Here is a 72,089-nt window from a genome sequence, read left to right as displayed (position 1 = left end):
ACCTGAGTATTTTTATGCTAGGTTTGGTGAAGAGTGACAGTTGTGTAGAAACACAATAGGTCAAAGAGTAGGAGGTAAGAGTCCTAAATTGGGGGAAACTTAGCAAGGCCTGCTTGTTCCGATTCTTCTCTGTGTCATCACTTTGTCTTCTGAGATAAGGATGTTTCTTTCCCCAGGTATAGGGAGGGTACCTCTCACATGAGGGTTTTATGACCTGTTTCTGAGGAGAAGGGTGGGTGGGGGAAAAGTCAGAGGACCATCAAAAGTGGTAAGTAACAAAGTATTTAATTAAATATAACCAAGTGCTAATTTACATCTTATGGACAATTAGTGCCACAACAGTTATCTATGTAGCATCCATTTTTTTCTTTTTAATGGGAAGATTGACCCTGAGCTAACATCTGTGCCAATCTTCCTCTGTTTTATGTGAGATGCCTCCATAGGATGGCTTGATGTACATAGGTCCGCACTGGGATCCAAACCTGCGAACCCCAGGCCACAGAAGTGGAGCGCAAGAACTTAACTACTTCACCACCAGGCCAGCCAGAGTGTAGGGTCCATTTTGATTGAAATTGTAAAATAATTGAAACTTGATTTTGGTATCATTCCCTTCTATCAAGATTTTGCATACTTACTTTGTTCTGTTCCATCTTGACTCCTAACTCACTTCAAGCTTGAAACGATCAGAACGAACCACGCTAAAATTCCAATATAATCACCAACACTTTGCTCTTGCCTCCTCCTCCTTTTTTGCCTCCTTTTCCATTTTATAACTTCAAAATTGGAAATTAGAAAACTGAAACGTTTACACATTTAAGTTAATTTGAGAATCTTAGTAAAATGATAGTTCTGGATGTTTCCCAAACCATTCAGTGACGTATGAAAATGCTACTGCTGAGATTTTGTTCTCATTAAGCCCTTCCTCAAAGTTGCATATACGGTGCCATTGAATGAAATTATCTCACTGTATAATAAAGGCAAAGTAATATGGGCAGAGTCGCAGGTTTGTGATTCCAATTTTTAAACTAGACAGGGAAAGCAAGTACTTCCTGTGTTTGTAATGAATGTGTATCATTATGCTTCACGTTCCATTTCTTTCCTCATTTATCCCAGCTCCTCCAGAGAATCCTGGAGTCTTACTTTTCCTTTTCTCCTGCTGTAGAACAGCATGGCTCATCTTTGAGGAGCTGTTTTGTAGGATGATTTCAAACCTGTTTTCTCACATGGAACAGTGAATGCGTTGGTGCTTTCCCCATTCGGTGTATCTCTTGTTTACAGGTTTATGGGAAATGAGATTATCACCATTTTCGATCCTGTCTATGTTATAGTTTCCTTGACAACCAGCAGAAATCCTTTATTGACTTGGTAATGGTGAATGGAAAGCTTGAGCTGAACTAAAACTGAGAGAAACCAAGCAGTTTCTAGGTCATTCTTGAGTTTATTGATTGGGTAGCAAAATGGCTAAACTCTAAATTTTAGTGTGTCTGTACACAATATTAATCTCACAAAGAAAAATCACTTTCTGGGATTTTTATAAATTACTCAAAATTCCCTTTTTAAATTAACTTATATAATATGATTTTCTAAATGGGAACAACTACAACAGGTTAAGAACTTCACACTTTTATGAGAGAGTGGAAGAGAGAGACTTTCCTCCTCCACTTATTTATATCATATTGTTATTTACTTGGAAACGAAAAGATCTTGAACCTTCTGGGCTCAGAGTTTATATCTCTGTAAAGACTTCCCAAAAGATGCAGCCCTTAATTTTTGGAAGAGTGTGGTTTATACCACAGAATTAATACCTTACCAGGTACTTTCTTGTTTTCTAATTTTTACTGTATAATTGACCGAATTATATCATAAATGCAGTAATCACAAATTCTGTAAAATTCATAATGCCTTGATCATTAATTAATCATTTAAGGTATAATGTATGCCTTAGGTTTCTATCATGTTTAAAATTCTCTGTATGCTGTAGTTGTGTTGTTGAAACAGTAATAATTAGGTACTATATTATCTTATCGATTAATATAAAGTAAACCCAACTAGCATGAAAATGACAGTCATTATATTTTTAGGAATAAAATAATGGCACTAGTTTCCAAGCTCCATAAGGGCAGGGAGCATGTCTGTCTTGTTCACGTTTGTTCTCAAAGGGTTTGGTATAGTGCCTGGCATACGAAAAGGGTTGAGAAAATTTTTGTTGAATGAATGAATGAATGAATGGAAGAATTTTTATGAAAAGAAGCCATAACTAGACTTCTATATGTTCTATAGCTGGAAGGCTTTTTCTCTAGATGTACAAAAATAGAGCCAAATACCACGCAAACACATATATCTTCCAGCAGGAAAAAAAAAAAGAGGGAAATGCTATAAGAGTTTTTAGAATACAAAGGGTTCTCATCTAAAGGACTTTATCATCATTGTAACCTGGTCAAGAATTCAAAATATTAAAGGAATGAATTATTTGCTTTAAAAATGACTGCTGTCTATGAAATAATTAAATTTGATATTTCAGTGGTCATCATCAGCTTTTTGCATATTATTTTCTCAGGGAATATTGAATCCAGGCACAGAAACATATGTACAGTTCTCAATGGCCTTTGGATAGAAACATCAAGGTTGACGTTTTAGATTTGTTTTGTCATAAGGTCTAATCAGCATTAATCTCTTCCTTTTAGGGTATTATTATTTTTGAGCAAAGAATTTAGAAATTAAAATGGATCTGTGTTTGAACTACAAAAGCAATATTAGGAAAACTTTCTGGGAAAAAATACCATTAAATTTAGCTAACAGACCTTGCTTTTCAGGACACCTTACACTGCCTTTTTAATGAATGACCCGTTTAGATTTAATTTGTACCAGCTTTGCTGTGCTGTAACAAGCAGCCATTATGTCTCCAAAGCATGAAGTTAATGAAATAATACCTATTTGGAGCTGATCATTATGTGCACAGAGATATTTTTTTTTGTTTAAAGGTAATTAACATGAAAGACAACTTGACCATTTTAAATGAAATGAGAAGAAAATGATCATGATGTGTCTACAATGAAGCAGACAATGGAAATTTTAGTTCTCAAAGAGAAGTGGCACGAGTATAAACCACATACATTTTTCAAATTGTTCTAACTTTGAGAAAAGAAATGTTTTTTAACCAAATGGTGTCAGCTAAATGATCTGTTCTTCATACGGGTGCAGCCTACTTCTCTATCTGTTATGTTATGTATGTAAGACTTGGTATTATATGATTAGTCTAGAAAACCTGCCAAGAAATCCATTGAAGAAAAAGAAGCAAGTAAATGGAAATAATGTTTGGATATGTAAGAGCACATCTCAATGTAGCCTCTTGAAGCTGGATTTAGGAAGGGCCTTATTTGGAAAGTGCCCTTGGAAATGCTGAGATTGAGAAATAATCACAAGTTCTATTTCTATGAGTCCTTTATTATGGGACTGAAGGACTCTTCCTAATCAAGAGTTAAGAATGAAGCTTTCTTCTTATCTTCCTTCTTAAGAAGGAGGCGAAAATGAAGGGTGAAAATTCCTATGGGATGTCCAGAGAGTGGTAACCTCCTGTAGCGGTGGACAAAAAAGTCACCTGGGAGCCAGTGTTAAAATCAGATTTCTGGGCCCCACCTCAGGGTTTCTAAGTCAGTAGGTCTAGGCCAAAGATCAACATCCCAGCAGTTACTGAGGCAAGTGCTCTTCACACCACTCTTTAAGAAACACTGACCTAGAAACAAGACTGAGGAGGTCAAAATAACTTTGAACACCATCCAACACTAATCCATATTTATAAAATTCATGCTGGAAATAAAGCTCTCCTCCAAATTCTGTTGCTCCCACTCCAAACAACAGAATAAAGAAAAGGCAGCGATGTCAGAGAAGCAGAAACGGAAGCATTAAATGAGGCTGCAAGACCTCAACTGGAACTAAAGTGTACACCTGTTGAAGAGAAAGATCGTGAAACTCTGTGAAATAACACGGAAAGTAAGGGCACCTCGGGTGGCTCAGGGATCTGATAATGAGTGTTAGGTGAGGACTGGGAGCAAAATCTTTGAAGCTTTTACTCTATTGCATAATGGTCTCAGGTTTGATACAGCTTGGAGAAAATTTTCTCTTGAAAGCACTAAATACTAATCTTTTGTTTGTTGGTTTTAGGAAAATGAAGTAAGCCAATATAGAAAGACTTCCTGAAGTCTCTGTCACAAAGAAGTAGAACCATAGTCAATTTGATGCATAAAACTTGCATAACATGTCCTTGACTTCTTCCCTCTAAAATGCACTTAATTCACAAGTTTTTTTAAAATTACCTGCATATCACGTGTCAAATAAATGTTTTTTGATAGTTTTATCCCACGTGCTTTTGTAATGTTGACTTGTCTTTTATTTTTTTCAATATAGTTTTTATCTTGGAATAGTTTTTGATTTTCAGAAAAGTTACAGAGATAGTATGGAGAGTTTCATATACTTCTCACCTGGTTTTTCCCGTTAACATCTCACATTACTGGGGCACGTTTGTTAAAACTAAGCAACCAACATTGGTACATTACTATTAACTTGAATTGCAGGATTTCACTGGTTTTTCCACCAATGTCTTTTTCTGGTCCGGGATCCAATCCAGGATGCCATATAGTGTTTAGTCATCCTATTTCCTTAGTCTCTTCTTACCTGTGATAGTTCCTCAGTCTTTCCTTGCTTTTCATGACTTTGATGGTTTTGAGGAGTATTGGGTAGGTATTTATAGAATGTCCCTGAATTTGGGTTTGTCTAATGTCTTTCTCATGGCTAGACTTGGGTCACAGGTTTTGGGGAAGAATCCCACATGACGAGCTGCTATTCTCACCACACCAAATCAGTGAGTACACGCTATCAACACAGTTTATCTCTGATGATGATAACCTTCATCCCCTGGCCAAGGTAGTGTTTCTCCAATGTAAAGTTACTGTTTTTCTCTTTTCCTGTTCTAGTCTTTGGAGGCAAGTCACTAGTACCACACCACATTCGAGGGATAGGAGGATTATGCTCTATGCTCCATTTCCATAAATTATTTGAATTCTTCTGTAAGAAGGATTTGTCTCTTTCTCTTCCATTTGTTTGTTTATTCAGTCATTTATTTATATCTGTATGGATTGATGTTTATAGATTTTATACTTTGGATTATAGTCCAATACTAGGATAACTATTTTGTTGTAATTATTTTGTTGTTCGAATTGTTCCAGCTTTGATCATTGGAACCTCTTTCAGCTTGGCTCCTTTGTCCCTTTCAAATGCCCCATCTTTTTTTTTTTTTTTTTTTTTTAGTACTTCCTTACTTTCTGGCATTACAAAATGTTATTTTGTGTCCTGTATATAATAGCTTGTGCAATATCATGAATGATTTTGGTGATACTGACGGTACAAGCCCAAGAACAAAATAGATTCTTATTAGGTTCATTTTGTGTAGGACAAAATGTAATGAATGCTCACATCTGGCCTGAAGACATGGTTAGGAAAGCGATAAAAGTGACACTCTAGGATGGATTGCACATTTTCCTTTTCACTTCCTGTCATTACGTGAGACAGTTTGGAGAGAACACTGCGGGGAAGGGCGGTGGTTCCACTGCTCACCACACACAAAGTCAGGCCTGACCTTGCTTTTTGTTTTGTTCAGCAACCTCTGTTTCCACGGTAAACAACACTGGCCCCAGACTCAAAACAGCTGAGAACTGTTTTCGGCAAAAGACAAAAAAGAATAATTTATTGCTTTATTCTTTCTCTTCCTTTCATCTCACGTTGTTACTTGATCAGAATGTACTAAAAATTTGGGTACTTCCATTATTTCAGCCAACAAGTGAGTGGAATTGTCCTTACATCAATCTTTCTGATGTTCTTATCTTTCTCATCATTGTTTACTCAAAGCAAGTTGACACTACTCACAGATTCTTTCTACTTCTACCTTCTGGTACATTCAGTCGGTGGCTGAATTTTCCTCCTTTGTCCCTTCTTAACAACTGGGGAGACACTGCCAAACCGATAGTGACTATACAGTAGAGATTTGAGGGGTAAGGGTCCATTTTAAAAGGACCATCCGACAATGGTTTTACTCTAAGTAAGGAAAATAAGGAAGTATTGCCTCCAATAGGTATTAGGAAAAACAAGTAAATGAACAAATAAGATAGAATACCTCTGGACAGCAAAGGAAATCATAACAAAATGAAGAGTCAACCTATGGAATGGGAGAAAATATTTGCAAATCACATATCTGATAAGGGATCAACATCCAAAATATATAAAGAACTCACACAACTCAGTAGAAAAAAAACCACTAATCAATTCAATCAAAAATGGGCAGAGGAACTGAATAGACATTTTTCCAAAGAAGACATACAAATGACCAAAGGTATGGATACAAATGAAAAGATGCTCAACATCACTAATCATCACAGAAACACAAAGCAAAACCACAATGAGATATCAATTCACACCTGTTAGAATGGCTATTATCAAAATGAAAAGAAATAAGTGTTGGTGAAACTATGAAGAAAAGAGAACCTTGTGCACTGTTAGTGGGAATGAAAACTGGTGCAACCATTTTGGAAAACAGTATGGAGATTACTGAAAAAATTAAAAATAGAACTACCATATGATCCTGCAATTCCACTTCTGAGTATATATCTGAAGGGAAAACAATCACTCTCTTGAGGAGATATCTGTGCCCCATTTTCATTTCAGCATTATTTATAATAGCCAAGACATGGAAACAACATAAGTATCCTTTGACAGATAAATGGACAAAGAAAATGTTACACACAATGGAATATTATTTAGCTACAAAAAAGAAGAAAATTTTGCCATTTGGAACAAACTAGGTGGATCTTGAGGGCATGATGCTAAGCAAAGTAAGTTGGACAGAGAAAGACAAATACTGTACCATCTAACTTTTATGGGGAATATAAAAAAAATGAACTCATGGAAACAGACAGGTTGGTGGTTGCGAGAGGTGGGGGAAATGGGTGAAGCTGGTCAAGAGGTGCAAACTTCCAGTTATAAGATAAATGAGTACTAGGAATGTAATGCACAACATGATGACTGCTTAACACTCCTGGATGATATATCGGAAAGATGTTAAGAGAATAATAGATCCTTAGAGTTCTCATCACAAGGAGAAATTTGTTTTCTTTTCTTTTTTATTGTAACTATATGAGATAACGGATGTTAAGTAAACCTATTGTGGTAATCATTTCACAATATATGTAAGTCAAACCATCATGCGGTACACTTTAAACTTATACTGTAATGTATGCCAATTCTTTCTCAGTAAAACTGGGAAAAATAGGTACAAATTTCCAGTTATAGGACAAATAAGACCTGGGATGTAATGTACAGCACAGTGACTACAGTGGACACTACTGTACTGTATATTTGAAAGTTGCCAAGAGAGTAAATCTAAAGATCTCATCACAAGAACAACAATTTATAACAATGTGTGTTGATATATTTAACTAAACTTATTGTGGTGATCATTTCACAATCTATACATATATCAAGCCATTATGTTATATAACATAAGGTCAATAAGGTACTTGAACTAATATAATGTTATATGTCAATTATATCTCAATAAAACTTGAAAAAAATTTTTTAGAAAGAGCCTGAATGTGTCTCCTAAATTATTTAACAATAAACATCTGCCTATGACAAAGAAACTATTTATAATGGAAAATCCACCATGATTTGTTGGTATTCACATGAATAGAAAGATACATTACTGTGAAAATGCCTTCGGAAACTGAGGTTCTGGAGCCACCTAAAATAGAGCTCTTGGAACGTTTAATCTCAACACGCAGTACTTGAGATTGCCAGATTCTTTCTCCTTAAAGATTTCGTGTTCTCTAATATTCTCTCCGTTATCCTGATTTTATTTTTGATAAAAGTAATTAGGTGGTTGTACTAGGTTGCAAAGTCTGTTTCAAATTGCTGACAAACACAAACACAAAAACCAGACTGTCCCTACTATGGCACTAGTGAAAAAACCCACTAGTGGATTTTAGTACCTAGAGAAATGGGCAATGACATTTTGGTCTAAAATGTCATTGGGGAGATGTGTCAGCAAAGAGGAAAGAAAAACAATGCACTGATCATTCCTCTCGAAAGGTGATTTTCAAACTTGGCTACACATTAGAATCACCTGGGAAACTATGAAAAAGTAATGATGCCTAGGTTATTATATCTTGATGAGTCCTAGCATTGGCATGCTTTAAGGCTTTCTAGGTGATTATAATGTGCATCCAATGTCATAGAACAATGATTTTTTATTTTTTGAGGAAGATTAGCCCTGAGCTAACATCTGCTGCCAATCCTCCTCTTTTATGCTGAAGAAGACTGGCCCTGAGCTAACATCCGTGCCCATTTTCCTCTACCTTATATGTGGGACACCTACAACAGTGTAGCTTGCCAAGTGGTGCCATGTCTGCACCCGGGATCCGAACCGGCAAACCCAGGGCTGCCAAAGTGGAATGTGCAAACTTAACCGCTGCACCACTGGGCCGTCCCCAATAATTGTCAGATTTTAGTGAACATTTAGAATGTCTGGATAATTTTTTAACAATGCAGATTCTTGGGACAAACTCTAGTACTCATATTTATTGCTCAGGTGTGGCATTCAGAAATCTACACTTTAACAAAATAAGTCCTCACGTACTTTGGTTCTTTGCATGCTACTTTAATCTTACTGCTGTAACTTCCTGTGATGCCAATCAAGGAGTAGCAGCAGCCAAGCCCAGAACGCCATTGCTGCCTGGAGCTGGACAAAGCTCCTTGGAGCTGCTGAGTTTTCTTTGCAAGCTCTGAGGTCTATTTCACTCGTGCCGTTCGTCATAAGCTGTCTAGATAACTCATCCTTTAACCTTCAGCGCATTTGTTGCCTACTCTTGGAATTTCTTGATTCTTCCAAGCTCCCTCTTCCTCTGCCCCGTGTCCTTATGCAATTGTCTTACTGTTTTGTAAACTTTACTATCTTTATCTGTTTCTTCCATAAAACACTAAATTCCTTGAGATGCCCATTGGTGACTTGTTTATTTCTATAGTTCTAATGCCTGCCTCAATTCCTGATTGTGAAGTGACCTCACAACTCCTAGTCTAATAGACAAAACATTATAAATAATTATAGTATATTGTGAGATATTCTTCCTCAATGATACATGCAATATGCTATAGAAATACAGATATTTTTGTTCATCTGTAAGTTTAATTTATTCATGACATTTCTTCTCCTTCTCCACAATGAGCATGAATAATTCAGAGGCTATCTTCCGTCTAGCTGTGAAGAAGAAGTTCACATGCAGTTGACTCAATTTTCCAAGCTATTGGAGAGGAACAAAAGCAGATAATCCAAAAATCACCTACATTTGTGTTCGGAATGCATTTTGATATTTCCTTTGGAATAAGTGTAGCCGCCGCTCTAGGACTTCCCAGTGATCCACACAAAAGACTGAAGCCACATCTGTCAGACTTGATTCTCCAGAAGCCAAAAACTGCCCTCCTATTTAGTTCTGCCGCACACTACCCATAGGGCCTGCTTTCCTGAGGACTCCTCTGAGGGTAAGAGGAAGTTATGCATTGAAATTAAAAGAAACAAACAAGGGATTGGCATTTGTGGTGTGCTGTGTGTTTTAATCTAGGACCCCTCCCCCTCAAATGTAGCGCTCTCCTTCTATTTCTTTCCATATGTAAAAGCATATTCTATTTATGTCAACAAAAGCGTAAGCAAACTAGGTTGTGGTACCCTTTAGGTCTTAAATGCAATTTAAAAGAATCAGGGGCAATTTCTAGGGGTGATAGAGCGAATTTAGATTTTTTTCCCCATAAATATTCAACCATTTATAAACATTTTTTTTAGAAAGATCTTTAGATGCTCCTACAAATTGGACAATTTAACTTTCTTCAATGTAAGTACTCTTAAGAAAAACACTGGAAGTTTACAAACCCAGATTAGAATTAGTTACCATATTTTCTGTTAGAAGCATAAAAATGTGCTCACAGATATGTAAATGTGGTAGGTTTTTTACTATATTCTTCTATCTCTGTATATGACAGTGATATACTTCTTAATACTGATAAAGTTTACAAAGCAGTAACTGAAATATCCTCATTAAATCTTTGACTTCCACTGTGGCCTTGATCACTTGCCTCTCCAGCATTCCTTCTCCATTGGGTGAATGAAGCATGCGGCTCTGAGTAGGCAGAAGCTAAGTAGCAAAATCACACTCTCTTTCTGACTGTGATTGGTTCAGGGAACTGGACAAAAGTTGATCCACTCAGTGGAAAGCCCAGACTTCTAGTCAATAGTTGGGATGGCAAATACTCTCCCTTTGGACTAGAAGGGAAAACATACATTATTCCAGTCACACCTGGCAACTATCTTGTGACCATGAGAAGAGCCAATCTTGGGATAAAGCTGACAAGTTCTCAGTGAAATCCTTTAGTCATCAAATCAAGTTGTACCTGAAACCTGTCCTCCGCTAGATTTTTTTTTAGCTATGTTAGCTAATAAATCATCTTTATTGTGTACAATTTCAGCTATATTTTCTGTTATTTGTAACTGAAAAACTCTTAACAGATATGAGTACCTATGGCTGACATGTTTATTTGCCAGATGAGAGACAACCAAATTGGTTATTTCAATATGTGACAGAAAAAAATAGCATTTCGACAATAAAATATGGAAGGATTTACATCTGTGGTATGACGTGTTTGAAACAGGCCTTAAAAATGGAGGCTGTTTTATCTTGTTGTATTTTGCATTTCCTCCTGATCATGACAGAATGAGAAAACGTCACACAAAACTTGAGTGGCCTCCTGGGAAGGAGTTTTTCTTTATAATCTTCTTATGTTTGCTTTACACTCCATTTGAAACATTTGGTCATATAATCCATACTAGAAGATATCGCTCAGATGATCTAGTCCCATCCTTTCATTTCATTAATAAGGAAACTGAATCTCAGTGAGGTTAAGTTAGATGGACAAGATGTTGGATGGACGTTCTTGCCTCCTGACTTCTGATGAGCCCTCTTTCTGCTGCCGTATGCTGTCTACAAAGAAAAGCTGAGAAAACAAATGACGGAGTGAGGTAGATTGAGTTATTGTTCATAACTCATCGTTCCCTCTTGTGTAAGAGGATTGTATCTCACTGCCATTGCCACGTGACTTTCAGTGCCTTCCTGCACTTTCTACTCCATTGTCAGGCTTGACCGTGTGACTCAGAGATAAATGTGAGTAGACATGGCAGAAACATGGGATACAATTATGTGAGGTAGCTTGCTCTCATGCCATTATCACAAGTCCCAGATGGGGGCTATTATTTCATCCTGGGTCCTGAAATGAGTAGAGATGCAGTTACATTTAATATTAATAGGCAAGAAGCAGTTGTGGCAGTAAGTCATGAAACTGGGGTTGTTTGTCACTTCAGGAAAGCTGACTAACACTTTAGCAAGTATACCATGTGCTGTAGAATGAGAAAAGAGGAAAGTCCTGTGCATTTGGAAGACATTCTTTGCTTTTCTCTGGCTGACATAATACTAGTTTGTTGCTTTCTCATGTCATTAACATCTTACAGAACCTGGGTTAACCAATTTCATTATTTTGCTAATTATAAGGAAGGAGAAGAAATGGCGTGAACAAGTCAAGTTACAGATAAATAACAATATCTATATTAATATGGTATTAAGTCCATCCTGTGGTAGGGCATACCTTACTGCATTTCATGTTTTTAAATGTATCTCATACTTGACTGTGAGTTTTTAGCAAAAGGCACTGTTTCGGGGACTAGACTCATAGAGATTAGGAAGACGCAGTTGTCTCATTCTTACTTAGGCACTGGGACATGTAGTAGAATACCATGGTTTACACAAGAGAAAGAGAGAAAACATCCATGAAAGAATGTGGTACACTGGTGCCACTACAGCCCTCTGGAAGAGGCAGGGAATTTCTAAGAGAGGGTGATATGTAATTCAGATGCTAACGAATGAAAAGCTGTTATCAAGATAGGCTGAAGGGAGGGACCAGCATGCACAAAGACAGGGAGTCATCAAGTAGGTCCTCATAGCTAAAGCACAGGCCGAATGAGAGGCGACAGGGAGAGGCAGACTTGGGCCGGCCATGACAGACTCTGTCACACTGAGGACCTGGTCTTTATTCTGTGTGTAATAAAACGTCGCTGAAAAAATATAATCAAGGTACCGACATGGTCAGAATTTAACTTTGCAAATATCTCTTTTTTGGGAGAATGAAGGAAAGAAAATCTGGTAAAACTGGTGAGACGACTTTAAAAGGTACCTGTATTATGTGGGTAAGCAGAACTAACATCCTGCATTAAAAGAAATGGCTGTGGGATAGAAGGTATTTAAACTCCTTTATAAGGTACACTCCGCTGAATTTTGTGAGGGTTGAGGTCGAAGAAGTCACTTTCCCTAGGCAAGTAGGTGTATAGGAAAGTTATGTCAGATATCGTAATGAAAAAAAAAGAGAGAAACAGCCTCATGTGATTTTGGACTCATGACTAGGAGAGAGTACCATTTAACTATCACTTTGGTCTTAATTATTAATGTCTTCCAAGTTTCAGTTTCTTCACCTGTAAAATGAATACAATGAAGTATCTTTCTTATAGGATTATAGTGACAATAAAATGAAATGGGGCATAAAAATATTTTAACACTGATTCTAACCCATATTAAGGGATTTATAACTTTTTGGTCATTTTTTTTTCTTTAGTTGTGGGTCCTTCTAGTTGTGGTATGTGGGATGCTGCCTCAGCATGGCTTGATGAGCAGTGCCATGTCTGTGCCCAGGATTCGAACAGGCAAAACCCTGGGCCGCCAAAGTGGAGGGCGTGAACTTAACCACTGGACCATGGGGCCAGTCTGTGATCATGTTTTTTTTCTCTTTGTTCTTATTAATCCTGTAACATCAGCTGTGATAGGAAATATGGGAGATTCGGGGTGAAAGAAGGGAAGGGAGAAAGGTCAATTTGAAAATCTAGAATCTGATTTTCCTGTAAGATACCCAGATGGAAGTATCTAGCAGGTAGCAGGCAATTCTAGGAGGTATCTAGTAGATGATTAGCAATTCATATGTGAGACTTGGAAGAAGGTAGTGGTGGAAAGTAGGTCATATTAAAGTTGATGTCATAGGTGTGAATGACATTGTCAGAGAGAATGTATAGAAACAAGAAGGGAAGGGGGCAAGGAACCAACAAAGACAACTGAGAAGGAGTGGCCTGACTACGGGTGGATAACCAGCATTGAATAATGTTCCGTAAAGCGAGGAAGGAGTTTTTAACATCTTCCTTTAGGTCTGTTAATAGTTGCTTTATGAATCTTGGTGCTCCTGTGTTGGGTGCATAGATATTTATAAGCGTTATTTCTTCTTGATGAAGTGTCCCTTTGATCATTATATATTGTCCCTCTGTGTCTCGCTTTACCTGTCTTATTTTGAAATCCACTTGGTCTGATATAAGAATTGCAACACCTGCCTTTTTTTCCTTGCTATTTGCTTGAAGTATTGTCCTCCACCCCTTCACCTTGAGTCTGTGTTTGTCCTTGGGGCTGAGGTGTGTTTCCTGGAGGCAACAAATTGTTGGATCGTGTTTTTTAATCCATTTTGCCACTCTGTGTCTTTTTATTGGAGAGTTCAACCCGTTCACATTGAGAGTGATTATTGATGCATGTGGACTTAATGCTGTTAATCTGTCGCTCATTATCTTGTTTTCCTGAGTTTCTTTTCCTGTTTGCTTTAAACTACCCATTTAATACTGCAATTTCTTATGCTGGGTTTCTTAGATTTTTCCTTATTTACGATTTGTGACTCTGTTCTGTACTTTATTTTAGTGTCTACCTTGAAGTTTGTATTTAGAATCTCATGTATAATATAGTCTATTCTCTGGTGGTCTCTTACTTACTTGACCAATACTGATTTAGACCCTTTGCTCTTCCCCTCCTAAATAATTATTTTCATTTTTTATTCCAACTCGTCTTATTAATTTGTAGTTAGAGTGTTAAGATCGTCCTTGTTTTGGTAGTTTCCTTACCTTTACCCTAATGCTATAGTTGAATATTTGCTATCCTGTTCTGGTTCTATCCATCAGTCTCCCTAGTCTGTGCATTGTGTCCCCTTTCTCCCTTTTTTATTTATTCAGGTATGAGAGCCTTCTTGAGGATTTCTTGTAATGGAGGGCTTTGGTTACAAATTCCCTTAACTTTTGTTTGTCTGGAAAAGATTTAATTTCTCCCTCATATCTAAAGGAAATTCTTGCTGGATAGAGTATTCTTGGCTGAAGATTTTTATCCTTTAAAGCTTTGAATATGTCACTCCATTCTCTCCTAGCTGTAGGGTTTCTGTAGAGAAATCCGCTGACAGTCTGATAGGGGCTCCTTTATAGGTTATTCTCTTTTTTTTCCTTACTTCCCTGAGTATTTTTTCCTTATCTTTCCTTTTTGCCAATTTTACTACTATGCGCCTTGGGATAGCTCTTTTTACATTGACAAATCTAGGAGATCTAAAACCCTCCTCTACACACATTTCTCCGTCAATCCCTAGATTTGGGAAGTTCTCTTCAATAATTTCGTTAAGCACACTTTCTGCTCCATTTTCCTTTTCCATATTCTCGGGAATTCCTATGATCCCTATGTTCTTACTCCTCATTGAATCCATTATCTCTCGGAGATTTTCCTCATTTTTTTTAATTCTTAGTTCTCTTTCTTCCTCTGTCTGGAGCCATTCAGCCTGACTATCTTCAATTATGTTAATTTGCTCTTCTATGGTGTCTACACAGGCATTCAGGGAATCCGTATTCTGTTTTATCTGGTCCATTGTGTTTTTCATCTCAAGTAATTCTGTTTGATTCTTCTTTATGATTTCAAACTCTTTTGTGAAGTAACTCCAGAACTCAGCTTGTTTCTCTATCTTTCTCTCTACCTCATTGAGTTTTTTGATTATAGCTGCTGTGAACTCATTATCACTTAGTTTACCTAATTCCAAGTCCTCAGGACTTAAGTCTATGTTTTTATTGTTTTCCTTCTGGTCTGGGGCTTTTATAAATTGCTGGATGGTAGAGGAGCAGTTTTTTTGCATGGTGGTAGAATTTGGTTGCAGTTACAGCCTGTCACCACTAGATGGGGGTTGAGAGCCGTGTGTTATGAGCTCTCCGCCTTGGGGCAAGATGGCTGCGCCCACTGGCTTTGCCAGGGGTGAGGGGCTGTTACTCACACACGCTGGTCTGGGTTCAGATCAGTTCTGTTCTCTGGTCTCCCAAGGCCCTTGGTTTATGGGGTCCCCGCAGACGGAAGCTTTCCCCCTGTCAGCAGGTCTCCACTGAATCAGCGGCAGGAGTCCTGGATGATCCCCAGTCGCATGGCCCCTCCCCTGGTCCTTCCCGACCCGCACCCCAGCGATCGCAGACTCTAGGGGAGGGAGCGATGTTCTCTCCTACCGTTCCAGCGCCTCCGAGGGTGTAAGCAAGGTTATGATCTCTGCCTTCTTGGTATTGTAGGTCTCTAACGAGCTGGCATTACGTTTATTCTCTGAAATTCAGTTCTTCCAATCTTTTGTTGTATTTTGGAGGGGAGAGAATCCCGGGTCAGCTCACCCCGCCATTTTGCTCCACCCCTTCCCTCGCAAGGAAGGAGTTTTTAAAAGAAGGGATTTAATTATAGAGAAACACTCCAGGTAGAAGGGTAAAATATGGTGAAAGGATTAAATGTCAACAGTGATAGAGAAGTTAGATGACAGAAGCTACATGTATGAAGGAGTGAATTCAAAGTGATCAAATAGATAATAGTCATTTAAAATTCTTTCTTTAAGACCCTCAAGTGTGAGGGGACAGTGATGGCAAGAGCTCCTAGTTGCCTAGTTAGTATCAACTTTGCCCTTCAGATGGAGTAACAGACCCCTTATATTTGTGGTCATGGTAATCTGCCCAGTTTCAAATGACATCTCTAGGCCTCTCTGCCCTTGGGTGGTTAATGAGATCTGATCACAAATCAAGTGGGATTTCCAGGAGAGCTCTTTATAGGGCTGCCTGAGCTGGGAGCCATGTCCTCTTCCCTTCCCCTCCTCTTTCTACCTTCCTGAAATAGAGATGAAATGTCTGAAGTCAGAGCAACCATCTTGGGACTTTGCAAAAAAGATCAAGAGCAGATCAGGTACTTCAGCACTAATATTCTCACACTCCTGAGCCAATGTCATCAGCTGTTTACTTGTGTTATGTGAGAAAAATAGGTATTTTTAAGTCCCTGTTGTTGGAACTCTGTTTTTAGCAGCTGAACAAAATTATAAACACACAAAATGTGGTAGCTAGGTGATGTCAATCAGCTTTTTTTTTTCCTTCTCAAAGCATTGGCTTACAATCTTCTTGAGGTTATTTTCTTTAGATTATTTTACTGTTCCTCCCTCAGCAGGGAACCCTGATAAATCAGGAGCTGTACTTAGCAGATTAAACCCAGGAGCCTCATTCACACCCGGGCCTGGTTTAAAGGATTTTGAGCTGATGCTCTAATGGGATGAAACTCTAGGAAGCTTAGGAAGAGGGGGCCAATAAATATGTGAAGAGATGCTCCTCATCACTGGTCATCAGGGAAAGGCAAATTCAAACCACAATGAGATACCATTACACACTCACTAGAAGGACTAAAATTACAAAGACCGACAATGCCATGTGTTAGAGAGGATGTGGGCAACTGGACATCTTGTAAACTATACAATGACTCAAACACTTGGGAAAAAATTTGGCCGATTCTTATGAAGTTAAACTACACTTAGCATACAACCCAGTAATCCTACTCTAAGAGAAATGAAAGCAGATGTTTACATAAACAGTTGTACATAAATGTTCATAGCAGCTATATGTATAATAGCCCCAAACTGGAAACAAGGCCAACATCCAGCATCAAGTGAATGGCTACACACACTGTGGTACATCCTACAATGGAATACTACCCTTGCCAATGGCTGAGCACAGAGCAGGTGCTGATTCAGGGGGATTCCTAAGAGACACAGCACTCCCGCCATGGAAGACTGCCCAGAGGACAGCCCCTTGGCCCTGCCAAAGCTTTCTTGGAATTGCACTTTGCAGTCTCAGACTCTTTTTACCCCACCTCCTGTCTTCCTCCTTTTTTTCACAAGTGTCAGAGCTACATTGCTCCCCAGGCTCTCCACACTTTCTTGGGTTCTCTCCCCTTTATCTTTCACATCACTTCCCCTAAGTCTCTTTCATGGCTAATCCTGTCTTGGCATCTGCTTCCCAGAGCATGCAAATTAACAAAATGATTGCCGGGGGCTGAGGGTAGGGGCATGATGGAAGTTTTGGGGTGATGGGAAAATGTTCTCTAGCTTTATCATTGTGGTGGTTACACGCGTATGTTCATTTGTCAAACTTAATGAAGTGTACACTTAAAGTGAGTATATTTTATTCCTCAATAAAATTGATTTAAAAAACCAAACAATCCCAATGGTGCCATGCCTTACAGGCCAGGTCGGGTAGTGGTCAGGTAACATGTTCTGTACAGACTGCAAGACAAAAGGGATTGACAAGAATCTGCATGCCATTGACAAAAATACATTCTTCACTTATTTAGGGGTTGCATTTATAAATCACCTTTTAAGGATACCATCAGGTCACTAGGTGACTTGCTCGTAAGTGGCATATAATGATGAAATAACAAAAGCCCAGAGGGCTGTAGCAGGGGCAATATTTGAATGAGACAGAGAAATTACCGTTAAGTAATGGCTTCCTAAAAAAGGGGATAAAGTTTTTTGAGGCAGTTTTTAATCTGAAAATTATTTTTCCCTGTAAATCTGGAATGGTCCCTGAATCCTTGACCACTGACAGTGGAGGGCTGGATGATGTGCTGTGCTGTGGCAGCACCCAGCGTATTTTACAAAGCACAACACTGGAGGAAAAAGGCAGCTCCCCCTCTTCTCAGTGTATTTAAATTCTTCTTTCCTTGTCTGTTTTCCCCCAGATTGTGATTTCCATGGAGCAGATAACAGGGGCTTTATCCTTACTCTCTGTTTCTAGATTGGCTAGCTCACCGTGGGCAAGCAATATATTTTTATTGATTAGATTATTGAATGAATAAATAACTTTCCATCACAACTCTGCTTCTCATGGGGCCAGCTTTCAGAACATACCTTGTTCATTTTCTTCCAGATGAACTGAGTACCTATAATGACAAGGTTGTTTTATTGATCTTCTTTTTCCTCATTTACTATCTATTAATTTTTACTATCAGGTTTAGCCTTTACTAGGAACTAAGGAGCCAGATCAGAAGAGGATCCTGCTATTATAATTGAGGTCAGAGAGCTTGCGTCTTGTGAGATCCTGAGTGCAGATGGTTTGATGTGACATATAATTGGATTGCTATGTTGCTCAATCTGAATGCAATCTTTTCAAGGTGACTTTACCGCAGCAGAACAATTAGAAATGTCAAAAGCCATCTGATGTAGAGATTTTCATTACATACCTTTTAAGAACTCTGTGGAGCTGCAATGTGAAGAAAGCAATAATTCTTTTTTAAAAATGAGTTTTAATTTTAGAATACTTTTTGATTTATAGAACATTTGCAAAGTTGGTACAGAGAGTTCTAGGACATCTTTCACCCAGTTCTCCCTAATGTTAACATCTTATATAACTGTGGACGTTTGTCACACTAAGAAAACAACATTGGTACTCTACTATTAACTGAACTCCAGACTTTATTCAGATTTTACTAGTTTTTTCCTAAAGTCAATTTCTATTCCCCTCCAGGACACCACATGTTTACTCATGATGTCTCCTTGGTCTCCTCCACTGTGTGACAGTTTCTCCATCTTTCCTTGTTTTTTATGACCTTGACAGTTTTTAGGAGTATTTTGTAGAACATCCCTCAGTGTGGGTTTGTCTAATTTTTTTTCGTGGTTTGACTGGGGTTATGTGTATTTGGGAGAAAGACCAGAGAGGTGAATTCTCATCTCATCATATCAAGGCTACATGCTGTCACCATGATTTACTAATGACCATGCTAATCTTAATCACTGGCCCAGGCAGAGCTGACCAGGTTTCCCCGCTGTGAAGTTACTTTCCCTCCCTGCTTTCTCTGCTCTCTTCTTCCAAAGCAAGTCGCCCAGTATAGTCCACACTCAGAAGTGGAGGGCAATTTAAGCTCCAACTCCTGAAAAGGGGAGTGTCCACATAAATTATTTAACACTCTTCTGTAAGAAAGAGTTATCTCTTCTTCCTCATTTATTTATCACACCGTTTATTTATATCAGTATGGACGTTGATAATTATTTTATACTTTGGGTTCTCATCCAATACTGTCATTTATTTTGTTGCTCAGATTATTACAGCCTTGGCCATTTGGACCTCTTTCATGTTGGCTCACTTTGGCAGGCTCGGCCCTTCTGTACTCTGAGCACTTCTTACTTTCTGGCTCTGTAGGATGCTCCTGCTTCATCTTGTCTATTTCCTGCCCCAGCTCTAGAATGAGTCATTTCTCCAAAGAGCCCTGGTTCTTTTTATTGCAGAATGGTATGAAAACCCAAGATCTGGGCACTAGGTAATAATTCTTTTTTTAAGAGCATAATTGTTGAAGTTTCAGCAGCTACTAATTTACCATCGCATCAGTCTATGCCTAGTATTTAGCAAGAGGAGGAGTTTTTCTCATATATTGGATATATTTATTAGGGTTTTCTGTCTTACATTATTTTTAAATTTCTGTTTACTGTTTTTTTGCTTTTGGGTTCTTATAAGATTTATGGAACAGTGGATTATGGTGAGCATAGTCTTGGCAGCAAGAAACAGCTGGATTTGTAAATGAACTTACCCCTGGATTAATTTTCTCCCAGTATCATTGCACTATGACTATTAAGTTGTGCAGACTCACTGGGTTGAAGAAGCCTGTTATACAGGTATAGATATATTCACTTGGTGAATTCATCATATTTAGAGTCTGCTCCCTTATTTTTCTGCTGTCTTATCAGGGCACTAAAAACTGATGTATCTTTCAGAAGTGGGCTCATGTTATTCAAGCTTGTAGAAATTGATACACCTCCATAACTGTGATTTATTCATATACAGTAAAAAAATGCAGTGGTAAGCAAACTAGAATGCTTGCATCAGTAGAACCTTTCCTATTAAATGTGATATTCAGGAAGCAAGATTATAATTAGAAGACTTTCTGGTGAGCATGGATCAAAACAAGGAGAGTGTCACAGTTTACATGTTGAATGGCATGCTGTCAAAGGATCCTGATTCTCCTTCTTGACAAGACCATCTCTGCCTCCAGGAATAGAAAGTTCTGTGTGGGCATAGCCTGCTTCTGGCTGTTTGGCTCTCTTCTTTCGTCCTCTGGGCTGACAATTTCCCCTTCTTTTTTTTTTAAAGACTGGCACCTGAGCTAACAACTGTTGCCAATCTTCTCCTTTTTCTTCTGCTTTTTTCCCCCAAAATGCCCCCAGTACATAGTTGTATATATATTTTTTAGTTGTGGGTCCCTCTAGTTGTGGCATGTGGGATGCTGGCTCAGCATGACCTGATGAGCAGTGCCATGTCCGCACCCAGGATCTGAAGTGGGGAAACCCTGGCCTGCCGAAGTGGAGCGCACAAACTTAACTATTCGGCCACAGGGCCAGCCCCCAATTTCCCCTTCTTTTTGCACTTACAACACAGTATGACTTACATGGGTAATTTTCTCAATGCAGAATTTCAATCTTACCGCAGTTATACCTTTTCTGAAAATAACTCCCTGGCTAACCTTGATTCAAGATTTTGGTGTTTACAAATTCTTTAGTCACACATCAAAAAAAAAGAAAAAAAGAAAGAAAAAAGAAATTGTATAACACTTTGGCGTTTATGTCTACAAAATGCCTAAGCACAGATATCGCATATGGATTTTACTAGTTTAATCCAGACAGAGCAAATTTTCACTTTATCCCTAATTCCACTCCCCACCCCGATAACCCCCTGGTCCCCTACTCCTCTCCCCGGGAGAGGCACTTTACTGTTGTTCCCATGTAACTGTGTGACCTTGATAAATTACTTAACTTCCATAATGCCCTGTTTTCTAACCTGTGAAATGAGGAAAAATATACCACTTCAGAAGGTTGATGTATGGGTTAGATGAAATAAAATGTATCAGTGTCTTAAAAAAAGTCACTGACAAATGGTAAGCATTCAATAAAGGTCAGCTGCCGTGAGTAGCTAACAAGATCCCCCAACAGCAGCTCAAAGCTGTAGTCAACATTTCAAATGCAGCAACAATTGCAATTCAGCGTTGCCTGTTAAAGTGGTGTGGATGAGCCAGCATTTATCTAGTGAATAAAGAGATGTGAGGCTAAAATATTCATGATGGAGGCTAAATTCTCTTCATCAGTCATCATTGCTGCTTCGATGCAGCAATTAATTGCTAAATTATTTCTTAAAATATAAAACTCATCCAAGACAAGAGCCGTTTTTCATGAACATTTATTCTTATTCAACGAAAGTGTCTAGTAAGTGTTACCCAGTGTGGATTATGTTCATTAAGATATTTTTGTGTCAGAGGGAAGGCTTCATAGTTATAAATTAATAAATATATGTGCATGTTTTAACCTGATCATTTCAATTTTACAAGTTGGCTTTATTTGATGCAGCTCTATTTAGAAATTGAGTAACTAGCCTACAAAACAACAGGGGCTATAGTTGAAAACAGCTTTCCTGGCTTGCTGGGTCATAACTGCAGGATGGTAATGAGAAAAGCCTCGACAGAATGTCATCCACTTGGATTATTGTACACATGGTAATCTGTCACACGGGTCTTCTGGAGAGCTAAGGAGAAGGCTGTTGTGCATCAAGTTAACATGTGTCTGTGAAGAGATATTCAACAAAGGTTAGGCTCAATATTCATAAGGGTCTCTCAGTGGATCTTGACTTTCATCTGTTTCATTAGCCAGATATTGGCTGTCAGAATTACTAGTGCTCCAGGAGGACCCACCCAGATGCAGTCACAGTGTCTCCTCCCTGTCGAGCAGGATCCCCTTCTGATCTGGCTCCTTAGTTCCTGGTAAAGGTTAAACCTGATAGTAAAATTAATAGATAGTCAATGAGGAAACACAAGATCAATAAAACAACCTTGTCACTATAGGTACTCAGCTTAGTCTGGAAGAAAATGAACAAGGTATATATTTTGACTAATAATTCAGAATGACTTGATTTTACCTTTTGCTTCCCTAGCTGTTAAGATATAAAAGTTTTGCATCATTATATGTAGGTTCACTTAAAAATTATATTTCTATTTGCACACTTTGTGGATTTTTGTGAAATACAGAACTAATATCTATGTTTTTTACTGTAATACTGATATATGGTTCATTTCATCAATGATTGCTGCTTTTGTTTGAGATACCATAGAATTCACTTTTTAAAAAGATAAATCTACCTAACCCACCTCCTCACCCCCTGCCAAGCTATGGGCTGAGGCATTTGGATTCACAAAGATTTTAACAAAAGATCACTTGACATCTTCTCTTCTCTTACAATAGGATGTATTCCCTTGGGACAAGACCTGGTCCAGTACTAAGGCTACTCAACCAAATGGATTTTTTGGTTGGCTGAACTCGCAGACACTTAGACACATCAACAGAAGAGCCACTGCTTTATCCAGTGACTGTATCAAATAGCTATTGTTGGGACATAAAGGTCTCAGTCAGTCAGGCCTCGAGAGTCTCAAATAATTTGATTTCTCTTTAAGAGTCATTTAGAGCAGACTTGAGAACACAGAGCCATCCTTGTTCAATAAGAGATGAAGTTGGCTCTGAGACTAAAGGGACTTTGACTTCAATGGAATTATGAAAGAAAGAACAGGAATAGATCTCAGAATAATAGAACTGGAGTGTAGGAAGGGGGCTTAGAAATAGCTAAGCAAATACTCTCACTGCACATATGAAAAAACTGAGGTGCAGAAATGCTAAATGTCTTCCAAAAGCCATGCAGTCAGTTTTCCTATAAAGGGCTAGAAAGTGCATTTAGTGTAGGACTCAAATTCAGACTTTTGACATTATCTCTGAATTAGTTTATATAAATACACACCAAGATACAGTGATAACATTGAAGTATATTCATTCCACAAATTTAAATATGCCACAATTTCTATAATGCTGCTCCTTTTACAATTTAAATAGTCACTCTCTTTTTTCAATATCCTTTTCCAATATCCTGGAAATTTCCAGGTGTACATTTTAGTCATTACATTGGTCACTATCCACTTGTAAATAAACTGAATGATGCTATCTAAAGGATATGAATTTTGGAGGAAATATACACAGAAAAAATTGGGAAAGTGTAGCTGTAGGCAAGCTGGAACCTAAAAGTCTTTGGGGCTATAAAAAATAAGTTCAAGGTAAATCAATGATATAATAGAGTTGAAAAGAAAGCAAGACTAATGTGGAGATGCATAATCCATTAATATATGAAAGCTCTGAATAATCCTTCGTGGGTTCCTGACTGGAGTGGCAAGAATGACTGTTTTCACAGATACTCATCTGGAGGAAGGTGGGGGGTAGTTGACCATTGGAAATACCAGATGCATTTTTACCAAAGCCCCATTGCGGCTGCTGCTAAGGCTCCTGAGGAAGAGGTGGGGGAGGGAGTATGGCAGTAGAAACAGGAATTCAAAACTTACTTTCCTTGTTCTGAATTGGTAATATTTTTCTTAGTTCTCCTAAAATAATTGGAAAAAATTGACAGAACTCAACCGACTTCCAAGATCCTGGCCTTAGATATTCTTTGCAGATCCCTGTGAAAACACTACTGGTTTGGGGTTCATTTCTTGACCTAAGTTGAATAAAATACAGTTGATTTAATAGTTAAACATCGATGATAAAAAACAAAAAAAAAATAAATTTAATTAAAAAAAGAAAATATTTTTTAAAAATATAAAAGCACTCATATTCTCACCACCTAGAGAAATTTCTGTTAATTTTTTGATGAATTTTCCTTTATTACTTTTTAGTATGCACACCTGTTGACATACATAGTGCATTTACCACAGACACTCGAAACTTGGCTTCGTACTCGTCATGCATAGTTTTAAATTTTATTCTTAGTTTGTCCTCTCCCATGATATTAAACTTTCTTTGAAAGTGGAGTTTTGATTTAATGGATTTTTTTCCTTCTAATTCCATGATTTTGAGGTATTAGTCATATTCATCATTATATTCTACCCAAAGAATATAAATAAGAATAGACAAGACCGATAGTCTTTGAATATGGTATTGTCAAGATAAAATAATTTCAATTTCAGTTATTTACTAACCTTTACTAGTTCTGCTTTACTCTCTTCATATCTAAATTAATGCTGATGAATTCCCTTCAAATGTTCCTCAAAATACTTATAGTTGTTTATTGTTTGAAGAAACCTCAATACACAAAGACAAATTTATAAAGCCAAATATTAGAAGATAATAACTTTCATCGTGAAAAGATGTTTTTCACTTCACAAAAAGGGAATGGTTAAAATGTTCTACTTAAAGCAACCATCCCTAGGACATGAAACATACTGAATGTTTGCAAATGTCAAGCAAATTGTTAAGAACATTCCGAAAAAGTAAGGCTCATGGATAATTCTTCTAAATTTGCTCTGTCTCCCCTTTTCAGAGTGTCTGCTTTCTGTAACTGACTGTGGCTAAGCTTACTGAAGTTTAGGTGTGAAGTATCTGACGTGTATCCTTCTCAGAAGAATATTCTAGTATCATTAGGTTCTCTGCCACATTGCAGTTTGCAGTGACTGCCCTCCACTGTTACTGCATACCACTCCCCTTTAGCTGGTGCTCTGGAATTAAGAGGGAAAAACAAAGGAACCAGGTCTCCTTCTCTTTTGCTAAACTCACCACTCAGTCCCATCACATTGCACAGTTATATGTGGGTTTCTTTTCTGAGGAATAAGGGCCATTTCCGAAGGGAATTACAGCAAATCTTTCATGATCAGGAGACTACATTCTCACGTGACAGCTCTTCCTTCTTTCAGGGACAATAGTGTTAACAGACTGTGGTTAGTGTTACTCAGGAAGGTGCTGCAAGGCTGTGTGTGGCAACACCCACTTCATAGTTTATGCATAGTTCATGCATTTTTCAAGAAAACAAAAGACGTGTAATATTTGTGAATTTCCAGTAAAAGCTCTTTGTCTAAAAATTATATTTGACTACTCTTCAGTATTTCTATTAGAGATTAGAGTGAAAATTACCCTTTAATATATCTAATGAGATAGCAGGATGCCCCCAAAGACTCTTGATTTCTGCTTAAACAGTCATTATGAGAAAAGGGTGGAGCATCTCCCTCTGTCTTCAAAACAGCTTCCCATCTGTGCACAGAGACTGACTCCAGCTGTGCCCCTAAGGCCAAGTGAGTCTTGCCAACCAAGGGTTTAGGATTTTATGGATATTCAAGTAAATCTCACCTTTGGCAAAAGTCAAGTAATAGCTGAACACTGCTTAGCATCCCCTTACACAGGGAACCAACGGGTATTAAGACGTCTAAGCGGGTCTGTCTTTTATCTCTGTAATGTCTGTTCCATTGTTATTATAATTTAAAATTCTATCTAACTTATATTTCCCTTTGAGTGCCCAAGGGAAAAGCACCTAAAGACTTCGGTCTTCGTGAAAAAAATAGAGTGGATGTCTTTCTTTTGTAGAGTTGGAGGAGAGGGAGTCCATCATTAATCCCTTCCCTTTCTTCTGGTAAGAGCACCGTGTCCCCTCACCCCCTCTTCTGGGTTACGTTCCTTAACCACCTTTTGGAATGTCCATAGGGTATCCTGCCCACTCAGACCCCTTTCCAGCCACCAGGGTGCACATATGACCCCGTCTGACTAATCATATCATTCCATGCCTGGAACTAGAGTTATTTATCAAAGGGTGTGTGACCTAAGCCAGGGCAGTTCAATATCTTCTCTGGGATTTTATGTGACCAAGAAGGAAGAAGGAAGCCCTCTTTTCTTTGGGTCACTAAGCTGGAAAAAGGCAAACCCAGAACAGATAGTAGACCCATGAGTTTCCTTCTCTATCCTACCCTACCTGTAGATGAGGTTGTCCAAATGTGGACAATGAACTCAACCTGCAGAGAGGAGTAGAGGTAAGGGCGTAGCATGAATTCCTAGTTCCAGTTGCTCACACTCCAAGATCTGCTTGGGTTCCTTAGGTTTTCCTCTATTCCTTTGAGTATTTCAGCAACTCCTGTAGCTTTGCAACTCAGGAATAAATTTCTATCATCTATCTGTCTATCTATCTACCTATCTATCTATCATCTATCTATCATCTATCTACTTGCTAGGCTAGTTTGAGTTGGAGTTCCTTTATTTAGGATGGGGAGAATCCTTACTAATATAACGCTTTCTTTTTGAACTCTTTACCCCTGTCCTAAATGAGTTCTTCCACCATCGGTTTTGTACCAGTGCCTCCCAAGTGCCCCACAAGTCTCAAGTGCCTCCGTCTGGAAATCCACTTTGCTCCCTGTATTAGTCTACTTGGACTGACATAACGAAATACCACAGACTGGGTGGTTTAAACAACAGAAATTTATTTTCTCACAGTTATGGAAGCTGGAAGTCCAAGATCAAAGTGTTGACAGGTTTGGTCTCTCCTCAGGCCTCTCTCCTTGGTTTGCAGATGGCCGTCTTCTTGCAGGGACCTCACATGGTCTTTTCTCTGTGCACAAACATCCCTAGGGTCTCTCTCTCTTCTTATGAGGACATCAGTCATACCGGATTAGGGCCCTACCTTTATGACCTCTTTGACCTTCATTACCTCCTTGAAGGCTCTATCTCCAAATATGGTCACATCAGGGGCTAGGGCTTCAATGTATGAATTTTTGTGGGACACAGTTCACTCTGTAACACTGTCCAATGCAGGAAAAGTCAATTATTTTCTTCAGTAATAAAGACCGTGTTTCTTGGATCCCTGTTCTCATCCACACAATGAAATGCCTTGGCCTGAGTCCTGCCGTCCACTCTCTAGAGCCCTGCATGCTCCTGGCCATCACTGGGGCTTACACTGCCCAGTTTCACAAACTGTGGAGAGAGCAGGGCTGAGGATGGGTCTGCAGTTTCCTTTTTGATATTTCTTCCAGTTTCCCAGTTTCTTAACCAGTGACCTATTCAAGACAGTGCATCTCCCAAGTTCAAACATTATCATTATTATTATTATTATTTTCTGAGAGTAAATGTAAACCCAAATTGAGGGGAGAAGACATTTCTCCCATTAGAAAGGCATCTGCTCTGCCCTTGGGGTGAGTAAGACCCCATTGTTTGTGGAAGCTCCTTTAATTCCACCTGGACCTGTCAGAATCGTAAAGACTTACGTCAGCCTTTAACCTGAGTTCTTTATTTTTTTCTAGAGAAGCTCTTTGAATATGATTACATTTCAATCCCTCTGCCCTTTCTACCACATATTTAAGCCAGCAGGTCATCATAAACTAGTCTGCCACATGGCTGTGTGCCTTCTCTCCAGCCACCTTCCGGTCCTTAGGGGCAGACACAGAGTAGGCAGACAGTAGAACTTCACCAGAGGTATGGTTATGCTCACAACAGGCTGGAATGATCAGGTAAAGGGGGGCACGGAAGTTGAGGCTATGTGCAAGGGAGCAAATATACTGAGGGATTGTGGAATCTAACCTGGGGAATGAGAGAAGTGGGAAAAAAGTGATGACAGCATCAACAGGACGGTGGTTAAAGACTGTTCGAGCAAACCGGAAAGAGAGGAGGGGGCAGTCAGCGAGGGGGACTTTCGAAATTGAGATTTTGAAAGTGCTGTAGTTATGGGCAATGAGAAAGTCTAGGACTGGGGTCAGTAAACTTTTAAGTAAAGGGCAAGATAGTAAATATTTTCAGTTTTGCAGGCCATAGTGTCTCAGTCTCGATGACCTACTCTACCACTGTAACACAGAGACAGTCGTGGACAATATACAAATGAATGAACATGCCTGTGTTCCACTTAAAAATATAAAATCTACCCTTAGTTTGCAGACTGTACAAAAACAGGCGGTGGGCTAGATTCGCCTATAGGCCATAGTGTGCTGACCCTCTGGTCTCAGTTATAACTGTGGATGTGAGTGACAGAAGGTGAAGTGTAAGACTTTAGATGTGAAAAGAATTGAGGACTTGAAGAGCTAGATGTTTGGAAGAATCATCTACACAGATGTTAAACTCACCATGAACATTGACAGGAATTCGGTAGGAATAAGCACTTGAAGCAAAGAGCCAAAATCTTCAATGAATATAAGAATGACCAGGTGGATGGATAGCAGATATCTATGGAAATGAAAAGTGGTATAATGATGACACACGTTTCAAGTAGGGTTTTTTTTTCTTTTTAGGGCAAGGGGAGGAACACTGATTTAGAAGCCATGATAGGGAAGAACAAGGAAGCTGCCAACCCCACCTGCTTCTAGTGTTATGTGGGAAGAGGGAGAACATTCTCCACTTTCGAAGCCCGTCGAGAAGGTAGTGTCCTCATGGAACAGCCTGGTTTAAACAGAGGCAAGAAAGTTATAGGAACATTCAGAGAACTTGAGGATACAGCTTTTTTGTAGATGCCATCTTAGAGGGCACAGTGACAGTGAAAAGGCAGCCCTCTGGGAGGCTGAGTAAGCTAAGGGACTATACACAGAGGGAGCTCAGAGTCTGACAGACTAGTTCTTGTGTCTAAGAAGAAGGTTGTAAACCTGATGAGGTTGGTCTGCATGATTTCTTACAATGAGAAATAATGGTGAATAGTAGTGAGTAATAAAGGTAAATAATGATGAATAATGGGTTTTGATTATAGCTGCCTTCTAGATACTGAGCTCTCTGGCTGTTATAGGGGGAGTCAGGCAACATTTTGGAATGGGATAGGAAAGGAGAGGGGTTGTTTTCCCAGGCCTGTGAGGGTCCCTGTGGGGGTTCTCTTAGCTCCTGCTGAGGAACCATGCAAACTTTATCATTGTATTCCTAGTGTCTGGCACAATTACTGGCAATCCATCTTTGTGCAATAAAGACAAATTTACAAACAACAATAATAAAAGTTGGAATAAAAGAATAATGTAAGAAATGTACTGACAAAGTATTTGTGGTGAAACAAGAAGGCAAAAATTTATCAAGCTAAGGATTCAGGAAGAGGTTCCAGAAGGTGACAGGTGAAATTTTGACAGGTCACCAACAGAGGCTCTGATGCTGCCAAGGTGAGTGACAGAGAGGGTGTCTGTGTGCTTGCACAACCGCCTGACCAGGATTGCTTCCAGCATTCTGGTTACATCTATATATGTTCAATGACGTGAAATAAAAAGGCTTGGTTATTCCAAATTGCCTGGTGTTCTTTTTTTTTTACATTTCCCAAGAGATAAGGAGCTAGAAATGGCCAAAACAAATGGGAACAAATTGAAAAGCCCAATCATCTCCTCTGTTGCCTGCTTTAAAAGGAAGCTGGGGCCCGTTTGGAAAGGTGTCAAGGGTGGAGCCAAAAAAGAAATGGAAGATTATTTCTACTATTTCTCCAGGGAAATAAACGACATTAAAAAAAAACCTGCCTTCTCCTTCTAGACAAGTTTTGGTAAAATGTCCGTATTGTCTAAAATGCCGTGTTCAGTCAGCCTCTTCGATATGTTCAATTTAGTCAGCAAAGAGCCCGAGGGCCCTTCTAGATAGAGAATGATTTCCTTGTACTGTCAGAGAAGGAAAGTAATAACTCAATGCTTTCAATTTGGATTTGCTCCTTTGGTCTAGTTTGCAATAAAATTATAGCCATAGGCTATTTTTATAAAATTCCCAAGTCGACACAAAATTACTTTCACCTTAAGGGTTCTTTCCCACACTTAGATTCACTTTACCTCAGGTTTCTCTATCAGTCTAGATATAATCTGTGATGGAAAATATTCCCTCTTCACAGACACAAACATAAATGAAGAAAGAGTTCTGTAGTCCTCACATCAACCAGATTTTTCACTTTGGAAAAATTGTTCCAAACTTGGAGTCTTTATGAATAAAAGTAATATTTAAGCTCCCCTCACCCCCTCAACCAGGGAAAAGTGTGCAAGCCTCCTGAAAGAAAAAAGACATTTTCTCCACCTGGTTATTTGTCTTTATCTTCAATATTGTAAAAACAAAATTAGTTAACTACTGCTGAGTAATAAATGACCCAAAATATAACAGCTTAAAACAACAAATATTCATTGTTGCCTAGTTTCTGAGGGTCGAGGATCTGAGGGGGTGAGGGATCTGGCTGGGTCTGGCTCAGGGTCTCTCCTGACTTTGCAGGCGAACTTTCTGCAGAAGCTGCTTCAGCTCCAGGCTCCATTGGGCTGGAGGATCCACTTCTGAGCTCACTCACAGGGTTGTTGGCTGGCCTCAGTTAAGGAACTTACTGGCTCTTAGCTGGAGGCCTCCATTCCTTGCCAAGTAGGTCATGTCCTTGTGACATGGCAGGGCTTCCCTCAGAGCCAGTGATGAGAGAGAGAGAAGGAGCGAGAACTCAGGACAGAAGCTGCTGTCTATTATAACCTAACCTTGAAAGTGACATGCCGTCCCCTCTGCCATACCCCACTGGTCACACAGACCAACCCTGGCACAGTGCAGGAGGGGACTACACAAGGGTGTCAATATCAGGACATGACGATCATTGGGGACCATCTTAGAGGCTGGCTGTCACTAATATTAATTTAATAATGTTCTGTTATAAAAAAATCACATTTTGGAAAATACAGAAATGGAGACTTAAAGAAAAAAATTATTAAGTTTTGCTACCCTGAGACAATCACTGTTACCATGTTGGTCTATGCATACCCTTCCAGGGATTTGCTGTGCATATGTTGATCACATGGTACATACAAAACTTTTATTTTATGGGTTAAAGTCTTAATTAATGAATACCTTCCATTGCAGACAATTGTTTAATTGTAGCCTTTTTACTTTTTGTCTGGAAATGGAACTCCTTCCTTTCTTTGTGTATGAACTACTCGCTTGTACCTAGGCACATTTTGTGTCTTTAGTTCCCAAACCTACATTGTTGACCCCTTTCAATAGTGTCGGCCACGTTCATCTGACTGCAGGGCGTGGTGCCGGCAGGAACCCTCTCACTCTTGTTACCACCTCGTTGTCTTTCATTTTGGCAGGAAAACTTTGGCTGAGCAACAGCCACAGGGTAAAGCATTCTTGCCACTATCCTTAGACTGGGGGGATTGGGAGAAAGAGAACAGGAGGAAGGGCAAGGCTGGAATTGTATAAATGACCTGGGAAAGTTGAAATGGGTCCACAAGAGGAGAGCCGGAGCACACGACACTGTCTCCTTCTGACAGGGCAGAACCGATTGAGCCCTTCTGTCTGCGGTATTTTTTCTTGGAAAGCTCTGACTGAGGCATCCCTAGGTGGAGGCTAACAGGAGAGGAAGAGGTGGGCGGACAGCTCTAATTCCCATCCTGCGAGCGTTCAGCTTTGATGAATCCCCTGTCCCTTTAGGCAGGGCTGGAGGAGGCATGAGCGAAGAAGCGCAAGTCATGGGCTCGATGCCATTTCCCATGGATACTTTATTTTGCTTTTTGCCTATATTTTTCAAAAAATTCTTTTTTCCTTATAAAAATAAAACTCTCCACTTTTTAGACAGGTATTAATACTAACCATTGATTTGGTGTTGAGTAATAATAGCTAACATTTTTTTGTGAGGAAGATTAGCTCTGAGCTAACATCCATTGCCAATCCTCCTCTCGTTTTTTGGTTTGAGGAGTGTTAGCCCTGGGCTAACATCTGTGCCAGTCCTCCTCTACTTTGTATGTGGGATGCCACCACAGCATGGCTGATGAGTGGAGTAGGTCTGCACCCAGGATCCAAAGCCGCGAACCTGGGCCACCAAAGCAGAGCACACAGAATTTTAACTACTCTGCCATGGGGCAGCCCCAATAATAGCTAACTTTTATTCACGCTATTATAAAAGTATTTCAATGTTTTAATTTAATCCAACCAAAGTGATAGTTGCTATTATTATCTCACTTTTACAGACAAAGAAAGGGGGGCATGAGGTATCAAGGACCTTGCCCTGGAATCACTAAGCTGGTGAGTGTCAGAGTCTGGCTCCCAAGGGAGCACCCTTAACCACTGTGTGCTAATATTGTCTCCTGAAGTGTCCTGGGTGCTATACCACGTAATATGCGTATATTCTCTCATTTAATCTGTATACGACACTATGAGGTAAATATTTTTTCCCCCACATTTTGTAGACAGGGAAACTGAGTCATAGAGAAGTTAGTTAGTTATTTTGGCCAAGCTCCCATGGCTGATATAGACAAAGTTTGTACCCAAACTAAGCTTCGTCCTGGCTTTCTCTGCTGCTCATGTCCTCATGTATCCCAGATCAGAGAACAAATTACTTCGTGGTGAACAGCAGATACATAGAGAGTGTTTCATGTTCCCTCCATGTAAACTAGAGAGGGGAAAAAACAGGTTTTTGAACAAAGCAGACCAGCTGTATTTTAGACCCTTGGTTTAATCATTACACAATTTCTTGATTTTCTTGTTCACCTTCAGTCATTTTGGGTCTCAGATTAGATGCAGTCTTATTTTCATAATTAGATTATGGAGAACATCTGAAGTGTGATTGTGAAGTAACAAAAGTTACTTCTGATATGATGTCTAGATTTATTGGCATAACTCAGTAAATAATGAAATGTAGGTATAGACTGCTCCTGATGAGGAATTTCCCCCAAGCATGCAAAGACACACATGTGAACGTGTAAATACACACACACACACACACACACACACACACTGAGGGCACACAATCTTTGACTGGGCTGTGAAATAAATTCACTGGGAAGGAAATCTAATTGTAAGTTCTACGTTTGCCTGAAGATATTTAGAAGAGGTTAGACACTGGAGAAAGAATAGTCTTATTCCTTTATTTTTGTTTTGTATTCATATAAAAGGACTTTAAAAGCTTTCATTAGTGTTCATTAATGAAGGAAAGCAGTATATTAAGATTCTTTGTAACAGTGTGTAATTTTGCAATATTTTCGCTGAATGACGTATTTATGCAGTCGTACTTGAATATTGTTATGTCTGATGTTTTGCAACATAAGAAAATACTTGCAATGAATCCAAATTACAGGAAGGACTAGGGTTTCATTCCATTTCCCATTTTGATTCTTGGCTCCGGTCTTCCCTAACATGGAAATAAACAGCTTTTCTGAAAATAAAACATTGACCTTTGTTGGAGCAGGATTTGTGGTTAAATGTTGAAGGTTCACACAATTTCTGTTCTGAAAGACAGAAGCACCAGGAATGTTGTGCGTTTTTCAGTCAGTACTTTGGTTTTCCATGGATAAACTACAATGAGGATACATATTTCAGGTCAGCCCTCGCCCTAATTGCAAAGTTGGAAATTATTTTCTCCAGCATCTTCCTATTTCTCCTTTCTGTTTTCTTTTTCTCCTTTGGGTTCTTGTCTCCTTTTCTCTTTCCCCATCACTATGACTCCCCAAATTCCCCTTTCCGCTCTCCCTCCAGAAGCCGCATGGTATATGTAATGACTACAGCACGACCTTGTAATTAAACCCTCTATCTTCAAGCCCTAACTCTGGACCTATTACTTTAGATGATTCACATGATTTCTCCAAGGTGCTTTCCTTATTTGCAAGCTGGGATGAATAATAGTTAACTTACAAAGTTGTAAGGATTCCCAAAAGATGCTTATGAAATGCCTGATACATGTAGCCCTGATCTTAAGATTATTATTACCCAGGCTGTCCCCCTAAAACTACATTACTACATCAAAATTATTTCTGTTCCCTTCCCTTATCAGCACTCCTATTTCCTGTGTAACTTCCTGTCAGATTACTAAATAAGGAAAGGATTAGATGAGCTAATTTAAATATAAATTACTGATAACAATGTGTAAACAGATTAATGAACAATGTGAATTTGATGGGACACAAATATAAAGTTGTTAATCTCTTTCTTTTTAAAATCACTTCCGTCAACTGTTCTCTGTAGAATCTCCATTTCTATTCCTTAGTGAGCTCTTGGGAGAAATCCCATAGCTTTCTTGTCACTCTCAGTTATTAAACATCAGCCTGGACCAGCTTATAACCAATTAAGCTTCTTTCCACCAGCAACAAGACTTTTGGCTCAAAGAAGTTGGAATTGGGAAGTGGAAAGATTTGATCCAGGGACCCTTCCCCGTCCCCCCTTTTCTGAAGCTCTTTTTCTTCTGGTCTATTGAGGACAGAGAAGCGAACTGGGAGAAAAGGGTCAGTCAAAATGACTCTGATTTAATTGGCGTTGGTCTTTTCCTCTCTTGACTGTGACAGTTTCCTTGGTGATGACCTCTCAGCGAAAGACAACCAAACGCTGAGTCCCTCTTGAGGTGCGAGTATGAATCTTGAGGAGACCCTGCAGGATGCTCCCTGCTCTATTGTTCTCTGCCACAGAACCTCTGCTGTGCCTTGAGCTCTTCCATCCAATGAATCTTTATGAGCATAATTTCCGACAATAAGGCAGCTGTCCAAGGTGATTTAGTTTGGAGTTTGGGAGAGGTTTTGACATTATTTCCCAAAATATACCACTTGAGTAGGCAGTGTCTGATCTAGGCATCCATTCCCGGATCCATCACTGCTTAAGAGAATTGTATTTGTGCTGTCTTTATTTGTCTTCACTTCAAAGAATGTCATGGCAGAGACCGGCATGTCATTTGAAAAGTGAAAGAATTAAAATAGCTGTAACAAAGATAGGAAAAACTGGCAAAATTTGGAACCAACAGAAGCTAAGATATATTTTGTCCAGGCAAGCTAAAATCTTAGGGACTAAATACTTTTAGCATTCCTAATTGCGTCTGTTCTGACAATGTGAATACTCCCTACAAAGAGGGAGGATTTTCCACTTGGGGTCTTAGGGATGTCATCAGATTTCTGCTACCAAGAAGGTGACACTCACATTTAACATCTGGGTTGCCAGAAATGCCCTGGCCTTTTTACACTCCAGTCATGTAGCTGAGCGAGTTGAAACTTCAGCTGAAATCATTACCAGCACTAAAACAAATTGTGGGTCTGTATTTATTACAATAAAGTTGTTAAGAGAAAGTGCAATTGTACTGCAATATAGAGTTCAAAGTATTCCACTTCTTGTTTGGTTCTTAGCAAGAAATTAAAGTTCAAGGGCTTTTTTTTTGTACAGAGTAACAATTCTTCTTCTTCTTTTTTAAAGAACTGATGTATCTTACTCAGAAAAGGGTTTGCATCTCCATTATGGCAAGGGCAAGGCCAAGTAGATTTCTTCCCATTAGCTACTAAAACTGAAAGAGATTTTTGTATACTTAGTCATCTGTGCATGTACCCACACTATAATGAAACGAGAACAACTTACACCATTTTTACAACCTTCAGCATGAACACTTCCTTTGAAAATCACCTATCAAGTGTAATTAGAACTTGTGCTCTCCCTCTGGGTCAGAAAAACTGTTACCTTTAGGGTCAGTTAGCTTTTCACCTACGAATCACATTTTCACTTGGAAGATGAATCTCCTTTTGGACAACAGAGTCTTACTTCAGGTCAGGAAGCTTTACCTTTCCTCTCTCTTTCTGTTTCCTGTTTAAACTGGCAAATTTCCTTCTATTCATCCTTTGTTGAATACTCTTTGCCCTTCATATTATTTATTTCCATCAGGCATTCTCTTCCAGTTTCTTTCCTGAGAGTCATGAAATGTTTGCCCAGCTGTTTTTAATAACAGCCTTCAAAATGGAGATCAGCTACTGCCCGAATGTGCACCTGCGCCTGATGACGGAGTGAGTCAGGGCTCGTTGTGCAAACAGTCTGCAAAGCAGCACCCGTCCCATTTGCCCAGACATTCCACTTGTCTGACCAGTGCTCTGTGGGTCATTCTTTCTCTTTTGTTCAAATTTGGCGAGTATTGGGTATTTAATTAGCAAAGCCATACATTTAAAATCTAATTTTTGACTTGTCTGCATTAACAAAATATAAAAATAGAGCGTTATACAAACCATGCAGTTTACAAAAGGTAGAGAAATATTATTTTAGCATAAGTTTAAAAACCAAAAATGACTCCATGCAAGCTCTGAAATCAGTGTACAAACTCGAAATAATAAAACAGAATATGGTTTTTTTTTTTTTGAAGTTTTATGGAAGGGATAATTGTGAGAATGAATCTTAAGACTACTTTTCAAATATACTTGAAGGTTCCGAGTAGAAATAGATTCTTTAGGAATATTATATAATTTTTAAATATAAAAATATAGAACATAATTTTTCAACATAAAATAATTTGGCATCTTAACTGAGGAAGAACAGTCTTTATCACATTCTCTGGAGGTGTACTGAATACACATTTTGGCTGGAGGTTGAACGGTCGAATGTTAAAATCAACAGTTGGCCAAGATGGATATCATGATATAGAAAGAACATGTTATATGCAAAAATAAATCTGAAATCTTATTAAATAAAGTTTAATTACTGAAATTTTATTAGAATTTTAGTAATTGCATTTTAAGGTTTGACATTATAGGGCAGAAACATTTTTTCAGCATTGGCAGCTGGTAGATTGCTCCAAAAGTAATTATCTTGCATGTCAGTGAAACTGAGTACACATTCATTTTCAAACGATGTTGGTGGATGAGCAAATTCCTTTGATTAGCTCCCACAATCTAGGGTACAGGTGATGTAACAATGTGACCAAATTATAAAACCTTCACTCCCCTAATTGTAACTAAGTTTCCTGCCTCTTTAGCTCCTGGACTAGATGATTATGATAAAGATGCTAATGATGAACCCCACAAACTGAAGTTCTGTATCTATCCTGAAGAAGATACTTTCTGAATAGTCTCTAACTTATATTTTTACATACAATATTTTCACGTGCATTTTCTGCTTCATATAATCACTCGAAAAAAATTTGTCCTTAAACCTAAGACTAGAACTTCAAGCAATGTAACAATACGATTGACTTTCAGGATAATAAAGTTTTTCTTGAAATTTTGTCTGCCACCCACGTTTCTATCTGTCTCTCATTGGCAAGTCTGATATTTGAGCTCTTTCCTTGGAGAGGAATGATAGGAAGTTCTGTCCATCAGGTAGCATGTAAAAAATACTCACACAGTATGATACATTGGTTTGATTTCTTTAGCAGCTTTCAGCAAAGGAAAGCTTTGCAAGCAGCCATTGGTTATCAGTATATCCTGAGATGTTGGTATTGTTATCTGCAAAGTATGTAATAAGGCTTCTTTTCTTTTGTTCAGGCAGCCTTTGAACAGGTCATAGCTTTAATTCCATCTTGGGTGAACATCTTATATAAGTGCAAGATAAGGCATTCAAAATATCTTGATAACATGTAGCCTGTTTTTGAGGAGGTAGGTTTTCTTTGCAATTTTACATTTTACAGTGATTACCAATATTTTAAATTAAATATTCAGATGTTAATAGTGAACCCAAGATAGACGGATAGACATCTGATGAAGCAAATATAGTAAAATGCAGATGATAGAATCTAGATAGTAGATACGTGGTGGCACTGTAACATTTTTTCAACTTTTCTATATGTTTGAAAATTTTCATAGTAAAATGAAAGGAAAAATAATAATTCTAAAGCAACATGCCTTATATGACAGGCCAGGATCTCTGGGGAAAGAGACCAAGATGTGCAAACAGAAAGTACATTGGGAATGCTCAGTTACAATACCTGTGAGGGATGGAGAGCAGGGGTGGGCAGAGGGAGAAGTTGAACTGTGATGTAGATGCAAAAGAGGCCTCAGCTGATCTTAAGGGGCCTTCAGAAGCCGGCACGACCTTAGAATACCAACCGGGTCTAGAAGCCAAGGCCTTTGTACCTCCACTTCAACCAGTTATGGTTGCAGGCTGCCTGCAGATGTAACCTTGGGCAAGGCGGCTTCCTTCAATGGGAAGCAACTAGGGGCAGGGGCTCAGCAATGAGCCTCAGCAATCAATGTTCCCAGCTTCAGGAAGAGTGAGTGCCTCAGTGGTGTACCACAGTGGACCACAGCATCCACTGCACCTTATTCATATTGGTAACAATGTTGAAATGACAATGTATGAAGGATACCTTTGTTGTCAGTGCTGCTGAGTTGATTCCAACTCTTAGCAACTCTGTATACAGCAAAACTGAACCCTGCTCAGTCATTTCATACCATCTTCTCATCTTCCAATGCTGTATCAGACAATGCTTAGCTGCTATTCATACAGCTTTTTTTTTTTTTTTAATGCTTCAGTGCATGGTTGCAATTCCTAGTTGTTAGTCTTTAGTTCTCTATGTGAGCTGCCACCACAGTATGACAATTGACAGACGGGTGGTGAGGTTCCACGACCAGGAACTGAACCCAGGCTGTGGCGTGAGAGCACGGAATCTTAACCACTAGACCACCGGGGCTGGCTCAGTCATACAGTTTTTATGGTCAATATGTTTGGAAGTGGATGGCCAGGTCCTTTTTCCTAATCTGTCTTAGTCTGGAAGTTCCACACAAACCTGTCCACCATGGATGACCTTAGTGGTATTTGAAGCACTGCTGGCATAGCTTTCGGCATCACAGCAGTATACAGCAGCTACCACAGTAAGACAATTGACAGATAGGTAGTGTGGTTGGGTGGTGTGGTTCCCTGACTGGGAAATGAACCCAGGCTATGGTGGTGAGAGGGCCAAATCTTAACCATTGGTTACCACCAGGGCTGGTCAAAGTTGACCTACATAATCATATATCTGTTGATCACATATGAGTTCACATTCAGCTGAACCCAAAGAGTAACATCATATTTTACTAGTATTCTTGCTAAAACCAAATTTTGGTACAATCTATATAGAGTGGCATTTGAAATGATTTTTTCAGAAAATGAATCTGTAAATTATTTTGAAAAACAAAGAAATGAGTAGAAGTTAACAGAAATTTATTTTAAATGACTTGAGAACTGCTAATGCCTCTTACAGAAACTGCTATGTCCACTGTAAAAATCTCCATGTCATTTTTTCCCCTTCATGATGGTGTCTGGACCCCCACATGTAATGATGTATACCAATGATGGCCACATTTCTCACCTCTGTGCGTGCTCCATGACCACCAGAGTTTTCAAGTTATGAAAAAAGAAGAAATAGAAAAAATCACAGATCTCTCTAATCTTCATTTTCCTGTATGTCTCAATGGATAAAAACACTTATCTTGCAGATTTGCTTGGTATATACATGTAATGTATTTAAACATTGGAACAGTGCACACGTGTTCCAATTTCAGTGGATGCTGTGGTCCTCATCCATGCTCTTAGATGCTCACTGCATGTCAGAAATTGGTTGTATACTTTAAATACATTACATGTATATACCAAGCAAATCTGCAAGATAAGTGTTTTTATCCATTGAGACATACAGGAAAATGAAGATTAGAGAGATCTGTGATTTTTTCTATTTCTCCTTTTTTCATAACTTGAAAACTCTGGTGGTCATGGAGTACGCACAGAGGTGAGAAATGTGGCCATCATTGGTATACATCATTACATGTGGGGGTAGAAGTCATAACTCATAACTCAGCATTATGTCAATAATGCTGTGACTGCAGTGATCACAAGGATGATTTCTCTTTTTTTATTGTGGTAAAAACATATAACATAAGCTCTACTCTCTTAAAAAAATTTTAAGCATACATCAGCATATTATTAACTATAGGCACAATGTTGTACATCAGATCTCTAGAAGTTTTTCATCTTGCACAACTGAAACTTTGCATGCGTTGAATAGGAACTCTCCATTTCTCCCTTCTCCCAGCCCCTGGCAGCCACTATCTTATTATCTACTTTGATGAGTTTGACTACTTTAGATACTACAAGTAAGTGGAGTCATGCAGTATTGGTCCTTCTGTGGCTGGCTTCTTTCACTTAGCATAATATTCTATTATATACACCACGTTTTGTTTGTCCATTCACCTATAGATGTACATTTAGGTTGCTTTCACGTCTTGGCTGTTGTGAACAATGCTGCAATGAACATGGAAGTGCAGATATCAAATTCTTTTCCTTCAATTCTTCTGGATAAATACCCAAAAGTGGGATTGCTGGAACATATGGGAGTTCTATTTTTAATTTTTTGAGAAGCCTCCATACTGGTTTTCTATGGCAGCTGTACCATTTTACATTCTCACCAACAGTGCACACGTGTTCCAATTTCTCTACAAGGGATGATTTCCTACAACAATTTTGCTGTGTTGACTTCAAAGAGGTTCAGAGAACCCAGATATTGATTGGGTAGCATTGTTGCTAGGGGCATGGACATCCATCCTAATTTATAGCTGTATTTAAAATCTCCAGGTAAGAGGACATGATGGCTTTTCTTTGTTCTGCACCAGAGCATATTTTGAGGACCCATGGAGCTGTAATCACTAATACAAGAATCAATGATATAAAGTTTAAAAATGTCGTAGTGATCTGTTTACGGCATTTTTTTTCTGGAAAGGCAAAAGAGGAACTGCGACTTTAAATGTGGAGTCTTAAAGTGAAAAGATTTATTTGTCAGGCAACTCTGTTAATATTGTTGCTAACAGCAAAAAAAGAACATATAGTATTCCCTGATAAGACTGTCAACTGGGGCTACCATCAAAATTGAGAGAGATTTCTTGAGCACAAAAGCAGCCCTAGGCATCATTTAAATCACTGTGGAGTGGTGTGACTGAGAAGAAAGGGAATTCTGAAAGGGCACATGCTATTTCTTCCCTTTGTGAGCAAGTCACCTTGTAACAGAATAGTCCAATTAAACAAGCTGATGTTCTGGGTGTTATCTACATCTGGGAATCACGTGTGGGAAGTAAGTACAGGGTCATTGCTAACAAACATCGCCTACCACGTTTTGTGCCATGTAAGATCTTTCTATCAGTGCGAGTGACATTTCAAACCTAGGATATCACAGTACTGGTGACAGTTTAGAAACAGGATGCTAGAACTCAAGAGACTAAGTCAGCTGACACACTGATCATTGCCAATTGAAGTGTATCCTGACCTGTTGATAAAGAAGATCGCCTGAGGCGTAGAAGAATTACCTTGGACCTTCTACCATCCTGGGAAGAAAAACATTAATACATGTATATGGCATATCTTTCAATGTGCAAATCATTCTTAATCTGAAACTGGATGAAAGGAGAGCTATTTGAAATGAAATTAATTCCAAAGCATGTGGGTGAGAATTTCCATTCCATGTCCACAATTTGAGACTATAGAAACAGATGATAAAAAGGGACAAGTAGGAGCTGAAGGTAGCCGTTTAAACTGAATGCTCAAACTGAAGCCAGCTTTAGTGGGGTAAGCCTGAAGAACTGAGAATGACCAAGGAAGGTCAGATGAATGAAAAATGAAAGAATAATCACATGGGGAAATATTTTTAACAGCTTCACCATAATGAGAAGAGGAGGTTGGAGGTCCACAAGTGAGCACAGAACTACCCATTATACCCATTAAATCTGAACAGTGATTATAGGGTTCAAGTTTGTTTAAGATACCTCAGAGATAAGGGAGCAAAGGGAGAAATTTTATGATGGAACTTGCTGATCTCAGTGCTGGCCTGGGAGGTGCTGGGTTCATTTATAGAGTCATTTCCTTTTTACTGTTGGGGAACTAGAATTAGAAACAAAATCTTCTCCCAACCCAGAAAACCACTCCACAAAAGTACTAAAGAAAACAGTTTTATTGTTAAAGAAGCTAAGCATAAGAATATGATGCACACCATAGGTAACCTAGTGAGACATTGCAAAGCTGGAAAGAAATCTCACCCTTTCATAGAGTTAAGCAGATAAAGCCCCTTACATACATGTTCTCAAGACAAACAATGACTAGTCTTCAGGTAAGAGGGCTTGACAGCATGGTTTTTCACACATAGTTCATCCCAGATTCACCTGGTAAGTGGAGCGACCATCTTGTGTTAACTAACTGGCTTTTTCCAGAGGAAAAATAAACATATCTTTATGACAGAAGGTAGTTTTGCAGCTTGGAGCAAGGCCACCAAAGTTAGGCTCCTACCCTCCCCGGAAACTGGGAGATGGACACTATCTCCTTTGATGTTTACTTCTCAGAGATGGGTCCCAAGTCCTTGAGAAAGACAATCTTGACTCATAAAGCTGGCAAGAGGCCCATCTGGCTTTATATACATTTCAAAGACAGAGGAAAATGCTTACAGTTACAAGTTTTCCAAAGTAAATTCTCTAAGAAGAAAGAGTGGAGGTAAATCTGTTCCCTTATTTTCAACAGGGAAAATTAAGCCTCTTATTTTTAACTTGTATTTGTACTTACAGTGCTCATAATTAACATTTCTGGCAAACTCCATCCTCTAGCACAATAGTTCTTAGCGTTTCTGAGCATTATGACACCTTTTAATGTAAAAAAATCTCCACACTGTCTCGCCGTGATAGTGGTTGTATAGTTAGTATCCATTTATAGAGAGAATACATACTCATCAAACACCACTGTGAGTTCAGATAGTCTTTTAGATCAATTTGCGTTTTATTGCTCTAGATATTACCTACATATATTTCAAACTAGTAGTATCTATATAAGAGTCTATGGTCAAGCTACATTTCTTGAAATAACCCAATGGCTCCCACTCTATCATTGGCTCAAATTACGGAAAAACACTAGTATTAACTAAAATAGCTTCTGATCAGCTGAAATTGCCGTTAAAAAAAATCACTGAAATTATTGCTTTTCAATATCAAATTGCATTTCCAAATCAATTACTTGATTAACAAGACATGAATCTCAGGACACCATTTAGATCTTCCTGATTCCGGTTTACACAGAATCTGGTAGATCTGATTATCTGAAGTCTCAGACCATTGTAGAGAGGGTCTGCAACAGTTTAGAACTGATGAAAAACGAGTAAGGGATAAAACTGTCACGTTTAAGACTGACATTATAATTGATATTCATATGAATAATCATAGACCTTCAACAAAAGTTAACTAATATCCAGAAACTTTTGCCTAAGAATATCAGAACATGAGTAATACAAATAGAAATATTTTCTTTTCAAATCAGTAGACATTTTTAGGAGACATTTGATGGTTAAAGGACTTTAGAACATGCCCTTTAAGACCCACTCTCCAGTAACACTTTTCTTCCCTGATAGGAAACTTACCTCCATGTGACACTTGCTTATTCAGTGAAACTTAAAACTAGGTATTTTTAACTGTGGAGTGACTATAGTGCCTTCTGTCTCAAATGGAGTTCCAATATTCGCCTGTTTAACGTGCCTGCCCTAAGAAGGGGAGTCTAGGCTTGTGCCAGGGGCTGAGTTGTGGTGATGTTTGTAGAGGGTTCTTTTTCTGAGATCAGAATGAGATCAAAATGAGAACTAGCAATCGTCATTCCTCAGACACAGCCCTGAGTTGAGGATTATTAGGAAGGGCCTGTCATATAAATGTCCAGCAGTTATGATGAGATCTCAATACTGTGTGTTGGAATTATTGATTCCTGGAGTGAAATATTTACCTAGAACAGGAATAACCTGCATGTATCAAAGTGCAGTGTGAAAAAAATACTTTCAAACATTTTAAGCCTAAAGAGACATAATACAGAAAAGCAGGTGATTATGAAATTGTTGAAGGGACTAGAGAAGTGGGTTCTAGCCCTACCGGAATAACTCCCTCAACATGGTGAAATTGACTGGTAGGAATTTAGGAGGCTGCCACAGGAACCACTGAGTTGCAGAACATTTCTCAAAACCCAGGAGGCTGGTAACCGGAAAGCAGATGACTGCTGCAGAAAAACATGTGTCTTCTCGACTTTACTTACTAACAGAGAATAGCCCCAAACAACGGGAAGATGAATTCTATCTTCTTTCTGCCTACAAGTTTTGGAGGAACTGAATTCACGTTCAGAAAGCTAGACATAAAGAGAGTCTGAGAAATATGACTTTTGCTTCCCAGCCTCTTTAGTTCAGAAAAGCCCACTAGAGGGAGATGGGAATGAATGCTGAGTACGAATAAATTATATCCTACTCACTATGGTCATCACGCTTAGTGTTAACAAAAGTTGGCCCCAAAAGGGAGAGTATCCTATATTATCTAGTTCTTCCACCCTTGCTCTCTTTACAGGGCTGGAACCCATGTATCCAAGAAATAAACTGATTCTCAAAGCTAGTTAGCAATATTGCCAGTCTGCTGAACTGTCTTAGCCTGGCTTCTCCCCAAAAGCAGAATCTGAGACAAGGGTTGCATACCGATAGTTTATGTGGGAAGTGATCTCAGGGATACAGAGTAAGAACTGGACAGGAGAGGTGGAATATGAGAAAAAGAGAGGATAAGCTTGGCTCCAAGGTGTGGTGTGAGAAACCTCTTTGGTGTGGAGCAACCTTACTTTTTCAAACTTTATTTTCTTAATCAAGACCGTTGGGATATAAGAGTAAACTATGTATATTTTACTGGTATGTCTTGAAGAACCTAAAACTGAACATGTCCAAAACCCTTAATTCTTTCCTATGACCACCTGAAAACCGCCCTTTCAACAGTATGCACCTTCTCAATAAATGGCATCAGCATTTACTCAGTTTCTCAGACCACACCTTGGAGCCACGCCTGTCCTCTCTGTTTCTCATATTCCGTATTTGACACACCAGCAAGCTAGTCTGCTGCACTTTTACAATGCATTCCAGACCCTCCACTTCACACCACTTCATCACCACCACGCTGGTCCCAGCAGCCACCTCTGCTGTGGGCTATCCCAACAGCTCTCTGACTGTTCCCGTTTCCACTCTTGCCCTCTATAGTCTGTTCTCGGCACAGAAGCCACAGTGACCACTTTTAAAAGGGTTAAGCCATATCATTTCCCCGTTTCAACTCTTCCATCATTCCCATCAGGTTTCAGATAAAATCCAAAATCCTTTTTATGGCCTTGTTCCTACGTGATCTGGCCTCATATACATATATATACATTTTTTTTTTTTTCTAAGTCTGTGGCCTCATTTCTTCCTACCCCAGCTTTCGCTTTCTGGCCTCTAGTTACTCTCACCTCCCTGATATTCCTCAAACTTGCCAAGCAGGTTTCTAACCAGGGCTTTGCATTTGCAATTTCTTCTGCTGAAGTGCTTTATTCCCTCACTTCATTCATACTTCAGTTCATTCCCCAGGAAACTTCCCAGAACCCCTTCTTTGAAGTAGTGCCCTATCATACTACCATGGTCTTGTCCTGCTGTAGTTTTCTTCACAGAACTTATCTGTTTTGTACACATAAACAGTCAATATATGTAATACATATATAATACGTGTGTGAGTGTCTGTGTTTGTCTGTGCGTGTGTGTGTCTGTAAATTTTTGTGTTTATTGTTTCACTCGCTAGAATATTTGCTACATAAGTGGGGAGACTGTTGAATTTACCATTCTAGTCTCAGTGTCTAGAACAGTTCTTAGCACATAAGTGTTCAACAAATGTTGGTAAATAAGTAAATTAATTAGATCAGATCATTGGCACTCGTTTTGTCAGACAGTAGATTTCTCTTTCACTTTATGTGCTGTTCAGAAGATACTAGTTAGTAATAACGGAGAAAGAAAACATCAACGACAGCATTTCCATAGTATTTGACAGTGTCAGTCAACTTGTATACAAGCACAGCCATAGTCAAACTTACTTTATGTTCACTTCATAGTCTAATTAGGGTCTTCTGAGAATACGATAATTTAGGGAACAAGTCTAATGAACGCTCCACGTTCTTCAATGTTTTGACGTCATCTAGTGAGCAAGCAAGAGACAGAGATTGTAGGATTGTGGAAGATATTTTAGGACCTCTGTTAGAAAGGGCATACATCATTCCCACCAATACCCTTTTGCCCAGAATTTAATCCTATGACTCTACCTCACTGTAGGGGAGGCTGGAAAATAGAATTTAGCTGTGTTCTCGGGACGAAATGTGACTGTATTAACTCTGTCACAATAGACATATGGATGATCTTCTTTAATCCTTAAAAATCCCTGAGAGATAAGTACTCTATCCTCATTTAGAGATTAAAAAATCTGACCTTCAGAGAGGTTGAGCTACACAACCAAGATCATACAGCTAATGATTATGTGACAAAGCCAGGGCTTCACTCCAGGTGTCCCAGGATTTTCTCTGTCATTTTGGGTACTGGAAATTTCAGACAGAGCCCAGATCATTTTGATGAAGCTGACTTTGCTCATTGTTTTCTCCACACTTACACATCAATTAAGAGTGCGTATAGGACTTGGACTTAAATATTTTTTAATGTGTTTGTTAACATCCTGTGATTTTTCTTTGTAGTTCAGTCCCATTTGCTCTGTGTGTTCTTTGATCTTACTAATTACAATATTTCAATACTTTTCAATAATAAAGATAATATAACAAACTTCTTTTCCTGCTTTTCCATGGACTTGGACAACATATTTAAAATCTTAGTTGACAGCCTGAAATAGATAACCTTATTGATTAATGTTTCTGATTTGTTTCATTTGAGTCGCTCCCACTTTAATAGAGATACGAATGTACCTGACTGCCTCCAGTTATCAAACACTGATTCTTTAGGAAAACTTATCTCCCTATCAATTGAGGATAAATAACCAGAGCATAGATAAAATAAGATTCAACTTGAATCAGTGAAAGCATAAGTTCAAGGCCAAGCTAGAGAATTCACGGAAAACACCAGCTGGGGGCCTTGTTTACATGGAATCTCTGTTCCCCAGGGGCTGGTCCTCAGGAACTCTATGAATAGGCCCCTCAGAATCTCACTCACCAAATAAATTCATGAGACGTTGATGACCAAAACAGAATTCTAATTCTTCAATTATGGTAAGATACGTGACATTCAGTGACTAGAGACTCATTTCCTTTATCTAGGTCACCCATTCCTGCTTTTAAGATATCAAGGGAAGAAAATTAGAGGTCTACTGATTTCATGGCAAATAAAAAATTATGAAATTTGGTAGTTTTAGGGGGATATTTTGTCCAGGAATTGTTAAGACCTGAAAAAATGCTTCCACATCACAAAATTAAAACACAAAACAAAACAATAACAACAATAAATCTTCCCTAGGGAATGGAAAGCTCTTGTACATTGGATATAATATTTCCATACTTTGAAGACAGTTGGATAAATACATGACCAAATTCATGTTATCTTTTTCAACATTTTTTGAGATTCATATGTCCCAGCCAGGCCCCTCTGTTAACATATTCTTTCTTCAGAGAGATCACAAACATTGATAAGACTAGAGTCTTCTGCAATCAAAATTGTTTTCAGGGGAGCAGTATTTTTAGTGGAAAGGGCATAGATTTTGAAATTAGGCAAAGCTAAGATTGAACTCGTTTAGCAGTCATTTATCTGATGAATAATTTTTTTAAATTTTATTTTACTGTGGGAAGAATACTTATGAAGCCTACCCTCTCAACAAATTTTTTAAGTGTACAGTATATTGTTATTGACTGTGGGTATAATATTGTAAAGAAGATCTCTAGAGCTTATTCATCTTGCTTAAATGAAATCTTGTGCTCATTGATTAGGAACTGGTCATTCTCCCTACCCCCTCCCAGCCCCTGGCAACCATCATTCCACTCCTTGATTCTATGAATTTGACTGTTTTAGATACCTCATATAAGTGGAATTATGCAGTATTTGTCTTTCTGTGACTGACTTCTTTCACTTAGCATAATGTCCTCAAGATTCATTCATGTTGTTGAATATTGCAGAATTTCCTTCTTTTTTAAAGACTGAATAGTATTCCATTGTACACAAATACCATTTTATTTGTCCATTCATCTGTTGAAGGGCATTTAGATTGTTTCCACATCTTGGCTGTTGTGATGCAGCATGAACACAGAAGTGCTAAAATCTCCCGCAGATCCTGATTTCAATTCTTTTAGATAATACTCGGAAATGGGATTGCTAGATCATATGGTAGTTCATTTTTTAATTTTTTGAAGAACTTCCATGTTGTTTTCCATAGTGGCTTCACCATTTTGCATTCCCACCAACAGTATGCAAGGGTTCCAATTTCTCCACATCCTCGCCAGCACTTATTGTCTTTTGTTTTTTTGATAATAGTCATCCCAACAGGTGTGAGATTTTCTTGATGATTAAGGTTGAGCATTCTTTCATATACTTGTTGCCATTTGTATGTCTTCTTTGAAGAAATGGCTGTTCAAATCCTTTGCCCATTTTTAAATTAGATTATTTGTTTTATGCAGTTGAGTAGCAGGAGTTCTTTATATATTATGGATCTTGACCTTTTATCAGATATGTGGTTTGCAGAGATTTTCTCCCATTTCATATGTTGCTTGTTCATTTTGTTGATTCTTTCCTTTTCTGTGCAGAAGCTTTTTAGTTTGAGGTAGTTCAACTTGTCTATTTTTGCTTTTGTTGACAGTACTTTTGTTGTCATATCCATGCAACCATTGCTGACACCAATATAGTGAAACTTTTTGCCTATGTTTCTTCTAGTAGTTTCATGGTTTCAGGTCTTACATTTAAGTTTTTCATCCATTTTGAGTTGAGTTTTGTGTCTGATGTGAGGCAGGAGCCCAATTTCATCCTTTCGTGTGTGGCTATCCAGCTTTCCCAGCACCATTTCTTGGAGGCACTATCCTTTCTACGCACTTCTCCAGAATCCTCAGAATCTTCTGTAATTGGAGCTTACTATAAACTCCACAAGTATTCTTTTCTTATCCTAATTATCTCATGGGTCTGAGCTACTTGAATCACAGCCTGAACCTACTCAGGGATCTTCCCTTCTCTCTTTGTGTTGGAACACCTGAGAAGCAAAAATTCATCCTTTAAATTGAGAAAATAGCACAGCATGCCACAGACTACTGGGTACTTGAAAATTTCACTAATGAGGAAGGACCTTGAATCTTTGTAAGGTGAGTTTTCCACCCTCTAGAGCACATTTGTCTTACCTAAGTCTCTCGTTTACATTTTAATCCAATGAACATAATGTCACTAATATAGTAGCCAATGTAATGTTCATGTGGCTCAAGTCACTCTGGACTATACTTTGAAAGAGACCAGGAAAATGTACATAGTCTTGGGGTCAGACTATACATGCATACTGTTGTCCATCCTGTTTGAATGTGAACTGTTTCTGATCCTCCTTACTGATAGGGATGGAAAAGAATGCATTCCACAAATCAGTGACCACATAATGCGTGCTGCAGGCTGTATTAATTTGCTCTAGCATAGATACTGTATCTGACACAGAAGCTGAAATTTGGGCTTCTACTTGGTTCAGTTCCTGGATTTATTTAATTTTTGTAGGGGCTAGACTTTTGAATTAAGTCGGATATTATGAGGACCAATACCCCAGTAGATTTTATGTCTTACATGTGGCACTAATCTCTTTAATTCCTCTGGTAATATGTTGTTGTTTTTGAGGTACTGTATTTACTATCTTGGCCAGAGGTGGAGGGACAGTTTCAGAGGCTTCCCTTGGCCTTTTCCTCTATTATTTCTCTTATGCCACAGCTCAAGGAACTAATGTGAGGGTTCTTCCGATTACCAACTGTGTCTAGTACAATTGTCCATTTAGGGACTGGGAAATAATTATTGGGTGTGACTACACCTGTGAGCTGAACCTGTTCCAGGACAACATTTATTACCTAGACCATATCTATTCTTATTCCATTTGTGGAGCAATGGTGGCACTTTAGATTCCCAAATATCAATGCCAATATAGGCCCTGTATCTTCACATTCTAAAAAGATTTGGAGGTGTTCTATTTTTCCCAGTGTATGGTTAACTAAGTAAACAGCTCTAAGTCCCTTTAGGGAAGGATGGGAAAATGACTAGTGAATATACTTATCATCGTTTTGTATGATGCTTTAACACAGGAACCTAGAATTTTCCTTCAGTCAATGAGTTCTGGGTCTGAGAACTGGCTTAAGTCCAGAGATTATGCATAAGATCAATCATATTTTTTCATTGACTTTTTTCACATTTTATTATGAATTTTATCCAAAATACAGAAAAGTTGAAAGAATTATTCAGTGAATACCCATAAGCCCATCACCTAGATTCTACAATTAATATTTTTTAAATTTTTTTAAAAGATTTTATTTTTTTCCTTTTTCTCCCCAAAGCCCCCCAGTACATAGTTGTATATTCTTCATTGTGGGTCCTTCTAGTTGTGGCATGTGGGATGCTGCCTCAGCGTGGTTTGATGAGCAGTGCCATGTCCGCGCCCAGGATTCAAACCAACGAAACACTGGGCCGCCTACAGCGGAGCGCGCGAACTTAACCACTTGGCCATGGGCCCAGCCCCTCTACAATTAATATTTTGCTATAATTATTTATCAAATATCTAACCATCTTCTTACTCATCCCTCTATCAGTCTATCAAATAATTTTTGGTGCTTTCAAAGTAATTTGCTTCATCAGTACACTTCACCTTTAAATATTTCAGAATGTATATCTTCATCTAGAATTTAATATCTGTGGTAAGACTTTTTTCCACAGTACAATTCCAAGCATAGAGTAGAGAAATAACTATCACGTTATACATTTTCATTTTCTTTTGGTGAATGTCTCCACTGTTTGCATTGCCTGACAAAGGGTTTTAAATATCTATATATCCAGAAAACAAGAGGTGACAATTAGAATGTCAAAAACAAATGCTATTTTTGGCCTATAACAAAACTCCTACTCTAAAAGAAAATAACAGATAAAATAAGCTATTCTTTTTACTTACATTGACCAGCTTGACAAGCAAAGAAGATCTTTTCCAACATGAAAAATGTGCCTTTGTTTTTATTTGTGTGAGATTCTGTTTTCTTTGACATTTAACAAAATTGTTTGGTCCATTTCTTTTGTATTTGTCAAATTATAAGAGCACAGTGAGGATTAAAAGGAAATAGTTGCCTTTCAAGGCAAGTCATTTATTGATCATCCAAGTTTGGAAAAAACTAAGGCAAAGTAGGTCTTGATGAATTTTTGGAGTTTGTCATTGGAAGATTTTGCTTTTAATGTGGCTTGTTAAAAGAGACAGAAATATCCTTTCTCCTCTAAATAATACAAGCCATCAGGAAAGTACTAATAGCAATATGAATAGAAATAGAGATTTTTGGTGGCCCGACTTAGATTTTATCTTTGTCCCTCTGTTACTTCTCATAATACTAACTCTTTCCTCTCCATACACAATTTATTTGGGTCTTGGGGGATGATGTGGCGTAGAGTAAGGGTATGGACCTTGTATTCATGTAGACAAAGGTTTGCAAAATGACTTTGCTATTTCCAAGCTGTGTACCTGAGGAAGTCCCTCACTTTCTCTAAATTTCATTTTTTTCCAGAAAAGAGTAGGAAATAATATCTTCCTTAGAGTATTCTTTTGAAAACGTTACACAGTGAACAGCTTCTATTGTTGTTATGTTTTTTTAGCAGAAATTAATTGAGGAGTTATTCTATTCAGAAACTCTGACATATATCAAAAATAGAAAGTGGGTAAGTTCCTAACCTAAAGGTGAATCTTGCTAAAAGAAAATTAAGAAAATCAACAGTTAATCTACTTTATAATAATGCTATCAGAGATGAAGATGTGGAATGGTAAAGAACTACAGAGAGACTGTGATAGGGAATAACACTCAAACCAGGCTCGGGTTGAGAAGATGTGAGGAGAATTGGTGAAAGCTTTTAAGAGAAAGTAAGATTTGACTTACTTCTTGAAGAATGACAGTCAGTTGGGTGGACAAGAGAGAAGGATGTTACAGAAAAAGCATACCTGATATATAAAGGCACAGAGATAGAAAAAAGCATGGCTTATTTGGGAGTTTGGTATGATTGACACAAAAAGTGGGGGTGGCACTGGCCCCATGGTCTAGTAGTTAAGTTTGGCTCACTCTGCTTGAGTGGCCCAGGTTCGTTGGTTTGGATCTAGGGCACAGGCCTACACCATTCATCAGCTATGCTGTGGCAGTGACCCACATATAAAATAGAGGAAGATTGGCACGGATATTAGCTCAGAGCTAATTTTCCTCAGTCAAATAAAGAGGAAAATTGGCAACAGATGTTAGCTCAGGGCTAATCTTCCTCAGCAGAAAAAAAAAAGTGTGGGGACTGTAAGATAAAGAATGAGAGAAGTAGGCAGGATCCATATGATAAAGGACCTTGCAAGCTTTGTCAAGAAATTTCATCTCTAAGCTAAAGGCTGTGAGACATCATTAAGGAGTTAAAACAAGAAAATTACAAGAATTTTAGGAAAATCACCATATCTTCAGGATACAGATGTGAGAATGAAATTGGAGAAACTAGTTATGTTGTTATCATAGCAGTATAAGCATTCAATTTAAGGAAGTAGTAGTGGAAGCATAAATTGGGGAGAAATTTAGATAATATTTAAGACATAGAATGGATCTTTTAATTATCTTAATAGATGGGTCTTTGTAACTAATTGGATATGGTTAGTGATGGATCAGAATCAAGAAAGATTCAAATTTATGACTTGTGGGTTTGTATGGATGGTGCAGCCATTCCTCAATATAAGAAACCTAGAAAGAGGGGTAGATTTCAAGAGGGCGATAAAGATTTTTTCTTTATATATATTGAGTTTGAAGTGTTTATGGGACATTCAAGCGGAAAAACAGCAGGGAATTATATGTGCAAGTATATTCATTATATGTTGCTATGTACATGTACACGCATATACTTCTGGAGTTTCTGAGAGGGCACCGGGTAAGAGAGAAAAGTCAGAATGGAAATTCGTTACAGCCTTGGTGTGTTTGGGAAAGCTCAGGGTAATTTTCTTTGCCTAGAAGGAAAGAGAAGGAAAGTTAAAAGTCTGGAGAAGACCAACATTTAAGGCTGAGCAGAGAAAGAGTAAAGAAGAAGAAAGATGGACTGATCAGTGATTAATATTCACTTGTTTATTCAGTGAATATATGTTGAACTTTTTCTTAGCCTGGGTTGACCCCAAGTCAGTGTCCTAGATGAAAGGATGCATTCAGTAATTTATTTGGAAGTGAGCCCAGCTAGAAAGCAGAAATAAGGAATTAGTGGAGTGAAATAAGAGAGCATTATTGAGGGCCATCATTGCTGGTAATCAATGCTGAATCCTCTGGCAATGTTTGAGGAAGCTTATGAATGTTTCTCAGGACTGTGCACTCCAGCGATAAAAGGGAGAAACGTTTATCTATGGAATTCTAACTTCCATTGGCCAAGGGTAACCCACAGGTGTTAAATAGTTCATGCTTTTGGCTTGTGTGTGAGTGGCTTCTATCTTGTTTGAGTGGGTTTACCTGGGAAACCCATACTGTAGTGTTAGAAAGGCCCTAGAGCAGGAATTGAGAAACATGTAGTATTGACCAAGGTGAATACTAGCAAGGTAAACCTTCATGAATTTGGTTTCTTGAATGGAACAGGGGTTGGAAGAAGAGTTAGAGCTGAAAGGATGAGAAGTGGTACCCAAAAGTGTTCGATATAGTCCACTCCCTGCAGCACTGAAATCTTCCTTTTTGGGAGGGTTTGTCCAATTCGTCGGTATCCCTCATGATGGAGGCCAGCTGTGCCTTGGTGCAGAGAAATCCTGGGTCAGGAAGGTCTGTGGTACTGGCCAATGTGAGGCATTGACAAATTACATACAGATGGGGAAAGCTGATGGAATCCTGTGGCTGAAATGAAGGTGAGGCTGAAAGGACACGAAGTGGTACAAAGAGTTTTTGGATACAAGCACCTCCTCTCTATGTTCAGTTCATTGTGAGCAAGAGAAGATTGTCTACAGCCTCAGGCATTTTACAGTCTAGCGGATGAGAGAGACGGAAAATATGAAACAATTGCAGTAAGTGCTAAGAGGAAGGCAACATTTAAAACAACTTAAAGTTGTTTTGAGGAAAGGAGGGAGCTAGCCATATGAAGAAAAGTGGAGAAGCACTCCATAACTCTCTTCTTTTCTGTTGGACGTAGAAATGTAACTATTTAGTTTTGGAATAGAGAACTTCTGTCTTTGCTCTCCACCTCCTTCCCCTTCCCTGCGTTTTCCACACAAACACTTTCAGCAACCAGGCAAGCTTTCGTCACTTCCTTGAAATCACTATTTCTGTTAGGAGTCCAGCAGAGGGCTCTCTCAAAGATTTGCTTGAAACTGGAAGCTGCAAAGACGTCAACTAACGTGAACAGCTCTGAATATTCTGGCTTTCCTCCCATATTCTCTCCTTCTACTAAGAGAGACAAAGAATAATAAAGCCAGTAAAATGATAAAAGGAAGAGTGTTCACCTTCAAGACCTCTGATGTTTTCCATTCACTCATTTTACCAGTAGGGCAGTGGGTTGGGATTTATGTATATATAATATGTAACAAAATATGTATATTTTAAAATATCTTGCACATTATATATTTTATATAAATAAAAATATATTTTATAAATAAATATAAAGATGTTTATAAAATATGTATTATATATAATGTATTATATATAATTTATAGATACAAAAATATATAGTTTTATAAATTATATAATTTGTATAATTATATTAAAAACACATATTATAAAATATACATTGAAAATGTATATAAATATAAAATATATATTATTTAAAATTATAATTACATAAATAAAAACAATTTATGTAAATTTTATTTATATGTATGAAATATATATGTATATGACAAAATTCTCCTCTGCTCTTCTCCTTTTTGAGGAGCATTTAAACTCAATATGTTACACACTTAGCTATGTTTATCCCACTTTCTGACTTTAAGATTCTGGATGAGTAAATCACTAAAGACAATATTTTAGCCTAAATTTTTCCATCATAGTTCTATTTTTAATCATCTGAAGGACAGTAACAGCAGACAGAATCTGGTTTCGTCTCACTAGGTGACCCTCACTAGCAAGCACATTTAATTATAACCCTTCTCATTTTGATTATAATAGTTTGCTAATTTAAAATTCCTCCTAGTCAATTAATGTAGCTTGTGGTATCTGTAGAAAATTATGAACCCGTGGTTACAATTTTAATTATAGCATACATTTTACAGATCTCAGCCATCCATCTCCAAGGACAATCTCCTTTGTGTAAAGTGTCATGAAATTGGTCCCTTTCCTTTGACTTAATATTGGCTTCTTGAAATATAATGAATACCTTTCGGTGACAGCATCCCTGCCCGGTCTGCACTGGTGAGAATCGTGAACTGGACTAAGAGGGAGTTTGCTAAATGCAGGCACTGGAGCAAATGTGCCATTTACAAAATGTCATCGTGACACGTGGCATTTTTGAAACACTGAAAGACCTTAGTGTCTAACAAGCTAACATAAAAGCATAAAGACTTTTTGAAAAGAGAAAATACTGAGAAGAAAAGTGAAAAAAATAGTTTATTATTCATAAATATATGCAGTTATTTCCAAGATTTTCACAAGTTTAAAATTCTAAGGGATGTTACCACTGCTTTTGGATCATTAACCAAAAATAATGACAGTAATTGCAGAAAGGATGAGGGTAAAGAGAGCTAAGATTCTTTAAATTCAGGTTTCTATGGTTTTATGGTATTATGATTTAATAAGAAATAATAGGGCCAGCCCTGTGGCCCAGTTTGCGTGCTCTGCTTCCGGGCCCAGCGTTTGTCGGTTCGAATCCTGGGTGCGGACATGGCACCGCTCATCAGGCCATGCTGAAGTGGTGTCCCACATGCCGCAACTAGAAGGACCCACAGCTAAAAATGCACAACTATGGACAGGGGGCTTTAGGGAGAAAAAGGAAAAATAAAATCTTTAAAAAAAAAGAAATAATATAATTTATAGTGCCTTATAAGCAAAGGCATGTGAATTATTTATTTCCAAATTTCATTTCCTACTTATTTCTTTCTAAAAGATATCTAATATATTTCAGTTCTGACTAATTACAAGAATCCAAGATCCTCTTAAGGAAAAAACCTTGACTTCAGGAATTACTTATGTGTGAAAGAATATCGAAAGCTAGTATCTCCATGTGTGATCTCATCACTACAAATCTGCGTACCAATTAAAGTGTTCTGTCATAATGTTCTTAAGATGATACCCATGTTTCATTTGATGCCTCAGAGTAACAGATGTTAGCCAAGAGTTTCATAGTGTCGTGTTTAACATTTCAGGCCATGGAGCCAGACTGTTTTAGTTCAAGTCCCAGCTCTGCCACTTATTAGCTGTATGACCTTGGGCAAGGTATTCAACCTCTTTGTGTCTCAGTTTTCTCATCCCTAAAAATAGGTTTGATAATGATACCTACCTCAAAAGTTTGTAATGAATATTAAAAAAAATAGTAAACACCTAGAACAGTGTAAGTTCTCAAATATTATCTATTATTAATATTTTTATTTTTATTACCCATAAGGCATTACTTGCAACAACTAGGTCTTTATCATCAATGCTCTTGCTGATTTCTGTCCTGGGTCAGTGTTAGTGTCTGCTGTTTGAATCACAGGGAAAGGGAAGAGGGTGAGAGGGAGAAAGCAAGGCTGAGGACCGTGGGCGTTAACATTTTCACGTCAAGTATGAAGAAACACTTTTGCTACACTCAGCAATCATCCACTGGGTATGTTTTCCTGTGTCTCTATGTGAATTCTCTCAATTATTGACTGATGCCTTGCCAAGGTATTGATTTCGTTACTTGGGTAATGTCATTTTGCAGCCTTATCAATGAGGCAGGAGACTGAGAAGGGCACAGACTTGCTCACTGCTGCATTCACTGTGCCTGGACAAGCACACCAGCGGCTCTTACTAAGCACTTCCGAGTGACTGTTGCCTTCTATTTTCAGGGAGGTAGTTTTAAATAAGTCCCCACTCTCACCTTCAAAATATCCCTCTTCCTCAGCCCGCTTGGAAGCATAAAGACAGAATCATTATTACTCTCACACATCATTCACCTCCCCATGGCCCCACCTTAATAAGTAGGAGTTGAAGGCCTCAAGGAAGAAAAAAACACGTTGCTTAAGGAGGAAGCTGGCATTGGCACAGAAAACAAAATAATCAAAACTATAAATCACAGATGGATATGCTTAGGACTGTAATGCCTAAAATCAAATTATTCCATCAGCAGGAGCGGCAGGCTTTAAAGGATAAATCGTGAACTCTGATTTTGAATATGGTGATTTAAAGGATCTGGGGCTGTAACGTTCCTCTGTCCTCTTATACGCTTGATATACATGCACTCGGCTCTGCAGACACCTGGAAGTTCTCCTCACTCCTGAAAACGCCATGTCCATTTCTTCTACCTCATGTTCCTGACCTTGTCTAGTGAGGTTCTAGATCACCCCTCAGAACGATGTGCAGATCGTAACTCCTCTTTGAAACCTCTTATCATTCCCCCTGGCAAATTGAGCTCCCCTTCCTCTGTGCTCTCTCTGCAATGATTGTTAAGATATCACAGTATTTATTTCATTATACTGTGATTTTATAGTCATGTTTGTCTTCCCCACAAAACTGTGTCTTGATAGTAGTGACTGTGTTTGGTCATCTCTGCATCCCCAGTGCTAGCCCAGTGCCTGGCAACACAACATAGGTGCCCAATAAATGTTTGAGGAATGAATCTATAGATGTAGAGAATTTTCTTTATTGTTTATTCATAATAATTAATTGCCGGGGATTGGCAATTATTTTCTTTCGTTCTTTCTATTTTTTTAGGAAGATTAGCCCTGAGCTAACATCTGCTGCCAATCCTCCTCTTCTTTGCTGAGGAAGACTGGCCCTGAGCTAACATCCGTGCCCATCTTCCTCTACTTTATGTGTGGGACACCTGACACAGCATGGCTTGATTAGTGGTGTATAGGTCTGCACCCAGGATCTGAACTGGTGAATCCTGGGCTGCAGAATCAGAGGGCACAAACCTAAAAGCTGTGCCACCAGGCTGGCCCTGGTAAATATTTTCTTAGTTAACCAGACTCCAAAATTTGGAATTATCTTTGTATTTTCATTTCTCCTTTATGCCTTATATCTAATAAACCAATATTTAAGATATTTCTCAATTTCCTTTCCAGTGCCAGAGCTTTTGTTCACATGCCAGTTGTCACATTTTGCAATATGAAAACCATCATTTAACTGGTATCATTAGGTCTGGTCTTTCCTCACCCAATCAATCCTATGCATTTCTGACTGTTTAGTTTTTTCTAAAGTAACTGCTACTCCATTGACAAAAGTCTGTAATTTCAAATCTATTTTATATTTTAATAGGGGATACATATGTAGTAAGTAAACTCAAAATCTAATGTCAATCGCCCAGACCTCACTTCATGGGAAAACCACAGTTAGTTTCTTGGGTGTCTTTCCAGAGAATCTCTCTGTATACATCTGTGTGCACATGTGTGGACGGATGTGTGTAGGAAAGCTCTATTTTTTCCTTAAAAGTGATAGAATATACACACCATTCTGCACCTTGCTTTTTTAATTCAATAATATGTCTGGGAGATTATTCCTTGTCAACATTTCTGAATCTGAAGATTTTATGAAGAACCTTTCATATGTTTGCCCCCTTTTCAATCTTTCATTGTGTTTAAGTGTATATAACATAAAATTTATAAAATTTTAAGTGTATTATTCAGCGACATTAAGTATATTTACAGTGTTGCGCAACCATCACCACTATCTGTTTCCTGAAATTTTTCATTATCCTAAGCAGAAAATCTGTGTCCATTAAACAATAACTCTTCATTTCCTCCTTCCCTCACTCCCTGGTAATCTCTATTTTACTTTCTGTCTCTATGAATTTGCCCATTCTAGGTACCTCATATAAGTGGAAACAAGCAATATTTGTCCTTCTTTGTCTAGTTTATTTCACTTAGCATGTTTTCAAGGATCATCTGTTGTAGCATTCATCAGAATTTCATTTCTTTTTATGACTGAATAGTATTCACTGTACATATATATCACATTTTATTTATTCATTAGTCTGTTGATGGACACTTGAGTTGTTTCCACCTTTTGGCTACTGTGAATAATGCTACTATGAACATTGGTGTACAAGTATCTGAGTCCCCACTCTCGCTTCTTTTGGGTATGTACCTAAGAATGGAATTGCTGGGTCATTTGACAATTCTCTGTTTAACTTTTTGAGGAACTGCCAAACTATTTCCCACAGTGGATGCAACATTTTACATTCCCACCAGCAATGTACGAAGTTTCCAATTTCTCTACATCCTCACCGACACTTGTTCTTTCATTTTTTTTTCTTTTTTTCATAAGCCATCCAAACAGCTGTGAAGTGGTATCCCATGGTGGTTTTGGTTTGCATTTCCTTAATGACTAATGACACTGAACGTCTTTTCATGTGCTTGTTGGCTATTTGCATATATTTCATTCTTTCAAAATTATGAAATATTTTATATATAAATGTCCTTGTTTAATGAGTATATGACTTATAAAGCTTAATAATAAAACAAACCCCAGAAAAGCCAACAACCATCCTAAGAAAATAGAGCATTCACTATACTATTCAAGGTCCCTGTACTTACTATCTGTATCACAACCTCTGTGAATTCCCAGCCCCAGAAGAAACTTCTTACCTGAAATATATGTTTATTATTTTTCTTTTCTTCCTAGTTTTACTGCATGTATGTATCTCTTAGAACAATAAAATCTTTTCCTTTGCTTGTTTATGAATATTCTCATACTGCATGTATTTTTCTGATATTTCTTTATTCACTCAACATTATGTTTCTGAGATTCATACATGTGGATGGCTATAATTATGAGTTATTCATGTCACTGCTGTCTAGTATCCCATTGTGTAACTATACCGCAATCTGTTTATCTATTCTTTTGTCAGTTGACATTTGGGTTCTTTCCAGTTTTCTTAACATTACAAATAATGCTACTATGAACGTGTCTATACAAGTGTTCTGGTACATCGTATAAACGTATACTAGGAGAAGAATTGTTGGGTCAGGAGGCATGTTTATTTTCAAATTTAGCAGATAATGCCAAATGACTTTCAAAGTACTTGTACAAGCTCATACTTTCACCACCACCTCACATGACTCGTATTATACAGATTATAAAATACAGATTATAAGAAATCCCACATGTTTTGTATTATTTGTACTATTTGGAAATATTTAAGGCCTTTTTTGTGGTGGTAGTTGTTGTTATCGTGTCTTCTTGGTTTCTGTAAACGTTCCAAACATAAGTTTGAAGATACCGTGGGATCCCATATCTGTCATGTGAAAGGTTCTACATATGTCCATATACACAAAGAGTGAGGGATGCTAAAGTGTACCAATATGGCAATAGATTGGTTGATTTTTCCATTTTTGAAGCTGGGTTATTAGGTGCATAATGATTTTAAATAGTTATTTTTACCAGATGAACCGAAACTTCTATTATAATGACTCAATCTCTGGCATTGCTTTCAATCTTAAAGTCTATTTTCTCTTATAACTTTGTCAGTTTTTTAATAGTACTTGTGATGGTTAATTTCATATGTCAATTTTACTGGGCTAAGAGATGTCTAGAAAGCTGGTAAAAGATTATTTCTGGCTGTGTCTGCGAGGGTGTTTCTAGAAGAGATTAGCATTTGATTCAGTAGATTGAGTAAAGAGATCCACCCTCACCAGTGTGGGTGGGCATCACCCAATCCTTTGGGGGGCCAGAATGGAAAAAAGGCAAAGGCAGGACAAATTCTTGCTCTCTGTTCTTGAGCCGGGCTGTCTATCTTCTTCTGCTCCTTGGAGCTGCTGGTTCTCAGGGCTTTGAACTCAGACTGAACTATACCACCAGTTTTCCTGGTTCTCCAGCTTGCTGACAGCAGAGTGTGGGACTTCTTGGCCTCCATAACAAAGTGAGCCAACTTCTATAATAAATTTCTTCTGTCTCTCTCTCTCTATATCATATTGGCTCTGGTTTCTATGGAGAACCCTGACTAATGCAGTTATATAGATATATCAACTTTTTTTGGTTGTAGTTTTAATTTCAAACTCGCTGTGTTCTTATGTTGTAGGTGTTTCTTACAAATAACACATGGCTGGATTCATTTGTTTGTTTATTTAATTTATATCCAGTCTTTTAATTGGAGAGTCACTGTACTTATGTTTAATATGATTACTGATATATGGATTTATTTATTTTCTGATTGTTTTGCTGCTGGTGGGGAATCAGTTTTAGTTTAATTGCTATTCCCCTGTAGCTAATAGAACTTTTTTCTCTGAATGGTTTTAAGAGTTTATCTTTATTTTTGGTATTCTGTGTGGTTTCAGCACAATGTATCTAGATGTAGGTTTCTTTTTTTATTTATTCTGCCTGGGATTTTATACTTCCTGAATATGATGATTTTCATTTTATAACCATTCTAGAGATTTTTCAGCATTATTTATTCCACTATTGCTGATTTCACAGTGTTTCCAATATCTTCTTCTGAAACTTCAATTAGAAGTTGTTTGGATCGTCTACGTGATTCTCGATGTCTTGTAATCTCTCACTAGTTTCCATCTCTTTGTTTCTCTGTGACTTTATTTTCTGATAGTTTCGAGCCTTTTGTGTTTTCTGCAGTACTGACAGAGTTATTTCTAAGCTTTCTATAAATAATGTCAAAGCTCCTAGATGAAGATGAAGTATAGATTCAAGATCTAATTTTCTCCCTTCCAGTGGTTTCGATTTTCTTTTTTTATTTCTTCTCACATAGTAAACACACTTATTTTGTATTTGATTTCAAAACATAGCAATATTGGATGTCTTTGTGGTTTTAGGTTTGTCGTTTGTTATTTTCTGACTCTTACACATGGCGGCATATTTCCTTATGTGTCCTGTGATTTTCTCTTTTAAAATGTGACCTCTTATCTGTGTGGATTCTCTAATTCTGACATTGAGGGAGAATCCTTCTAGAGAGCAGTGGTTTCTCTTTCTACCAGTTACCTCAGGACTCTGCCAACTAGGGTCTTCCAATATCAACTTGTATCCTCACCTGTTAAAAAATTGATAGAATTATTGGAACACCGCTTTAAATCAAATTCAGTCAAATTGTTATTTTGTCTACATGACAAAAATCCTAGTTTAGCTCAACTGTTGCAATTTTTTAGCAGAATAGATATGATTTAAATGTTGAGTAGTTATTCTTAGATGAGATATCGTAGCTTCTGAAAAAGTTTAAAGAATACTTTTGTAAGTGCTGCAGAGTACTATTTCTCACCATTCTTTACTTTGAGAAAAAATATAATCAATTTTTCCCTCCTGAAATTTTTAGAGTAAAACAAAAGCATTTCTAGACACTTCAAAGGCTGCTCCCAAATTGCACCTGCTGCGTTTCTGTTTATTCAGTAATTTACGACATCAAACTTGTTTTGATGTCTTTCCAATACAGGCAGCCAGTCCTTCATATAAATAGACTGATTGTATTATTTGGTTGGTTTGAAGAGAACTGCAATCTAGTGTGGGGTGAAATGACTCCAGGTCGATTAAGAAGAAAGACTTCAGGGGAAACTCCAGGTGCCCCCCATACCAGCACAAAAGAAACAAGAGAGAAGGCACATGTGAGAGCATCTGATAAAGAAAATGGATTATAAGGCCGCTAGTTTCTCCTATGACTATGAGAAGTTAGAGGTGGATAACTTAGTAAATCATTCACCAGCTGACCCATATCACAGATGGCTGATTTGCCTGTGGATTTCAAAATTCGGGAAAGTGGTGTCCACAATTAAGCCTTGGGGGAAAACTGGAAAACAGAAGCATTGAATGAAAAAGTGATCAATGGCTGCCAGTAAGAGATGTGATTCGAGAAGCAACCCAGCTTCTTCAGCCACCACAGAGTGAGAGGCATCCTCAAACTGGGATGCTGTCTGCAACCCTTCTGCCCTCGGCTTTGTTACTCATCCCATCTTTACTCTGTTTGGCATTTCAAGGGCTGACCTCTGCAGGCTCCGTTTCACAAGCGCCTGAGTGGGCTGCCTTCCGGCTGGGTTTAGCTAATGGGAGATACTGCTGGGTGACTGGAGGGTAGGCAGGGAGGAAGCAACCAGGCTATTTTTTCCCTGACTCTCTGCCTCGAGCAGCTTCCCTGGCAGTGGCTGCATCTCCTCATTATTCCCAGCTCCCTCTGCACAGGCCTGCCTGGCTCTAGCTACTGTCATTTGACCCTAAGCCTTGGAATCTGAAAACACCTTCTCTTCCTTTTGTCTCTCCAATCTATGAAAGGTAGTGGCTTTCTGATGTTAATTTCTAATTTCCTCTGGATTAAAGTCTGGATTCCAACTGCTAACCTGTTAACATTAAGCTGATTTTTTTTTCTGGGAATAATGCCAGTATATTCTAGAACATCATTCTCTTTTATCAAAGCTTTTGAATTCTCTGCCCCTCCACACTTTAGAAAAAGATCGGTTTGATTCTCTTATAAGAGGAAGATTCAGAACAGGGAAATATCTCATGAAGTCATAAAAGGAAAATACCGTCTAGGAGAAGCAAAGAAGAGAGTAGGAGAAGCCAGAGAGTAACTAGATTAAGCGAGAATTGGAATTTGGTAGTTAGGGTGGAAATGGAGCCAGGAGCCCGATGCTATGAAAAGGATTTCACGCACTGAATAGGGAATCAAATGTGGGAGAATATCTTGAAAGATTGCCTAGAAGAGATTCTTTTTTTAAATTGTGGCCTATTGTCATTGGCAAGCTGGAGCATGGTATATTGGTGACAGCTCAGCTTAAACACCTCTCTATGCTTCTGTTGAGATCCTAGACTGGTTCCCACAGGCTACTACATATGGTGAGTTTTATGGCAGGTCTTTGGTGTAAAACGAAGTTATCCTTGATAGGAATAAGTCACATGGGCACATCTGAATACAAGGTTGATACGAGGTTGTAGCCCCTATCTGAGCATCTGCATCCTGACAACTACTCTATATTACAGAAAGGAGAACACAGGTGTTTGGTGGTCAGCAAGCGTCTTTACCACATACTGTCATGTGAACTAAGGTAGCACAGCTGAAGAATCAAGTAAGAATATTTACTTTTGGAAAATAAAGTTTTAATGTCAAATAAATAATTACAACACTTCTAAAGTCATGAACCATGCAGGCCAGTCTCAGAATGGTATTGAGATCAAAGGAACACTTCCCAACATCCAAAGTAAATACAAAGTAGCTCTACATCCCTCCCCCTCACAAGGGTGTTGCTCCAATTAGATGAACCACACAGAGCTGGGCTGTTCTTTTTTTAGCTCTTCTCTTCTCTTCTCTTTTAAATCAGACCACCCTCAGCTGTCTCATCCGCACTTTGCCAGACTTTCTGATATTGACACTGATATACTCCAAACTTGACCCGTGCATGCTGTTTAGACTTGGATTGTAGACTGCTATTTTAGGAGACAAACCAAGTTAGTACCCTAGTTCTCTTCTCTGCTAGTTATTGCAGGACTTCTAACACACCACATAAGCAAGTTCTTACAGGTTATTATTATGTGTGGTATGAATCTGAGGGAGCATGTCTTATGTGCAGGACGAAGCCTTCTACTTTATTTAATGACAGAGATAACAATCAAGTCTTGGGTATAGACCAGAGAGCAGATCAGAAAGCCATAACAAAAGTATAATTGTGGGCATACAAAGAAAGCTTAGCAGGTGTAGGGGAGGAAGACATTTCCTCTACCAGCTCTGGGTTCTTCTGGCCAGAGAACGAATTAAATTCACATGAGACAGAATAATAGGAGAAAATTAAACAAAGTTTTATATGTATACATGGGAGAGCCTCAGGCAACCTGAGCAACTCGCCAACATGGCTGAAGCCACCACCTTAAATATTATCTTCAGCTAAAGACAAAGGAGGATGTTGGAGGTGGGGGGAGTCAGTTACAGGAGATTACCACACAAGTAGAGTAAACAAGAGTTAGGTTATTATGCAGACTTGAGTCCCTGCCTTCCACATTAATAAGAGTTTCTAGAGATAAGGTCATCCCTCTTTCCTGGTACAGAGAGGGAGACACCTTTACAGATGAAGATTTCTTTTACAATGTAAATGTCTTTAATAAAGGGTAAGTAAATTCCACGTTTCAGAGTTTCTTTCCTGTCGGCAGTTTTTTAAAAGGAACCAGCCTGAAATAATCCTCATGCCAAAGAGACATATCTTGTGGTGGCCAATTCTAGTCCCCTACATGGGCTTAACAGAAAGACCGAGGTTTAGTGAAAATGAGACCTGCCACTAATCCTGGGTGGTTTAAACTGGACTAAAGATGACAAAAATTAACCAAGACCCTACCAGCAGGTGGAACTAACCTGTCTGATATAAGTATGACCTACCCTGGCTGGCCCTGGCTGAAGAAGATGGGGCAGCACCTGGAGAATGAAGGTGTGGGAAAGGCAGCAATTAACACTCTAGGAATTGCCTAATATAGGGACAAATAACTTTGACAGAATTGAGATCTTTAGCTTTCCTGAATTCATATATAACCTCTTTAGAGTAACACAAACAAAATAAGAAGTGTCAAATTCAAACAATTGCTTGAGTGTGAGATAAGCTGCCTGTTTGAATTGTTGATATTTCAACAATTCTTAAAACTGCTGGATGTGTACAGACAAAGCCTGAGAGAGCTGTGCTAATTTTCCCCTAGATAAAGACCTTCTTCTTGGTTCATTAGTGTGATCCTTGACTGTGTGGAGGACAGGTTAGCTCACTTTTGAATTATTTTCTTCTGCTTCCCAAATGAGCAGGCCAATTAATCATATCTAAACATTTCGGAGAAAGCTTCTCATAAGGGAAGGTAAGCCCATTTTTTAAATTGTCATCCGAGTGTAATTGATAATTGCACATTTATCTTTATATCACTTTCAAATTATTATTGGAGTTAAGTCCCATCCTCATCCTCTTTGATATACTATATACATGCCTTATATTATTTCTTACTTTTGTTTCCCATAATCTGTGCTCAGCTTCTTGCTGAACATAAACCTAAAATTAATCTCTCTTCCATCACTTTATACTACTGTTCATCTTTTCTTTTGCTATTTGATGAAATTCTATATATAGACGCATCACCAAACAACACACACATGTTTTCATCTCACTACATCTTTCTGAGATATAAGGAATTCTAAAAGGAAAAGTTTGAGTAAGGTAAATGTTTATGTCTTCAAGTTATTCCTGTGCTGAGAGACTCTGAGTATTGAAAATTTTTATGTTTCATGTATTCACTCATCCACCTACCCCTGTCCTCAAGAAGATTTAAGTGACCACTTAGCTTTGTTAATGACTTGATGAATTTGTGTCTTGTTGGCTGTCTTACCTTTATCTAGCAAAAATTTAGCATTTTCAGGGACACGGAATTTTGGCCCGATGGAAGGAGTGATCTCTTCCTCATTGTGGAGTTGTTAACACTCCATGTGGCTAAGATTCAAGTTACCAATATTTACAAGAGGTGCACCGATATGTGTTAGTAAGACAGACACGACTCCCATTACAAAGGAGGAGGGGCACCAACTCAAGCCACGTGAGTTTTGTTTTCTCCATTTGTAATGACAAGAAATGAATTATTATACCACAACATTATGTGACTTTAGAGCTTCTATTTAAAAAATGTCCTAAATTTTATCATTAGTTAGTGCAGTTAATGAGACACACAAAACTACTTAAAAACTGATGCATAAGTGAATTAATTAATTATGCTAATCTAGAGTAAAATATTACCCAGCTTGGCAGAGGTTTGAGTTTATGTGGCAAGGCAGTGGCAGAATTGGAAACGTCTGGCAAGTATATTCCTAGTCATTCATAAATATCTCTAAAGAATTTTAATGCAAAATTCTAATTATTATTTTCATTAATGCTTACCTAATGTTTTTTAAAAATATTTTTAAACTTGACTGTCTGTAGCAGACATATTTCCATTTTGAGAAAAGGGATCTCAATGATAGTTTTTTAAAAATAAACTTTATTTTAGAATTGTTTTAGATTTACAGAAAAATTGTAAAACGTAGTGCAGAGTTCCCATATACCTCATAATCAGTATCCTCTATTATTAACATCTTACATTACTCTGGGTCATTTGTCATAATTAAAGAACCACTACCAATACATTATTATTAACTAAAGTCCATGCTTTTAGATTTCTTTAGTTTGTACCCAATGCCTTTTTCTCTATTCCAGGATCCTGTCCAGGACACCACATTGCATTCATCATTATGTCTCCCTGGCTCCTCTTGGCTATGACAGTTTCAATGACTTGCCTTGTTTTTGATGACCTTGACAGCTATCAGGAGTACTGGTCTGGTATTTTGTAGAATGTTCCTCAGTTGGAATTTGTCTGTTCTTCTCACTGTTAGACTGGGATTAAGGCTTTTTGAGAGGAAGGCAACAGAGGTCAAATGCAATTCTCATTGCCTCTTCTCAAGGGTAACTCATATCCATATAACTTATCACAATTGGTGTTAGACTTGATCACTTGACTGAGGTAGTGTTTGGTTTCTCCACTGTAAAGTTACTCTTCCCTCTTTTTGGACCCTAGTCTTTGGAAGGAAGTCACCATGTGCAGCACGCATGTAAGTGGTAGAGATTTATACTCCCTTTCCTTGAGAGTGAAATATCTGGTGAAGTATTTAAGTATCTATATAAATTATTTGTAATTATTCTGCATGGGTGATTTATCTATTTGCCTCCATGTATGTATTTAATCACTTATTTATCCCAAGATAGATTCATGGATATTTATTTTATACTTTGGTTTATAATCTAATACAATTTTACTTATTTGTTGCTTAAAGGCTCATCTTATGTATTTCTTGCCCCAGTCCTAGACTCAACCATTTCTCCAAGGAACCCTGGCTTTCTTTATTGGAGAATGATACCAGAAACTGAGATTTTGGTGCTATATGCTGTTACTGGAATGTCATTTCTTTTAGGTTATATCAGGTGATAGAGAAAAATATATGTGTGTATACGCACCTATCTATAAATATTGCTATAGGTAACCATATGTATCTACACTAAGCTAATGTGGGTGAGGAAGACATTTCCTCTATGCACTCTAGGTCCTTCTGGTTGGACAACAAGCTAAATTCACATGAGACAGAATAATAGGAGAAAATCAAACAAAGCTTTACAACGTGTATACATGGGAGAGACTCAGAAAAACTGAGTAGCTGGCCAAAATGGCAGAAGCTCTCACCTTAAATGCCATTCTCAGCTAAAGACAAAGGAGGATGTTGGGGGTGAGGGGAGTTGATTGTGCGAGGTCACCAGAAAAGCACAGTAAACAAGAGTAAGGTTATTATGCAGATTTAAGTCCTTGCCTTCTGCATTGATAAGAGTTTCTATAGATAAGGTCATCCCCCATTCTTCCTGGTACACAGAGGGAGACATCCTTTACAGATGGAGATTTCCTTTACAAATGTAAATGTCTCTTACAAAGAGTAACTTCTACTTTTCAGAGTTTCTCTCATGTCTGCAGTTTTTCAAAGTAACCAGCCCAAAATAATGCTCATGCCAAAGAGATCTATCTTGGGGTGGCCAATTCCATTCTCCCTTACTAAACATGAATTCATCATGATGTCTAGAGCTCTAATTCATTACCACATGAACCATTCTAGCCTTCTCCCATTGCTTGTCTGTAACCTCCCACTCCAACTATGAGAAACCTGGCTCCTAAATTTATTTACTTAATTGCTCAATTCCATTATAAATGTATTGTCGTTTCAGAATTATTAACATGTACCTTCATGGGAAAAACTTCCTCAACTTGAGTACAGTGCTTACATACAATTCCTTTGCCTCTAGTCTTATGAGTGATGAATATTAGCTGAGGAGATATCTAAGCAAAGTAGTGAATGTGTGGCCTGGTTTCTCTTCACTGCTTATAGTAAAACGTGAGAGGAGAGAGGTAAATTGAAAGAACTCTTTAGCAAAAAGGAAGCAGGAGTTGAAGATTTGGAATATTCTCAGCCTATCCATGTTGGAAAAAACGGGAAAGCATCTTCTGGAGAGAACACCAAAAGTCTGGCTGGACAATCACTGTGTAAATAGATTACCCATGATGTTAATCAGCCATCTCAGCAGAAACCAGGAATAGAGATAGGATTATACCCATAGAGGCTCTGCTGAACTGAGGGGAACAGCGATAGGATGAAGAAAGCAAGGCTTTCAGACTCCTGGGGTTCTACAGATAGGACAACAGAGTTATCCAGCTTTGAGCGTGCTATGTCCTGCACGAAAAGGGAAGAATAACCTTAAAAGCAATTCAGAGATCATCAGGGCCACCACTGTCACCACAGACCCAGGAGTAAGGCTGTTTCCTCCTTCCTTTCAGAGGGAGGAGCTTGGTTTCAGCAGCCAGGATGCCCTACAAAGGGCCAAGGGGGATGGGGCCACTGCCTGGGGCTGTGGGGGTGAGGCTGCTACCCCAGTGGGCCTGGAGGGAAAATCAATGAGCCAAAGAGAATTATTCTCAAGCCTTAAGATCGACTGGAATTTGGTTTGCTAGGTTTTAGACTTCCTTGGGACTCAACTTTCTTCTTTCCTATTTCTCCTTTTTGAAATGGGAATGTCTATCCTATGCCTGCCCCACCGCATTGTATTTTACAAATGTGTAACTTGTCTCATTTCACAAGTTCACAGCTGGAGAGGAATTTTGTCTCAGGGTGACGCATGACTTAAGTCTCACCAATACCTGATTTAGATGATATATAGAAGATATTTTGGACTTGGAATTGATACTTGAATGGATTAAAACTTTTGGGGACTGTTGGTTCACGGTGAATATGTGTTTGCGTGTGAGGACATGAATTTTGGGGAGGCACAGGGAAAATGTTATGGTATGAATTGTATCCTGACCCCCCTCCCCCCCCCCCCAATTTATTCGTTTAAGCCCTAACCCCTGATCTGGTTCTATTTGGAAATAGGGCCTTTAGGGACGAAATTAATGTTAATCGAGGTCAAAAGGGTGCGGCCTTAATCTGATAGGACTGATGTCTTTATAACAAACAGGAGAGAGAGCTCTCTCTCTCTCTCTCTGCACCTACACAGAAGAAGGACCGTGGGAGGACATAGCAAGAAAGTGGCCATCTTCAAGCCAGGATGAGAACTCTCCCTAGAAACTGGATTCCGTTTGGTTCTTTTTTACGATTTTTCTCTCTTTGTTGAACTTTGTTCATGTATGGTTTCCCTGATTTCATTGAGTCGTTTATCTGTTGTCTTGAAGCTCACTGAGCTTTAAAACAATTATTTTGAATTCTTTGTCAGGCATTTCAGGAATCCCCACGTTTGGGGGTCGATTACTGGAAACTTACTGTGTTCCTTCAGTGGTGTCCTAGGTCCCCGATTTTTTGTGTTCCTTGTGACCTTGCATTGGTGTCTGCTCATTAGAAGAAGCAGTCACTTCCCCCAGACTTTACATGTTGGCTTCATTAGGGAAAGAGTTTTATCTCTGGGTGGGCATGAGGGTGCCAGCTGGATGGGGTGTGCAGTGGCCCGGGATCTGGGGACACAGTGGTTCTGTGGGTGCTGGGTTCAGGGGAATGTAAAGGCACAAGTTCTCGAGGGGCATGGCAGCGCCTGGTCCAGGGGTGCAGTTGGCACTTGGTCCAGCTGCATGTGGGGGTTCGGGGTTCTGGGTCCTGGGGGTGCAGTAGCTCCGGGTCCCGGGAGATGTGGCCGCTTGGCCTCCTGGCAGCTCCAGTAACTGGGCCTCCCATTGGTGACGACTGCTGCTTCCTCAGCAGCAAAGACTGGGGTGGCGCAGGGGGTGGGGTCGGGGGGTGTCTGCTGCGGCGGGTGGGCTGCTGGGGTCCTTCTGCTCTGGTGGCTGAAGGGATTCATTTCATCACTGAGCTGTGCCAGGCTGGGGATGGGGTGACGAGGTAAAATGAAACTCTTCTTTCTTCCCTCTTCTATGCCGTTAGCCTCGGTTCTTTGGCTCCGCTGAGTTGCTGCAACTTCTTTACTGGACTCCGGAGTTCTCCCAGATATTTTCATGTTGGAAGTTGTTAAATCATGGTTTTGTGCGGGGGGGTGGGGGAGGGGTGCTACAAGGTCTGGCACCTCCTGGTCCGCCATCTTGCTGGTGTTACTCCGCTGATTTTTTTTCTGTAGTGGGGAATCCTATGGGCGAGACACGTTGCTGCGCTTTGTTCACCGTAAAATTATTCTCTTGCTCAGAGGTTATGTTATGTGAGATAGTGCAGTGATAAATAAGGAATTTCACAAATTGCAATGTTGGCAGAGGCATCCTGAGCTGGGAAAAGAAGGTGTATTTGTATACAGAATAGATACCTATTTCTGTGACAAAAATGGCCGCTCTCTCCCGGAGTGAAAGATCCCTGCCTCAGCCTTCAGGTCGCCCCGGGAATGGTTCCACGTCAGGGGCTCAGTGTTAACCTTTGCTCTTGGCAGTTTGGCCTTTGCCTGGTCCATGGCTGCTTTGTACCTCTGCCCAGTGAGCAAGGACCAGGGTGTTTGGGCTACGCAGGAACTTGGTCTCATTAAGTTCTGGAAGTGGGGACTGATTGTGAGGGGGTGCTGGGAGGACGCGGCCTCCCTTGTGAAGCAACTGTCAAAGAAAAAGTCATTTAAAGTTTCCAAGTCCTTTGTAGAACCTTTGGAAAATACCAGAAAGTATATGGAGGAAAAAAAAATAAGGGTGGTTCCATAAAGGCAGAGAATTTATCTATACATTGTTGGATAGATTTTTAAAAATCATAAAAAGAAACCCTAGATTTTGAAAATAGTTATTTCCCAAAGCTACTGTTTTGCCACAGTTTAAGTCCCTGGCCTTGACTGCTAAGGAGACGGTTCCCATAATTATATCTATGAATGCAGGCGTGAGCATCTGCTGAGCACGGCTTGGAAATTGACAATTAGCAGTAAATCAAAGGATTCAGACAGCCTAATGTTAACATCATCATTAAAATGAACAAGAAGATTACATTGATCAAATACGAAAAGAGTACTTAAAACATTGAATCTATGGGCTTTCCTGCAAATTATTACCTCAGAAGGCTATGTGCTCCTCTCTCCTTTTCAACTAATTGCCAGCATTCAAATGATTTTATTGCTGCATTGCAATTCAAGATTTAGGTTTAGAGCATTAAAATAGCATCTTGTTTGAAAGGAACTATGCTTTTTCTCTATCCAGTTTTCTTCATTTTCATCTTGGACTCTAAGACTGAAATATCTTAGAACTCTTAGGGAGATAGTCCTCAAAAAGAACTCTGATAACACATCTTTGGAAACAGACGGGTAATGACCTTAGTA

The sequence above is a fragment of the Equus asinus genome, chromosome 3 (genome assembly GCF_041296235.1).
Source record: "Equus asinus isolate D_3611 breed Donkey chromosome 3, EquAss-T2T_v2, whole genome shotgun sequence".
Lineage (NCBI taxonomy): Eukaryota > Metazoa > Chordata > Mammalia > Perissodactyla > Equidae > Equus > Equus asinus.
This window is presented reverse-complemented; position numbering follows the sequence as displayed.